We start from the raw sequence: 72,089 nt of genomic DNA, 5'->3' as shown, positions 1-72,089 counted from the left end.
GTGCAGAAATTAAAAATCTCCCTTATCCTCTAGTGACTTTGGTCACAGCTCTGCCATCGAGCCTCTGACAGAGCGCTCAGATATTCAGTGGGCCTCACACAATCCAAAAGTGTCCACAAGTGTCTGCAGAAATTCAAAATTTCCCCTGTCCTATAGACACCTTGTACCTTGTTTTACATTACTATATAGTTTGTTGGATTTTGTCTACATTTCTACCAAAAATGAGGAAGTCTGGTGGGAGAGGCCGTGGAATTGGGCGGGGGTTGGCAGCTGGTAATGATGGTGTTGGTGGTGGATCTGATGGTAGTGGCAAGAGCAAAATAGGACCGAATGCAGGAGGTGTTGAGCCTGCGTCATCGTCTGGCTACATAAGGCCTCGAACGCTTAGTTTTCTAGGAGTTGGCAAACCGCTTTTAAAGCCAGAGCATCAGGAAAAAGTTTTGTCTTACATTGCTGACTCAGCCTCCAGCTCTATCGCCTCCTCTTCTTCAGTTGTAAAAAGTAAAAGCACTGAGTCGTCATTGGAGGCTCATATTCATGAACCACACCTTTCCTTGTGTCCTTCACCCCAACCAAGATTGAAGGATGAAGCAGGCCATACTACTGATTACTCCATGGAGCTGTTTTCACATACCATGCCTGGATTATCAAGTGAAATGGTGAATTACCCAGGCCAAGATGAATCTGACATGGAGTGCACTGATGCACAGCCGCTGATGGATGATTCTGCTGGTACATTCACTCAGAGCACTACATTGTCCTCGCAGTGTACAGAGCCAGATTCTGACCCTGATGAGACTCAGGTGCCCCTTCCCGCACACTATACCACCATACACGGTGACACAGAGGAAGGTGCACATGACATAGAAGAGGAGGTGATGGATGACCCAGTTGTTGACCCAGATTGGCATCCTTTGGGGGAAGAGGGTGCTGCTTCCAATAGCTCAAATGAGGAGCATCCACAGCAGACATCGACATCGCAACAGCTGTTATCTGGCAGGCCTGGAGCACTCCAAAGACAGGTTCCAAACATCAAAAGAGTTGCTGGACAGCTTGTCCAGAGGGTCAAAAGATCACAGCGTGCTAGGCCGCAAAATGTCTGCCAAAGTAGGAAGAGTGCAGTGTGGCACTTTTTTGAACAAAATCCTCATGATCAGGCCAAGGTTATCTGTAAGAAGTGCGCAAAGACCTTTAGCCGAGGGAAAAATCTGAAAAATTTGAATACCAGTTGCATGCTTAGACATTTTACCAGCATGCACTTGCAAGCGTGGACACAACACCAAACCTCAAGTGCCACATGTGCAACTGATCACAACGAAGGTAGTCAGCAACGCTACATTGTTTCCCCCACTGTAAGCCCACCGGTTAGCACAGCAGCAAATGTTGAGGTGTCGTTGCAACGCCACAGCAGTCAGGGAATCCCACTGTTATATCAACGAAAGACTGATTCTAGGCCATCAGAAAGAACACCAACTCCATCACCATCATCAACCCTCTCTCAGTCCGCCCTGTCCACCGCTACTTCCACCATATGCAGCTCTCAAGTCCAGCTCACCCTCCCAGACACTATGAGTAGGTCAAGAAAGTACTCAGTCTCTCATCCGCGTACACTGGGTTTGAACGCCCACATTGCCAAACTAATCTCGTTTGAGATGATGCCCTTTCGGTTGGTGGAAAGCACAGCTTTCCGCGAATTAATGGCCTATGCAGTACCACACTATGACCTACCCAGTCACCACTTCTTCTCTCGCAAAGCCATCCCAGCCCTCCACCATCATGTGAAAGACCGCATTGTCCATGCACTCAAGCAGTCAGTGAGCGGAAAGGTGCACCTCACAACTGATGCATGGTCCAGTCGGCATGGCCAGGGCCGTTACGTGTCCATCACTGCGCACTGGGTTAATGTGGTGGATGCAGGGTCCACAGGGGACAGCGGTGGTGGGACAGTGCTGCCTAACCCGCGGTATAGGAAACAGTTGGCTGTAGGCGTTCGACCCTCCTCCTCCTCCTCCTCCAGAAGCGAAAGCTCGTCCACAGAGCGCAGTCGTGCGAGCACTCCATCTGCAGCTGCCACTGTTGCACACGATGTGTCCCCCTATTGAGCAGCTAGTGGAAAGCGTCAGCAGGCTGTGTTGCAGATGATGTGTTTGGGCGACAGACACACCGCCGAGGTGCTGGCCGAGTTCTTGAAGCGACAAACTGAGTCATGGCTGGGCAGTGTACATCTTGAGGCAGGCAAGGTAGTTAGTGATAATGGCCGTAATTTTGTGGCAGCCATAGCCCTTTCAAAACTCAGCCACATACCTTGCTTGGCTCACACCTTGGACCTGGTGGTGCAGTGCTTCCTCAAAAATTATCCGGAGTTAACAGCCCTGCTCCAGAAGGTGCGAAGACTGTGCGCGCACATCCGCCGGTCGCCTGTACACTCCGTTCGTATGCAGAAGCTGCAGCGATTGCTCCACCTTCCCAACCACCGCCTCATTATCGACATTGCAACAAGGTGGAACTCCACCCTGCACATGGTGGAGCGGCTGTGCGAGCAGAGGCAGGCTATAATGCATTTGTGGGAGGATACACGGCCAGGCACTTTGAGAGCAGACATGGAGTTGACAGGTGTGCAGTGGTCGAAGCTGAAAGACCTCTGTAAAGTCCTTCAGTGTTTTGAGGAATGCACACGGCTGGTAAGCGCAGACGACGCCATCCTAAGCATGAGCATCCCACTTATGTGTCTGCTCATGCAAACTTTGACGCACCTTAAGGAGCAGGCTTATGCAGCCAATGTTGATAAGGAGGAAGAGGAGGAGGGAATCCTTGATGACATTCAGCCATTGTCTGCTCAGGGACCTCTCCTGGATGAGGTGGAGGAAGAAGAGGAGGAGGAGGATGATGGGGATGATTACTTAGGGGAGGAGGATGCATCTCGTGGGGCAAGTGAAAATGTTGGCATGGCAAGGTCTGGTACAGGGTTTGTGAGTGACTGGAGGGATGTGGATTTGCCAGAAAGTGCTCCTCCAACCAGCACTCGCAGTGCATCATTGACACCGGGAACATTGGCCCACATGTCAGATTATGCCTTGCAGATCCTAAAAAGGGACCTCCGCATTGCCAAAATGATGAACGATGACGACTACTTGTTGGCCAGCATCCTGGATCCACGCTATAAAGGCAAATTACAAAACATCATGCCACAGGAGAACCTTGACCTAATATTGGCTAATAAACAAGCAACTCTGGCAAATCGGTTGCTTGAGGCATTCCCAGCACACAGCAGCGGTGATGGTTCTCACACGAGCCGTACGGGCCGGGGGCAGCTTGGCAGAAGTGTTCGTGGTGCACACAGCAGAAGTGGCGTTGGAGACAGGGGTTTCATGACAATGTTGTGGACTGATTTTTCAAATACCGCTCACACAACTGGTAATACTGCATCGATGGAATGTGACAGGAGACAGCAGTTGTCAACTATGGTTACAAACTACTTTTCCTGCCATATCGATGTTCTCCCACACAGGTCATTCCCCTTTGACTATTGGGCCGCTAAACTGGACAGCTGGCCTGAATTGGCCCAATATGCCTTACAGGAGCTCGCTTGCCCAGCTGCAAGTGTGCTATCGGAAAGAGTCTTCAGTGCAGCTGGATCAATCCTGACAGAAAAAAGGACCCGTCTGTCAACCCAAAATTTGTATGTATAAAACTTTGGCGCCAATTTTTGAAATTTGTATGTATAAAACTGGGAACTACCTTGTCTGTTTGTACATATCATCCCCTGAGGAAGAAGTTTTCAACTTCGAAACGCGTTGGGAAATAAAAGTATACAAGTACGCAATCTGGAAAGGAGTCGTTTTGTCTAGCAGCGCACGTTTAATCCAAAAATTATTTCTTTGAAATCTGATGATCTATGGTCACGGCGTGGCCATTTGGATGTGCGGCAGCTTGACCTCTATTCCTTTATGCCACAAAACTCTCCTGCTATTGGTGAGAATAACAGCTTGAATCATATCTCTTTTACTTGGGTAAGACCCTATTGCGCTCTTTCTCTTTTAGTTTTAACAACCCAAAATGTGGATGATCTAACCTTCATTAAAATGAACCATGCATGGGTTTCCAAGGATTTTGTCCCACCTTCCCCTGATGACACATAGGGTGACAGAAAAATGGCTTGCTTTGGTCCACCTCTTCCTGGGACTTCACCTATTTCGCCTTTTGCATCAGCTGAATGTCCAACATCAACATATGCCACTTTCTAAAACTCCCTAACTGTGCTGCCTCCCCCCCCCATGGCCGGGGTCACCACCTAGCGCACGACACCGTGCGAGTGCCGTTGCCCTGGACAGGTGGGTAGGCCGACTCTTGGGCGCGGGCACTGGCACAGGGTCCCTCATAGTGCAATCAAGTGTCTCTGACGGTGGTGGTGCACACCCGCCGTCAGACACACCGCTGTACTATGAGGGGCCCAGTGCCAGTACCGACGCCCACGAGTGGGCCCCCCTTGCTTGGGCAGGGCCCCAGCATTTGCAATCTTTACCTCTCCCTGCTCCTCCGCTGTGTAATCTGGGCCATCAAATCCATACTGTGCCTGACACCATCTGAGCCTGCCTCCTGATGTATAGATGTATTGTGTACATTATCCATACATGTTATCCGGGGATACGGTACCCTTTCTCACCTTTGTGCAATCACCTGCAAGCCATACTGGGCCTAACACCGTCTGAGCCTGCCTCCTGATGTATAGACATATATTTTGAATGTGTACGCTATCCTTACTTGTTATCCGGGGATACGGTACCCTTTCTCACCTTTGTGCAATCACCTGCAAGCCATACTGGGCCTAACACCGTCTGAGCCTGCCTCCTGATGTATAGACATATATTTTGAATGTGTACGCTATCCATACATGTTATCCGGGGATACGCTACCCTTTCTTACCTTTGTGCAATCACGTGTAATCCATACTGGGCCTGAGAACGGCTGGCGAGCTGTTAAGCAAGCTACAGCACCTGTGGTTTGCACACGTAAGTTTTTCATTTTTTCAGGAATGACGGTTAGGCCTAATTCCGGAACTGCGGTTGACCTGCACTTACTGGGAAATCAGCGTTCGCGGGTAATAATTGTAATCACAGATCCCCATCACTAACGTTGTTCAGCGGGTTATCTTCACCTGTAAGCGACAAACGCTGGCCTTTTCAGTGTAGCGCACATGCAGCCACGGACATGTAAGGGCATGACACACCAGTTATTGGCCAATCTCATGTGCCAGAGCCTCACGTGTCCCTCTAGTAAGCCGGACTCGGACCGCGGGGCATGACGGAGTCTCGTTCGTTAACGGAATTAAGCTTGCAATCTGTGCATCTTTTCTGTAGCTTGCATGGTTGAGGTTTCCCAGGTGGAGTCGAATTAAACCGTAGGCTCCACTCCTGGTGGTGCCCTTCTGGACATTCCTTTAAGGTTCAGCTTTGCAACCATACTGCCCACGTAAAACAAACACTTTGCCTTCATGAACGCTGTTTGGAGGGTCATGACTCGTGGGAATAACGCCGCCCAATCAGTTAACCTGCTAGAGAGATCCTTCGTTGCTCCCAAGCATGACATCACACTCCCTAGGAGGAAGGTAATGCCACTGTGGCGACCGTACTCCTGGGGGCGACACAAGTGCACTGATGCCCAGCCACTGCTCGATGAATCTGCTGGTACATTGACCCAGACCACTACATTCCCCTCGCACGCTACACGGCCTGAATCTGACCCTGATGAAACTCAGGTTACCCTTCCCATATACAGTTCCATCTTACACGGTGACAAAGAGGAAGCTGCAGATGAAAGTGCAGGTTCGGCCCACCCGCCATCAGACACACCACCGTACTATCAGGGGCCCTGTGCCAGTGCCGTCGCCAACGAGTGGGCCCCCCCTGCTTGCTCAGGATCACAGCACTTGCAAGGTTGAAATACTGTGCAGTGAGATGGAAGATGGGGACGATGAGGAGTCCAGACTAGTACAGGGATTCCCTAGCGAGGAGACTTATTTGATTGTTTTCAATGTTGGGACAGCAATTTTTGGGGAGCACTATACTCTGGAGAATGATAGATGGGGCCCACCATACACTGGAACATTCCAAAGGTGGACATCAGACACTGGAGCAGCATTTACAGGGCCCATTATACACTAGAGCATTAGAAATGGGGCCCATTATGTTTGGAGCATTATTTGGGCCCATAACACAGTGGAGCTTCATCCATGGGGACCAACATATACTGTAGCATTATGTGGAGCTCATCATATACTGTTTCAAACATTATATGGGACCAATGATTCTGTATGGAGAAATAGATGGGCCTCATCATGAGATGTAAAAAGTGAAGTATTTTTCATTGTACTATACCGCTATTTCTCTGCCGTATCGGAGCATGATGAGTTGTGGTATGTGTTAAAGGGGCGCTCTTTCGCCTAGATCACATGAAAACCTGGAGCCAGCCCTCCCCCCCACAACTTTAGCCAAATAACCCCCATTTTTCAATGCGTAATTTGTATTATGAAGTTAATTAAGGTTGACAAGCTTAAGTAAGAAGAATTGATGCTTTTGGCATTCAAATGGGCACTGTAGGTGTGTTTCCTGTCCTCCTCTCACTGCCGACTTTTATTCCCCATTGACTTACATTGGGTTTCGTGTTTCGGGACGACCCCGACTTTTCCCTATAATCGGACGATCTTGCTCGACCAGACTTTTGGAAAAGTCGGGTTTCACGAAACGAAACTCGACCCTAAAAAACCAAAAGTCGCTCAACTCTACTTATGACCATGTGATAATTCAGTTCTTTTTTAATTTGCAAAAATTTCTACATTTCTGTTTTTTTTTCAGTCAAGATGGGGTGCAGAGTGTACATTAATGAGAAAAAAATTAACTTTTTTGAATTTACCAAATGGCTGCAATGAAACAAAGAGTTAAAAATTTAGAAGGGTAAGAATACTTTCCATACCCACTAAGTCACAATACATATGGCATAGAACTAACACAGCATTTCAGAAAAGGAACATCATACCAACAATAAAATATGGTGGTAGTGTCATGGTCTGGAGCTGTTTTGGTGCTTCAGGATCTGGAAGACTTTCTATGATAAACAGAATCATGAATTTTGCTGTCTACCAAAAGAAACTGAAGGAGAATGTCCTGCCATCTGTTCATGACCTCAATCTGATGCCCACTTGGGTTTTGCAGCAGGACAATGATCCAAAACACACCATCAACTCCACCTCTGAATGGCTTAGGAAAAACAAAATTAGGATATTGGAGTGACCTATTCAAAGTCCTGACCTTACTCTGATTGTGATGCTATGGCATGACCTTAAACAGGTGGTTCATTCTTGGAAATCTTCCAATATGGTTGAGTTACAACAATTCTGCAAAGATGAGTGGGCCGAAATTCCTCCAGAGCATTGTAAAGTACTCATTGCCAGTTATCGCAAATGCTTGACTGCAGGTATTCTGCTAAACGTGGCTCAGCCAGTTCTTAGGTTCAGGGGACAATCACTTTTTCACACAGAGCCCTGTAGGTTTGGATTTTTTTCCTTAATAATCAAAATCTTCATTTAAAAACTGCATTCTGTGATCACTTGTGTCATCCTTCTCTAATGTTTACATTTGTTGGGTTATCTGAAACATTTAATATTACAAAGATGCAAAAGAATAGGAAATTAGGAAGGGGCAAACACTTGTTAACACAACTGTACTTCTTGAATGTGGTTTTGAGCACCTTGAGGGGTGCAGTTTTTAAGATGATGTCACTTTTGGGTATTTCCTGTCATATACACTCCTCAAAGTTAGTGATGAGCGAGTACCGTAATATTCGTAATCGCTATACTCGTAACGAGTACTTTGTAAAAAGTACAATGAAAGTCAATAGGAAATGCGAGTAATTTTCTGCTGGTCCTTACAAAGGGGTCTGGGGGCCTGAGGAAAAGGCTGAAATGGATGGGAAAGGGATGAAACAGAATGGGAAGAGCCTGGAGAATATGCCTGCCTGCATTTCTGACTCACATATGGTTGCTGGGAATACGTGTATCGCAGTATTACGCCACTTTTATAGATACACAGGAACAACTACCAAACCGATCCTAAACTGCATTTAGAGTAGAGAAAAAAGGGGAATAACATAAAAATATATAATAGTATTATAACATTATTGAGGCCACTTTCCTGGTGTCTGTCTCTCATTTGATGTGTTTTGGCAGCATTTGGATCCGTTACAAGGTGCTGTGCATGCGTTTGTTTCTGCCTCTCATTGAGCTGAATGGCGCTCGGTTATGTTCAACGAATATTCGATGAATTAATTGGAGAATATTGCAAATTCGGCAAACGTAATCTGAACCGAACACTGAAATATTCGTTCATCTCTAGATATAACCACATAAAATGAAATTGGTCAGATTTGGAAAATGAGGCTCGGTCTTTAAAGTGACAGCAGGATTGAGCTCAGTAGCTACAGGCAGTGTCAGGTCGGCACCGTTATACTGATTAAATGATACCTGGTGTAGAAATCCATTTTGTGGCTGTTGTTTAATCTTTATTTGCAGTTTTTAGTTAATGATATGCTCGTGCTTTGGGGCATTATGTGGTGTTCTGCTTAGATATTCATCTTTATGGCATATGACAGGTCGCTGCCTCTATCAAGATGGTTCTAGCCCTGCCTGCGCGGTAGCATCATTTGGAACACGATAGATGCTACTGCACAGGTTCAACCACTGGCGCCATTTTGATAGAGAAAAAAAAAATTGCTTCCATAATTTTTCATTTTTTTCTCAAGAAATTTAAATTACAAAATCAAATGAAAATATGGATATTATAGATTATATCATGCTATACCATAGGTGTAAACTGCTCTGGTGAAATGAAAAATGCTTAGTGATTGGTTGCAAGGAAAACTGTTGCTCATAGCAACCAACCACAGCTCAGCTTCTTTTAAACAGCTCTGGTGAAATGAAAGATGCTTCGTGATTGGTTGGTGACACACACACATATGCACACATACATTTTTATATACAGAGATAATTAATAATTAATAAAGCATTGTGTGATGTATAATTGATCTGAACGCGGTGTTCTTCCAGAACTTGTGTCTTACAACCAAAGCCACTTTGTTCATTTGTGAATGATGTGGTAATTATCAACTTGTTATGGGGCTCATATTCCATGAAACGATTAACCCCTTAACCCCCAAGGATGCTTTGCTCGTTAATGACCGGGCCAATTTTTACAATTCTGACCACTCTCCCTTTATGAGGTAATAACTCTGGAACGCTTCCATGGATCTCGGTGATTCTGACACTGTTTTCTCGTGACATATTGTACTTCATGTTAATAGTGAAATTTCTTTGATATGACTTGGGTTTATTTGTGAAAAAAAAACGGAAATTAGACAAAAATTTTGAAAATTTCGCAATTTTCCAACTTTGAATTTTTATGCCCTTTAATCAAAGAGATATTGAACACAAAATACTTAATAATGAACATTTCCCACATATTTACTTTACATCAGCACACAATTTTGGAACCAAATTTTTTTTTTTGGTTAGGAAATTATAAGGGTTAAAAGTTGACCAGCGATTTCTCATTTTTACAACACCATTTTTTTTTAGGGACCACATCACATTTGAAGTCACTTTGAGGGATCTATATGATAGAAAATACCAAAAAGTGAAACCACATTCAAGAAGTTTATTAACCCTTTAGGTGCTTCACAGGAATTTTTGGAATGTTTAAAAAAAACGAACATTTAACTTTTTTTCACAAAAAAATTAATTCAGGTCCAATTTTTTTTATTATACCAAGGGTAACAGGATTTGACCCCAAAAGTTATTGTGCAATTAGTCCTGAGTACACTGATACACCATATGTGGGGGGACCACTGTTTCAGCACATGGCAGAGTACGGAAGGGAAGGAGCGCCGTTTGACTTTTTCAACGCAAAATTGGCTGGAAATAAGATCGGACGCCATGTCGCGTTTGGAGAGCCCCTGATGTAACAGTGGAAACCCCCCACAAGTGACCCCATTTTGGAAACTAGACCCCCCAACGAACTTATGTAGATGTGTGGTGAGAACTTTGAACCCCGAAGGGCTTCACAAAAATTCATAACGTACAGCCGTAAAATTAAAAAATCATATTTTTTCCATAAAAATAATCTTTTCACCCCCAATTTTTATTTTCCAAAGGGAAACAGGACCTCAAAGGTTATTGTGCAATTTGTCCTGAGTAAGCTGATACCATATATCATATGTGGGGGTAAACCACTGTTTGGGTGCATGGCAGAGCTCAAAAGGGAAGGAGTGCCATTTGACTTTCTCAGCACAAAATTGGCTGGAATTGAGATTGAATGGCATGTCGCATTTGGACAGCCACTGATGTGCCTGAACATTGGAAACCTTCCACAAGTGACCCTATTTTGGAAACTAGATCCCCCAAGGAACTTGACTAGATGAGTGGTGAGCAGTTTGAATCCCCAAGTGCTTCACAGAAGTGTATAATGCCCGGGCGTGAAAATAAAAAAATCATATTTTTTCCACAAACATGATATTTTAGTCGACATTTTTTTATCTTTCCAATTGTAACAGGAGAAATTGGACCCCAAAAGTTGTTGTCCAATTTGTCCTGAGTACGCTGATACCGCATATGTGGGAGAAAACTACTGTATGGGCACATGTTGGGGCTCAGAATCAAAGTAGTGACGTTTTAGAATGCAGACTTTGATGGAATGGTCTGCGGGCGTCATGTCGCATTTGTAGAGCCCCTGATGTGCCTAAACAGTGGAAACCCCCCACAAATGACCCCATTTTTGGAATCGAGACCCCCCAAGGAACTTATCTAGATGTGTGGTGAGCACTTTGAACCTCCAAGTGCTTCACAGAAGTTTATAACGCCATGGCGTGAAAATAAAAAAATCATATTTTTTTCCACAAACATGATCTTTTAGTCCCCAATTTTTTTTATTTTTCCAAGGGTAAGAGGACAAATTGGACCCCAAAAGTTGTTGTGCAATTTGTCCTGAGTAGGCTGATACCCCATATGTGGTGGTAAACCACTGTTTGGGCGCAAGGCAGAGCTCGCAAGGGAAGGAGCACCGTTTGACTTTTTCAATGCAAAATTGGCTGGAATTGAGATCGGACGCTATGTTGTATTTGGAGAGCCTCTGATGTGCCCAAACAGTGGAAACTCCACAATTCTAAATCCAACCCTAACCCCAACACACCCCTAACCCTAAATCCCAACCCTAACCATAACCCTAACCGCAAACCTAACCAACCTTATTCCTAGCCCTAACCCTAAACCTAACCCTAACCCTAATGGTAAAATGGAGGTAAATACATTTTTTTAATTTTATTATTTTTTCCTAACTAAGGGGGTGATAACGGGGGGGTTTGATTTACTATTTATGGCGGGTTTTTATGTTTTGCAGCTGTCACATGCTAAAAGATGCTTCTTATTGCAAAAAATAGTTTTTGCATCATCACATTTTGAGAGCTTTAATTTTGGCCCACATAGTCATGTGAGGTCTTATTTTTTGCTGGATGAGTTGGTGTTTCTATTGGTACCATTTTCAGGCACATGACACTTTTTGATCGCTTTTTATTCCTTTTTTTGGAGGCAGAATGAAAAAAACAGCATTTCATGAATTTCTTTTGTGGGGGGGGGGTGTTTACACCGTTCCGCGTGTGGTAAAATTGATACAGCAGTTTTATTCTTTGGCTCAGTACGATTACAGCGATACCTCATGTATATCAATTTTTTATGTTTTGGTGCTTTTATACAATAAAAATAATTTTATATAAAAAATAATTAGTTTTGCATCACATCATTTTGCGAGCTATTTTTCCCTGATGATGCTGTATCATGGCTCATTTTTTGTGGGACAAGATGTCGTTTTCATTGGTACCATGTTTATTTATATCTGTCTTTTTGATCATGTGTAATTGCACTTTTTGTTCGACGGTATGATGATAACGCATTGCTTTTTGCCTTGTTTTTTTTTTTAAGGGGTTCACTAAAGGGGTTAACTAGTGGGTTTTGTAGGACGTGTCGTTATGGACAGGGCAATACTAAATATGTGTACTTTTATTGTTTTTTTATTTACATAAAGAAATGCATTTATTGGAGAATATTTTTCTTCTTTATTTAGTAATTTTTGGAAAATTATTTTTACACTTTTTTTTACTTTATTACATTGTCCCAGGGTGGGACATCACTATACAGTGTTAGATCGTTGATCTGGCACTTTGCACTGCACTGTGTCAGATCAGCAATCTGACAGGCAGTGCAGGCGGCTTTTAAGCGCCTGCTCTCAACAGGCACTGAGAAGCCACCTCCCTGCTGGACCCGGAAGGATCCTGTGGCCATTTTGGATCTGGGTGTCTGCAGGGAGGAGTCCCTCGGAACAAAGCAAGCATATCCTGTTGTTCTGAGGGTCTCAGGGAAGCATGCAGGGAGCCCCCTCCCTGCACGATGCTTCACTATGCCAACGGAACACTGCGATCATGTTTGTTCGCAGTATGCTGGGGGTTAATGTGCCGGGAGCAGCCTGTGACCTCTCCTGGAACAAAGTGTCAGGTGTCAGCTGTGATAATCAGCTGACACCCGGCAGCGATCAGCCGGGCTCCCCCATGAGCACGGCTGATTGCGTATGACGTACTGTCCCGTCCATGGGCATTAAGGCACAGGGCACATGGACGGTATCGTGCATCAAATGTCAGGAATGGGTTAATTAAACCTGAAGACAAGTTACAAATTCAATAAAATAGTCTATTCATGTACTTTGTGAATTTATGACTGGCATAACTTCCTGCAAATGTTTTTGTTTATTGTCTTTTTTTGTGGATTATCTTCATAAAATGTTGCTTAAAAAATTTCCATATCACAAGGATAAATGTTTCCTGTACGGCTTTTCTAATGTCTCTGTTTCTCAGACTGTATATAATGGGGTTGATCAGTGGAGTAAACACAGTATATAGCAGGGATAGGATTTTGTTGATGGTGACTGATTGTTTTTTAGGTACAACATAAACACTGAATATAGTCCCGTAGAATATGGAGACCACCGTGAGGTGGGAGGTACAGGTGGAGAAGGCTTTCTGTCTACCGGTACTGGATGGAATCCTTACAACTGTTAAGACAATATAAGTATATGAAGCTATAATTATAGTGGTTGGGGCTAATATATTTGGAATGCCTACTATATAAATCTCCAAATGGACAATAAAAATGTCTGAACAGGCAAGTTCTTGAAGAGGAACAAGGTCACAGAATAAATTGTCAATGATATTTGGACCACAAAAGTTTAGTTGCGATGTTGTAAGGGTGTAGATCAAGTTAAAGGAAAATCCAAACAACCAACAGAAGACGGTCAATATCACACATACCCACTTGTCATGATAGAGGCGTAACGGAGAGGATTACAGATGGCTACATATCTATCGTAGGACATCACAGCGAGAAGAAAACCTTCAAATGCTTCTGAGGAACAGAGGAAATACAATTGGGTGATGCAATTGGTAAAAGCAATGGTCCCCCCATTATTCAGTAGAATGTATAGCATACTGGGAATAATGGTCATGGTCAATAAAATGTCACCGATGGAGAGTTGTGAGATGAAGAAGTACATTGGAGTGTGGAGGTTCTTGCTGGTGGACACCAGGGTGATGATCAGGAGGTTCCCACATAATATCAAACAATAAACCACAAAGAACAAACTGAAGAGGAAAAGTCTTAAACTTCTGCTGACTTGAAATCCTAAGAGGATGAATTCTGTAACCACCGTCCTGTTCTGCATGTAGACTGGGAAAGTGGAAGTTATAACCTGTTATATAAAACAAAAATAATGTTTTCCCTTCACCTTTCAATCTTCTGCTCCTATAATTTCTCTTTTCGTATAATTGTTATTCGCTTTCTGATCCTATAGACCCTGTGGTACTGATGTATCTATCAATATAACATGATAAGATGCAGACATTATGATCTTAAACCCAACATTGATATAATTACTACAACTTTATTAGAACTTCATGATTAGTCAAACACAATGGATGTCTGACTAATCTGGGAATGTTTACTAAAAAAGTAGGCTAAGAAGAGACTTAATAGCTGTCTACAAACATCTGAATGGCTGTCATAGTGTAGAGGGAGCACCATTACTCATATTTTCACAAGGAAAGACTAGAAGCAATGGGATGAAACTGAAAAGGAGAAGATACAGATTAGATATTAGAAAAAAAAATGTTGACAGTGAGGGTGATCAATGAGTGGAACAGGCTGCCACGATAGGTGGTGAGTTCTCCTTCAATGGAAGTCTTCAAACAGAGGCTGGACAGACATCTGTTTGAGATGGTTTAGTGAATCTTCAGATGTTGTATTAGTCAATGACTGATGAAGAGACCTGAGGAGTCTCGAAAGCTTGCAATTTGTTACCATCTTTTCAGTTAGCCATTACAAGGTATCAACCACTGAGGACTCTCAATTCTGAATATGCTTCTTATTATTATGACGTATAAGACACTTGGTAACAATGATTTCATCTTTCGGGGCATTGCTAGACCAATGTTTCTCACATCAGGAATGTCTTTGCTCTTCACAGTCATTTTCACATTATTTCTTCTCGTTGCTCTACAGGATGGATCGTAGTGAAGTCGGCTTAGAGCGGACATGAAATATAAGAATGGGGTTCATTATCTGTGGATATTTATGGATTACATGAAGACAAATTGCCAGGTAGAAGAAGTCCCGGGAGATGTTTCTTCTCTGATTAGTCTCCAGTGTTCCAGTCAATAGAAAAAAAGAATAATAAATCTGTAAGTCATCAGCATTAGTTAACAATCCCAAAACATATTTTTACATTCTTAAAATGCAGTGTATAACAAAGTTATCCATAAAGTTATGTAAAAAGTCATACATAGTGAAGAAATTAGCAATGTTGTACTAATTAACCCCTTTAAGACAAAACCTGTTTTCACCTTAATGACCAGGCCAATTTTTACAATTCTGACCACTGTCACTTTATGAGGTCATAACTCTGGAACGCTTCAATGGATCCCGGTGTTGCTGAGAATGTTTTCTTGTAACATATTGTACTTTATGATAGCAGAAATATTTCTTCGATATGACTTGCACTTATTTGTAAAAAAAAATGGGGATTTGTGAGCCAGTGTGCTATACACCTTGAGCTCCTGTCTGCACGTTTCCCCTCAGAGTGGACCAAGGTGGGATTCATAGTATGCCTTCTGTCAGACAGGGCGTTGGAGTGGACCACGCTGCTGTGGGAGTGTGACGATCATGTGGTCTAGAGTGCGCCACAGTTCCTGAGCACTCTGAAACAGGTCTTCTTGGGACGTTGAGTCACCCATGATACAGTGCTCCAGTTGCGCTGGCACGGACACAGGGCTCGTCCATGGTCAGCCATTTTGCCGTCCATTTCCGGACTTTAGTATCTGAGCTGAAGTGGCCGGACAAAGTCCTTATCCCTGTATTTTGGAGGGGACAGGCTGACCATGTGAAATATGCTTTGGCCACTAGGGAGATTCCCGCCACACTGGAGGAGCTAATAGCAATTTCCACTCACATCGACTTTTATTTTAACGAGCGAAGGTTGGAGCGAGCCCAATGCAGGCAGAGGTTTCGGCTTGCTCCCGCCTTTGCCAAACCTCTGGAATCTCTGGTCCAGGCATCAAAGCCACATAAGGCCATGGAGATGTCACGAGCAGGGTTTAAGTCCCGGACTGCTCGTGCACTCAAGGTCTGTCATGTCTGCCGGCAGTCAGGACATCTTGCCTCCAGATGTCCTCAGCAGTCGGGAGAACGTCCCCATTTAGTGACCGTAGGAGGTGGTTCAATAGACACAGCGGCGCTTTCCTCCAAACTGTCCTTCAAGGGGACAATTAACATTGGCCCATCCACTCATACGGTAGAGCTTTGCGTGGATTCTGGGGCGGAGGGCAACTTTATGTCTTCTGCCTTTGCCCAATGACACGCAATTTCTCTGGTGATGCTCACTAAACCAGTGACCGTATGAGTGGTAAATGGATCGACACTGCCCTTGCAGATAACTCATTAGACCATTCCATTTACTCTATCCATGTCTCCATCCCATCAGGAGATCATCTCCCTGCTAGTGATTCCAGAGGGAATTGATGAGGTCCTCTTAGGGATACCATGGCTACACTACCATTACCCTCATATAGAGTGGTCCTCAGGCAGAATTCTGGGATGGAGTGGAACCTGTGAGGGTAGATGTCAGAGGGAGTGCGTTCAGGTTGCTACTACAGAGGTACCCGCAGATCTTTCCTCTCTCCCCAAACACTATTGGCCCTATGCGGATGTGTTCTCCAAGAAGGCTGAGGAGACCCTCACCGCCCCTATGACTGCCCTATTGACCTTTTGCCTGGTGCTGAGCCTCCCCGGGTTTGAGTCTATCCAATATCTCTCCCACAGAACAAGGCAATGACTCAGTACATCCAGGAGAATCTGGCAAGAGAACTACATCCTTGCATAGATTACAGGGGTTTTAATGCCATCACCGTTAAGAACAAGTACCCTCTGCCCCTGATATCTGAGCTATTTGATAGGTTGCGGGGAGCGAGGGTTTTTACTAAACTTGCTTACAACCATATTCGCATCTGTGAGGGGGACGAATGGAAGACGACATTTAAAGAGAATCTGTCACCCCCCAGAGCGTTTTTAAGTAAAAGAGCCACCTTCAGCAGCACTAAGGCTGCACTCTGTGTAGGCGGCTTTTCTGTTTCTGATCCCTAGTAACGCCAAAATATTGACTTTTATAAATTGCTCCCCACACCTGTATTGAGTCCCATAGGTATGGTGTGTTCCCCAATATCAGCCACCTCCCAGCTGTCCATCATCCCCCTGTTGTATCTGTGCGCCACCTCCTCCTGTGTTGCTATTCCATGCCGGCACCTGCGCTGTGCCAACAGTTCTCAGGCATGCGCAGTGCGCGCTGCCAGGGAACTGACAGCAGGCTATCGCGCCTGCATGTTTCGGAGGTCCCAGATCCCTCCCCGCAGTGTGTTATGATTTATTCACACTGTGGGGCTGGGAATCTGGTGCCTATGCAGTGAGCATCTACAGGTGCGCCTGCCCCCAACTATAGTGAACTGCTTGTGGGGAGCTCAGCTGGCAGGTCAGCTCATCAGACACTGCCGAGGGAGGAAAGAGAAAGAGGAGGAGGAGGGAGATGGGGGCAGGCGCAGCTATAGTTGCTTACTGCACAGGTGCCATATCCCCAGCCCCACGGTGTGAATACATCATAACACACTGGGGGCAGGATCTGGGGCCTCTGCAACATGCATATGTGATAGCCTGATGTCAGTTCCTGGGCAGTGCGCACTGCGCATGCCCGAGAATTGTTGGCAATGTGCAGGTGCTGGCATGTAACAGCAACACAGGAGGAGGCGGCGCACAGACACAATGGGGGACGATGGAAGGGTGGGAAGCGGCTGATACAGAGGGACACACCATACCTATGGGACTCATTATAGGTATGGGGAGCAATTTTTAAAAGTCAATATTTCGGCATTACTAGGGATCAGAAACAGAAGAGTCACCTTCACAGAGTGCAGCCCTAGTGCTGCTGAAGGTGGCTCTTTTAATTAAAAACATCCTGAGGGGGTTACAGGTTTCCTTTAACACCAGGGAAGGCCACTATGAGTATCTGGTGATGCCCTTCGGGGTCTGTAATGCCATTTTCCAGGACTTTGTAAACGATACCTTCTGGGACATGCTCACCACCTAGGTCGTAGTCTATCTGGATGATATTCTCATCTACTCTCCAGAGAGATGTTTGCAAAGTCTTTGACCTCCTATGGGCAAACTCCCTCTATGCCAAGTTGGAGAAGTGTGTGTTTGAGCAGGAGCCCTTGTCTTTCCTGGGCTATATCATTTCCGCCCAGGGATTGGCTATGGATCCTGCCAAGCTACAGGCTGTGATGGACTGGCAGGAACCCCATTCTCTCAAAGCGATGCAGTGGTTTTTAGGGTTCACTAACTATTATCGCCAGTTCATCCCCCACTTCTCAACTTTGGTAGCTCCCTTGGTAGCCCTCACAAAGAAGGGAGCAAATCCCAAATTGTGGTCGGAGGAGGTCTCCAAGGCTTCCTTCTCTATCACGTCCCACTTTGTAGCACTCCCATTTTACATTGCGCCAATGTAGATAAACCATTTATAATGGAGGTGGATGCCTCATCTGTCGGTGCTGGAGCAGTCCTCTTCCAAAAGGATCCTCAAGGTCGGAAGCATCCTTGCTTCTTTTTCTCCAAGACCTTCACACCGGCGGAGAGAAATTATTCCATCAGGGACAGGGAGTTGCTAGCTATGAATTTGGCCTTCTCAGAGTGGAGACACCTCCTGGAGGGGGCTCGTTTTCCTTTCCAGGTCTACATACACCACAAGAATTTGATGTACTTACAAACCGCCCAGCGGCTAAATTCTTGCCATGCTAGATGGTCCCTGTTCTTCTCCCAGTTCCATTTCACCATTTTCTCTGTGGGGAGAAGAACATTCGTGCCAACGCTCTCTCCCGCTCTGTAGTGTCATCAGAGGAGGAGGAGTAGGCTTGGTTAATTATCCCTTCTGAGAGCCTGAGGACCGTGGCCCCAGTTTCGCTTGAGTCTGTGCTCACGGGCAAGACTTTTATGCAACCTAATTTACAACTGGAGTTTCTCACTTGGGCTCACTCGTCCGGGGTTGGTGGACATTTTGGGGCCAAGAGGACATCTGAGCTTCTGGCGAGGATGTACTAGTGGCCGCATATGGCCCGTGACGTCGGAGACCTAATTCGGGCATGTGTCTCCTGTGTAATGCATTGATCTCACATTATTTCCGTCTGTGCCATCTTTGTGGTGGTTTCTGTGACTGCTGTTGCATCTGGAGATGATGTCCAAAATCTCATAGCAGATGGTGGTGCAGAGATTCCTGAATAATTACCCGCACATGTCAGAGCTGCTGCTGAAAGTGTAGGCAGTATGTGCACACTTTCATTGTTCTCACCCTCTTGCTGCTCACCTGTCTGCACTGCAGTGTCACTTCTGCTTTGCTGCTCAGTGGCTGATAGGCGACGTACCAACAATGTGCAACCCCACATTACATATGCTAGAGAGATTGTGCGATTGGCAGCAGGCAATAACGGAGTTTCAGCTGCAGTATGCATGCACGAGTCACTCTGCAGAATAACACTTCACCATCAATGAGCGGGCATCCATATGGGAACTGTGTGCCACGTTGCGCTGCTTCGAATATTCCATCAATGTGGCCAGCGCTGATAACGCTATCATCAGCGTTATTATAACACATATATGCGTGTTGGAAAAAAAACAATGCAGGCCAAGATGGATGAGATGGTGGCACAGTAATAAGATGAGTAGGAGTAGGAATAGAGCCAATTCACTCCGTTATCAGGCCTGTCATAGACACATGTCCATTAGGGTGGATTACTGTCCCAACATCAGTCAGGTATACAACCATACAGCCAAGAAACAGATTATGAGAATGATGAGGAGGAGATGACAGGGGAGGAAAAACCATGTTCACAGCAGGGTTATACTCAGGTCAACTCTCAAGCATCGCTGGAGCGTGTCTGGGAGTATACAGAGTACCCAGACGACATATCTCCCACTCTCCCGCCAAGGACATCTTGTCATTGCTTCTGGGCAGCCTGGCACATAAGAGTCAATTCATGCTGCAGTGCCTATGGAATTGTTACCAGCACAGATTAATGAATGGCGACATTGCTCGATCCCCAGTACAAGAAAAAGTAGCATCAGTACTTCAATCACCGGAGAGAGATTGCAAAATGCATGAAGCACAAGCTGGTAGATAAATTACTTATTGCTTTCCCACCTAATGGTGGGGGCTTAATGGAACAACAAGTCAGAGGTGAAGGAGGAGGCGTCAACGCAGCCGGGGCACCGACAATACCTTGGAAGGCAGGGTCAGCATGGCAAAAATGTGGCAAAAATTTGTGAACATGCCACAACATACTGCAACACCATATAATAGGGTCGATATTAGCAGGAGCCATCATTACAACAACATGATTGAAGAGTGTGTGTCCACATATCCCCTCTACTAACAAATGGGTCTGCCCCATTTAACTTCTTTGCCTCTAAATTGGACACTTGGTCTGATCTTACCCTTTATGCCTTGGAGGTGTTGGCCCACCCTGCGGCAAGTGTCATTTCAGAACATGTAGTTAGCACAGCACAGGGTGTGATCACAGGTGCATCCGTCTGTCCACATCCAAAGTGGGGAACCTAACATTCCTTAAAATGAACCAGGTGTGGATCCCACAGGATATGGTCATATCTTTGGATGACTAGACAAATATAAAAGCCTCACCCAGCCAATCTTCAATTCTATTTGCCATTTGGTTCATTTGTATGCCTCCTCCCCAAATAAAAAATCCATAAGACCTGTGTTGGCTACCTACTCCCCTGCCTCTATCACCTACACTACCAAGCCCACCTCCTCCACCTCCTCCACCCCCTCCTCCAGTTGGACCTGGGATCCCTCATCTTAGCTCGTCAGTAATGATTGTGGGTCCATTCAATGTTCTTCGAAGTAATTTCCCTAAAAAAAAACCAGTGCTAGTATAGTGACCAGCTGATTCTCAGAATGCAGTGACGAGACACGAGACAGGGTATAACTTGTATAATCAACTTTTATAAATTGGAGCCCCTAGGGCTATGCTGAACAGGCAGAAAGGGGGTAAACACAAATCTGTCCTCACAGGGACTAAATAAAACAAACAATACTTTTCTAAGGAACTGGGAGTACCCCGGCTAGTCCGGGTGTAGAAAGCCGGAACGTGGCCAAACTATAGTACTTATGGCTATAGTCCACTTATCCTTCCTTGCGTCACTCGGGATCGCAGATGCGGCCTCTTCGAGATCGTTGATGCGGCTGTCTTGACGCCTCGATATTCCGGGAAGATTTGGGCTCGACAGGCCCTGAAGAAACGATGCCGGTGGGGCACAACAGACCCTGAAGAAACGATGGCGGTGGGGTGCAACAGGCCCTGAAGAAACAATGCTGGTGGGGCACAACAGGCCCTGTAGAAACGATGACAGTGGGGCGCAACAGGCCCTGAAGGAACAATGCCAGTGGGGCGCAACAGGCCCTGAAGAAACAATGATGGTGGGGCGCAACAGACCCTGAAGAAACGATGACGGTGGGGCACAACAGGCCCTGAAGAAACGATGACGGTGGGGCGCAACAGGCCCTGAAGAAACGATGACGGTGGGGTGCAACAGGCCCTGAAGAAACGATGATGGTGGGGCTCAACAGGCCCTGAAGAAACGATGACGGTGGGGCATGGTAATGATGCAGTTCCCCAAATGACCAGTAGCTGTCCTCTGATAAGGGTCCCTACACAGCCGGGAAATGGGCCTCTAATGTTGCCTAGGACGAGGTGGTGTCCCCTGAGGCCGGTGATGACAGGGTCGCCGCAGTGGGAGAAGGCTGGGGGGCAGTGTCCAGGCCTCTGTGGCCGGCTTACGTGTAGTCACAGCCGCGACCTGAGGTAAGGGATCTGTCTCAAAAAAGCGGGGCGCCGCAGGCGTGTCTCTCTGCGAACGGGGGTGGGAAGTGGCCTCTGGTAAAAGTTTCTCACGTCTCCCTTGTCGGTGAGTGCACAGTATCCTCCTCACAGGCTTCTGTCGGTGTCCCTCCAAGTCACCCGGCTTCCTGCCTCTTGTCACACTCTCTCCCAACTGCCACTTCAACGTGCCCCCTGCTCCTTTTATCCTTGCCCCGCCCCCTGTTTCCCTGACAACTTCAGTCAAGTCTCTCCCTTTAATGTCCTCCCAGTATCGTTCCCTCAGGAACACTGATGGCGGTCCCCTGGGTACCGGCCCGGTCACTGTCTGGTAGTCCTCCTCCCCACACTCCCCCACCCTGTAAGCTCGCCAGTCCTCGGGCGAGGGCCTTAGTCTATTGAGATCGGTCATTAGGGGTTTCAATGTTTGTTGCCATATGAATTGATCTTGTTCATATCGTTCAGGGGGTTTGCCGGCTGTTGACCGCTCGGAGCGTCTAAGTTCAACTGGGTAGAGTCGTCTGGGGTGGTGGACATCGTGGGCTGATAGGTGAAGGCGGACTAATTGTGTCATATGATTCATTACTGAGTGGAGGGCCTCTGTGTCCTGGGAGACAATCTTCGTCGTCGTCCGTGTCCCAACATATGGAAGACGGTTCGGATGTCGACGGGGTAGGCTCCGGTTGCTTCGGGTCGGAGGATGTACATGGGCATAACATATTACGATGCACAATACGAGTGGGCAGTGTTTCATCCTCCTCAGGTCATATTTCGTACACCTGTCCGTCTGGATGGATAAGGCGCAAGACCCGATAAGGACATTCTTCCCAACGCGGCTCCAGTTTGTTCTGGGGGCGATGATCTAGTACAAGCACTTGGTCCACGCTTTGGAAGTGAGGAGGTGGGGTTGCATTCTTCCCTGGGTGCTCCCAGTCTCGGAGCTTGGTGTGTACAATTCAGTGAAGAGTTTGCAGCCGGTGGCGATGATTTCGGACCCAAGACAACACTCCAGTCCAGGGCTGAGGCTCTTCGGGGTCTAACTCCACCTCCGTGATCCCTTTACCTTCTCGTCCGACAACAGGGAATAGGGGGTATAGCCAGTCACTTGATGTACCCTATTGTTATAGACCCAAACTAATTCAGAAACATATTAGGGCCAACAGGCCTTCTTGTCACTCTCCAGAGTGCGCAACATCTGAATCAATGTCCGATTAAATCGTTCACAAGCCCCATTCCCTTGCGGGTGATACGGGGTGGTCCGGGATTTGTCAATTCCATAGAGGTGATGTAGTTCTTCCAAGACTTTTCCCAAAAAAGATGCTCCCTGATCAGAATGTATACTTTGAGGGCAGCCGTATATTTGTATAAAGTTTCTACAAATTGCGGAGGCAGCTGACTATGCAGTCTGATCCCGAGTGGGGGTGACCACAGCGAGCTTGGTGAAATGATCTACCATAACAAGACAGTGTTCGTATCCCTTAAATGCGGGCCCAATGGTCAGATAATCCACCGTCAGGAGCTCGAGGGGCGCTGAGGTCACAATAGTCTGTGTTGCGGCTCACTGAGTGGGTGGTTGGGATAATTCACACAAGCGGCAGGTCCGGCAAATTTCATCCACAACAGCCAGCAAGCGCAGGTGGTAAGCTTTCTGTTGCAGCCATTGCAAAGTTTTTTTTGTTCCGAAATGGGCCCCTTTTTGGTGAGCCTCCCGAGCCAGTACGTGAAGTTGGGCTCCTGGCGTAACCACCTGCCAAACCGTTATCGAGGTTGTTTGTGATGTTATTTTATGATACAATAATCCCTTTCGGATAAACAACCTCTCCCATTGTCGCAGCATAAGCAACAGGTCTTGAGTCAAATTTTGCCGTTGAGAGTCAGTGGGTAATTGCCCAGCGGCGACCCATGTCCTGAGAAGGCCAACCTCTTCGTCTTCTTGTTGCTGTTGTATCCACTTATCCCGGGATTGTTCCAATATGCCCCTTGGGGTCTCAGAGGAAGACATTTTTTTATTGTCAGTTGTGATCATGGCAGCAGTGAGAGCGAACGGTATTTCCTCTCCTTCTAATTCTTCGTCTCGATTTTGTCCTGGAGTTGTATGTCGAATCCTGAAGAGGGCGTCTGCATGGACATTCTTGGCCCCTCTTTTGTAGATAATCTTATAATTGTACTTCGCCATCCGGGCCACCCATCGCTGTTCCAGAGCCCCCAATTTGGCGTTTTCCAAATGAGCCAGTGGGTTGTTGTCAGTTCGCACTACCACCTCGGAGCCCGCTAGGTACTCTGTGAATCTCTCCGTCATAGCCCACACCACTGCGAGGAGCTCGAGCTTAAAGGAGCTGTAATTGTCAGGGTTACGCTCGGAGTCATGGAGTGAGCGACTTCCATATGTGATCACCCTCTCCCGGCCATCCTGAACCTAACAACACAGCCCCCAGCCTGTGAAGACTCCCCTCAGTGTGCAAGATGAACGGTTGAGAGAAATCCGCATAAGCCAACACTGGGGCATCCGAGAGCGCAGCCTTGAGGTCTCGGAAGGCCTCTTCCTTAGGGTGTTGCCACTGGATTTTTCGCCCATTGGCCCCAGTGGGAGCCCCCTTCAGCAGGTCGTGCAGGACTCGAGCGCAACATGCAAAATTCTTTACGAAGCGACAGTAATATCCGGCTAACCCCAGAAAAGCCCGCACATCTTTCACCATCTCGGGGGTAGGCCATTCCTGGATAGCAGCAACCTTCTCCCGGGAAGGCATCACACACTCTGCCGAAATGACATGACCCAGATACTCAATCTGAGAGTGAAATAGGTGGCATTTCTGAGGCTTCACTTTCAACCCGTACTTTTGCAACCGGCTGAGTACCTGTCCGAACCGCTTCAGGTGGTCCTCGAAGGTGGCGGCATAGACAATGATGTCGTCCAGGTATATCAACGTGGCCTCAAAATTGAGATCTCCCAGACATCGCTCCATCAATCGCTGAAAGGTCCCGGGGGCGTTGGCTAGCCCAAACGGCATCCGATTAAACTCAAACTGTCCCATGGGCAATATGAATGCCGTCTTGGCTCTATCTTCTTCTGAAATGGGCACCTGCCAGTACCCACTGGCCAAGTCCAGGGTCGAAAAATATGTTGCCTTCCCCAAGGCGGACAGGGATTCTTCTATGCGGGGCAGTGGGTATGAGTCTTTAATAGTGCAAGCATTCAGTTTACGATAATCCACACAGAATCATAGTGTACCATCTTTCTTCCGGACCAACACGATTGGGGCCACCCAGGGGCTTTGACTTTCCCGTATCACCCCTTTTCGCAGCATTTGGGCCAGCAAAGTTGTTGCCTCTTGATAGAGTTGTGGCGGAACCTGTCGATATCGTTCCCGGATAGGGGCCGCTCCTGCTGTGGGGACTTTGTGAGTTATGGCAGTGGTACACCCAAAATCGTCCACATGACTAGCAAATACTTCATGGTACTGTCCAAGCAATGTTTTTATCTGTGAGAGTTGGGCTGCAGTTAATCCAGAAAGCATGGCCCGCATCTGCTCCAAAATATTTCGGCCCTTCTCTTGTGCCGAGACTTCGTGGGCCTGCAAGGTTCGTATTGTTACTTCCCAAGGATCCTCGGGGTGTATTCGTAATTGAACCGCAGGAGCTAGTAGCACTTCTTCTAAAGGTCTTACTAGTTTGGCCAGTACAGTCCGTGCTTTCAGAACGGTGTCTCGGTCTTCAAGGTTAACACAGCGTACCATTACGGTTCCTTTTTGCACCGTAGCCAGGGAACGGGCCACCAGTATGCCAGGAGGTAAGCGCTCTGAGTGACACGGCTCCACCTGCACCTCCACGCCCTCTAAACGTATCAGGGCTCAAATTGGCAGGGCCAACACTGTCTGTCCAGGAGGTAGCACAAGCAAGGGAGCCGCTGACGCAATGACCTTGCCCAAAGCCTCGCCCTCCCAGCAGTCCTGCACCTGCGCACCTTGCACCCGCTGCTGGAATACCTGTCCCTGAGCTGTGCGAGAACCCCACTGCTTCAGGATCTTCTGTGTGGGATCATTTAGTAGTAAGTGGCCGAACTCTTGTAAAATATTCATGCCTAGGGTGACGGGGTGCCGTTGGTCAGCTTCTCCTTGAGTTAGCACCACCCCTCTGAGACCAAGGGATTTGCCGCACAACGTCACCTGCACCCACACTACCCCGGCAACCGGTACCGGCAATTGGTTGGCGGCTATTAGCCTAATCATGGGCCCCCACTGGGGTCTTGCTGCCTCTGGGAAGTTTTGTTGAAAGTATGTTGCAGGAATGGTGGTTACCTGTGACCCCCGTGTCTACCAGACACCGGACGGCCCAGCCCTCCACTTCTGCCCAAACCACCAAACACTTTGCTACCAAATCGTCAGGACTTCCACCACTCCTAGTGGTGGTTTTCGTCTCCGAGTGGCGTCTCCCCAGCCCGGAGCCCTTTAGTTTAATGGCTGCCGGGGTGGGTATCTTCCATGCCGTGGACACTCTCGGGCAAAATGGCCTGGTTCTCCACTCTCAAAACACCAGGCCTGTGTAGGCTGACCACCCCGCGGGGAGCGTGATCCCCAGGAGCCGGGGTTAAAGGTAGGTCGTCCAGTCCCGGTCTCGGTTCTTCTCTTTACTTCGGCCAACTCGCCCTTAATACTTTTCAGCTCTTGCTTCATCTTTTCCACCCACTGAGGCTCCTCGACTACATTCGCAGAGGCCTCCACACCTCGGACTTTCCCCATGGGGACCGCCATCCCCTGCTTCTGCTCTCGAGCACGTGCCTGACTTCCCACCTCTGAAAAGTCTATTCGGGGATTCATTCTGCTCTGCTCCTGCAGTGCCTGTTTGATTAATGGATCTTGCAAGCCAGTCACCAGTAAGTCACGTAGGGTAATGTCAACAGGTCCTACCCCTACCCCGTCCTTTCTTTCTATAGCCGTATGCAATTCCTGGAGGACATTCATATACTCTGTGATCGTCTCCCCCTCTACCTTCATCCGACTAAACAAACGGGTTCTTAACTCTCCCACATTAGTAGGGTCCCCATGGGTATGTTCTACTATCTGCAACACTTTTTCAAAAGTGTTGTGGTGCCCCGGAGGTTTCATCATCACTGACCTCCGCACCTTCGCATCCAGTGCCATGAGTGCCACCTCGGCTTCCAGATCAGGGGTCATTGGGTGCATCCGAAAGAGCCCCCGCATCCGCTCTGTCCAGCTCCATAACATAGTATTGGAGCCGGAAAATCTAGGCAGGTTGTTCAGCATGGCTCCCAATGAAATGCTGGAGCGGGGACCCTCATTATTTATAGAGTTGACAGCTCCACCCTGATCGAGGGCACCACTGTCTGCGCTCGGAGACTGCACCAAGTGTAGTGACCAGCAGATTCTCAGGATGCAGTGACGAGACACAAGACAGGGTATAACTTGTATAATAAACTTTTATAAATTGGAGCCCCTGGGGTTTTGCTGAACAGGCAGAAATGGGTAAACACAAATCTGTCTTTGCAGGGACTCAATAAAACAAACAATATTTTTCTAAGGAAACTGGGAGTACCCCGGCTAGTCCGGGTGTAGAAAGCCGGAACGTGGCCAAACTATAGTACTTATGACAATAGTCCACTTATCCTTCCTTGCGTCACTCGGGATCGCAGATGCGGCCGCTTAGAGATCGTTGATGTGGCTGTCTTGACGCCTCGATATTCCGGGAAGATTTGGGCTCGACAGGCCCTGAAAAAATGATGCCGGTGGGGCACAACAGGCCCTGAAGAAACAATGGTGGTGGGGCGCAACAGGCCCTGAAGAAACGATGCCGGTGGGGTGCAACCGGCCCTGAAGAAACGATGATGGTGGGGCGCAACAGGCCCTGAAGAAACAATGACGGTGGGGTGCAACAGGCCCTGAAGAAACGATGACGGTGGGGCGCAACAGGCCCTGAAGAAACAATGCCGGTGGGGCGCAACAAGCCCCGAAGAAACGATGATGGTGGGGCGCGTTAATGATGCAGTTCCCCAAATGACCAGTAGCTGTCCTCTGATAAGGGTCCCTCCTCAGCCAGGAAATGGGCCTCTAATGTCGCATAGGATGAGGTGGTGTCCCCTGAGGCCGGTGATGACAGGGTCGCTGCAGTGGGAGAAGGCCGGGGGCAGTGTCCAGGCCTCTGTGGTCGGTTTACGTGTAGTCACAGCCGTGACCTGAGGTAAGGGATCTGTCTCACAAAAGCGGGGGGCGGCGGGCGTGTGTCTCTGCGAACGGGGGCGGGAAGTGGCCTCCGGTAAAAGTCTCTCATGTCTCCCTTGTCGGTGAGTGCGCAGTATCCTCCTCATTGGCTCCTGTCGGTGTCCCTCCACGTCACCTGGCTTCCTGCCTCCTATCACACTCTCTCCCAACTGCCACTTCAGCGCGCCTCCTGATCCTTTTATCCTTGCCCCGCCCCCTGTTTCACTGGCAACTTCAGTCAAGTCTCTCCCTTTAATGTCCTCCCAGTATCGTTCCCTCAGGAACCCTGATGGCGGTCCCCTGGGTACCTGCCCGGTCACTGTCTGGGAGTCCTCCTCCCCACATTGAATTACTGCTCCCTTGTCTCTTCCACCCATTCTGCCACATCCACCTTTCCCTCCTGTTGGACCTTAGCCTCCATATTATTGATTGCTAGTTTTTCTAGTTTAGGTTTTGCATGTTTCCTAGGTTTAGTTTTCTAGGTTTTTCTAGGAAAAAGAGAGAAAAGCCAAAACAGTGTTGCATTTCTCCTCTCTTGAACCTTTATTGACTGTATTTATTTTTTTACTCACTTATATAGCACTATTATTTCCACAGGACTTTACAGACATCGCAATCTGGGTCCAATTTGGTGGGCGGGGCCCCTCAGAGTTCGATTTGGTGAGGGGGCCCCCCAGGGTCTGAGTTGGTGGGCAGGGCCCCTCAGGGTCCAATTTGGTGAGCGAGGCCCCTCAGGGTCCGATTTGGTGAGCGGGCCCCCTCAGGGTCCGATTTGGTGGGCGGGGCCCCTCAGGGTCCAATTTGGTGGGCGGGGCCGCTCTGGGTCCGATTTGGAGGCCAGGGTGGCTCAGCCTCCGATTTGTAGGCCAGGGTCGATCAGCCTCCAATTTGGAGGCCGGGGTGGCTCAGCCTCCGATTTAGAGCCTGGGGTCACTCAGCTTTCGATTTTGCACTCCGGCCCTTTAAGATTCATTTCGGTTTGCCGGCCCTTTAAGAATCACTTTGGGGCATCGGCCCTTTAAGAGCCAGTTTGGCTCACTGGGCTTCTAAATCCACTTTGGCGCACATTCTCTCTCAGGGGCATGTGTCATGTGATGAAGCTAGATTTGCATTTGTGCTGTGGGTTTTGCTTTAAGAGCTGATATTATCTGCCAGAAACTCTGTCCTGGGGGGGGTCATGTGAAGTTCGTAGGCGTTGGCATAGTAACTGGGTGTGCCTGCGCATATCAATGAGTTTAACTGCCATTTGAATCGCCTCAGGGCATGTTTTCTCTGTGGCAACATTTTCCCATTGAAATGCATTGAGGAAAATGTTTTTCAAACGCAAATTGTGCAAAAACTACAAATCCAATCGACACGAAAATTACTTAGCACACCACTCGTGGACGCTGGCTTCGAAACAACACCTCAACGGAGTATGTGCGTGTAGCGGTTCGTGCCACATTAATTAAAAAGAAGAAGTTAGCAGCGTTCGGATTACAATATAGTGGTTTTTTCAAACCACTATAAAAATCTAAATAATAAAAATATTGCAGAAAGAGAAGCTAATCACAAACTAAAATGTTTCTCTACAAATGCACAAAGCATGGGCAACAAAAAGGAGAATTGGAACTACTAACACAGGAAAAGAAATATGTAATTGGAATCACTGAAACTTGGTGGGACAATACATATGATTGGAATACAAGGCTAGAAGGATACAACTTATTTGCAAGAAACAGACTTGATAAACGAGGAGGAGGTGTCGCATTGTATGTTAGAAACACGTATATCTGCACCGAGATCCAGGCTTCAGAGACTGGGAGTTCTGTGGAAACTGTTTGGGTAAGAATACAAGGACAGAACAATGGAAAGGACACCATTATAGGCATTTACTACAGGCCGCCTGTGCAAGCTGAAGATATGGATGAACTCTTTATGCATCAAATGGCCAAGTTCTCCAAAAATTATAGCATCGTTGTCATGGGAGATTTCAACTATCCAGACTTTTGTTGGGAATCTCTCTCAGGCAAAACTAACAGGTCAGGGAAATTCTTATCCTCTCTTGCTGACAACTTTATCTTCCAAAAGGTAGGGGAGAAAACAAGGGGATCTGCTACCTTGGATCTAATCTTTATAAGCAGGGAGGAAATGGTTGAGGAGGTAAGAGTGGCTGGGACCCTAGGAGGTAGCGACCATGCTATTTTAGAATTTTGGATAACTAGAGGAGGAAGACCTGTGAAGACTCAGATGTCAAGGTTAGATTTCAGAAAGGCAGATTTCTAGGGACTCAGAAAGAGAATTGGAGGAATCCAATGGCTGGATGTCCTTAAGGACAAAAACGTCTAGGACGGATGTGAAATCTTGAAAAATGAGATTCTCAAAGCACAACTGTTAACAATTCCTAAAAGAGAGAAAAATAGGAAGCCTTTTAGGAAACCAAGATGGATGAACATATAACTTAAACACATGCTAAAAAGGAAGAAAGAAATGTTTATAAAATGAAAAGAGGGAGGCAAATCTAAATAAGAATATAATGCTGTCTGCAGAACCTGCAGGGAACGAATCAGGTTAGCTGACAATGAATTAAGGCTTGCAAGAGACGTCAAAAGCAATAAAAAAGGATTTTGGGTATATGTCAAAAGTAAAAGAAAAGTCAAAGATGTTATAGGATTTTTACAGGATGAAAATGATGAAATGGTAAAACAGGATGTTGAGAAAGCCAAACTTTTAAATTCCTATTTTGCATGTGTTTTCTCTCAGAAAGGAAATGTAACATCAACTGTTCTTCACTGTCCTATTAAGGGAATAGAAGAATCCAGGATATTTATAAACAGAAAGATAGTGAAGAAACACTTAACTAGCATAACTTAATTCAAGTCTCCAGGTCTCATGGCAGCCTTTTCCACTCATTGATCACCCTCACTGTCAAAAAGTTTTTCCTAATATCTAATCTGTGTCTCCCCCAATTCATTTTCATGCCATTGCTTCTAGTCTTTCCTTGTGCAAATGAAAATAAGGCCGGGGTCAGACATGCGACAAACTCGCACAAGTCTTGCATATCAATACCCAGCCCTGTCGCCGACACTCGGACAGTAGCACACAGCTGCACGTATTTCTATGCTGCCGCTCACTCCGGTCCGAGTGCCGGCGGCAGTGCCTGGCATTGAAATGCGAGACTCGTGCAAGTTTCTTGAGTTGGCTCATCCTTTTCAGTGTCAAAAAAGGCCCAAGCTAGGCAACTCTTGCCACCCCTGCAAGTTTCAGACCTGCAGACGCTGCTAGTCAGAGGCACAGTTGTTGTTGAGGATGAATTGCTCATCGTGGCTGCATCACTATGTGTCTACTATGGACAGAGCAATTTAACCTCCTCGTCTTCCTCCTCAGATGACCTACTCAGCTGTGTGCCTCTATGTTCACGCCAACTGGGATCTAACACCTCTTCATCATCCTCTGTTTTATCACATTCCTTTGCCTTGGAGTCACCCTCCTCCTCTTCTTGCCCTGACAGCACAGTACATTCCACGTGAGCCTCAAATATCTGAGTCTCATTAGGATCACATCCCACAGGGGTTATCATCTGATGACGAGGGTCAGGATGCTGCTACTTTGTAACATACTTTGTTTTGATCCGGATCCAAACTAAAAAAAATTTTTGTCATCAGTGAAGATTTCCCTCTCTTGACTGGCCAAAGCTTTTGAATACACTTCTGATGAGCATGGCATAGAATGTGTGAATAGCTCTTCAGACTCATCCATCTGTAGTTCCGTAAAGTCAGTTGAATGGTTGGATAGTTGGGAATCGTGATGAAGCAAGGTGAATTTGGGTACCACCTCTGTGGACTGTACTGGGTGTGATGTTGAGGTGGAGGAAGCGGATGAGAGGCCACTTGAAGCTGCACTAGCCATCTACTCGAGTACATAACCTCCCTCTCCAAAATCACTGAAGGGAAGCTTAATTGTCTCCTCTCCAAATTGCAACTCACAACCTGTGCACTCTACCCCATCCCATCCCACCTCCTCCCCAACCTTTCCACCACTCTTATCTCATCCCTAACACACCTCTTCAACCTATCACTAACTTCCGGTAACTTAATTTCCGGTCCTCCTCAGACCTCCTTCTCTCCTCCACACTTATTCGCTCCTCACCCAACCGCCTCCAAGACTTCTCTCGAATATCCCCCACCCTCTCGAATTCTTTGCCCCAACACATCGAACTATTAACCACATGCGGATCCTTCAGATGGAACCTGAAGACCCACATCTTCAGGAAAGCTTACAGCATACAATGACCCAGCTACCTCCTCACCACTACCTGAGCTACCACCTCAACCAACACTGGAAGTGCTGCAACCCCCCAACCTACTGTTTCCTTCCCCATTATCTTGTAGAATGTAAGCCTGAAAGGGCAGGGTCCTCTCTCCCCTCTGTATCAGGATGTGATTGATAGTTTGTTTACTGTAAGTGATATCTGTTATTTGTTTGTAACCCCTTCTCATGTAGAGCACCATGGAATCAATGGGCACTATATAAATAATAATAATAATCTGTATAGCATATACAGTAGTGAATGAATTTCTAGATGGCAAGCTTATGAACTGTTCCTTGAATGGCTTTTTTAATGTCCTCATTTCTCAGACTGTAGATAATGGGGTTAATCAAAGGAGTAAATACAGTGTATAGTAGTGATATGATCTTACTTACGGTGAGTGTGAGACCCTTTGATGGGACAACATAAATGCTAAACAGAGTTCCATAGAATATGGAGACCACAGTGAGGTGGGAGATACAGGTGGAGAAGGCTTTCTGTCTACCGGTACTGGAAGGAATCCGTAAGACTGCTACAACTATATAAGTATAAGACACTACAATGATTGTGGCTGGAATGAAGACAGATGGAGTTGCTAATAAAAACATCTCCAAATGTATAATAAAGGTGTCAGAGCAGGCAAGATCTATCAATGGCACAACGTCACAAAATAAATGGTCGATGGTATTGGCTCCACAAAAGTTTAGATTTGCTATTGTTATGGTGTAAATCAAAATTAGAGAAAGTACGAACAAAAAGCAAAAGAGGGTCAATATCACACAATGTCCACTTGTCATGACAGATGTATAACGGAGGGGGTTACAGATGGCAACATATCGGTCGTAAGACATCACAGCAAGAAGAAAGCACTCAAATGTTTCTAAGACACCAAAAAAATAAAATTGAGTGATACAGTCATCAAAAGTCAAGGTCCCCCCATTATTTAATAGAACATGGAGCAGATTGGGGACAATATCTGTGGGTAACAAGATGTCGCTGATGGACAGTTGTGAGATGAAGAAGTACATTGGAGTGTGGAGGTTTTTGCTCATGGACACCAGAGTGATGATCAGTAGATTCCCACATATTATCATAAAATAAATTACAATGAACAAGCAGAAGAGGAAAAGTCTTTTGCCGTGAATGACTTGAAATCCTAAGAGTAAAAACTGTGTGACGAACGTCTTGTTGTTCTCCTATTTTTAGACCGAAGAAAGAAATGATGTCAGGTGTTAAACTCCAAAAACAAATAACTTTTATTAATAAAAGTTTGAGCCTCCAGCTCAAAAATATTTACTGAATCCTTCCCTTCCTCAACCCTCACTCCACCAAAATGCTTGTGCATGACCAAATCATCTCCCTCCTCTTCTTCCGCAACATCGTCCTCTTTGGCCTACCTTCTAACACTATCGCACCCCTCTAGTCTGTCCTTAACTCTGCTGCCCGACTAATTAATATCTCTCCTCGCTACACTCTTGCTTCCCCTCTATGCAAAGCTCTTGACTGGCTCCTAATTTCCCAGCATATCCAGTTTTAACTACTAACACTGACCTACAAAGCCATCCATAACCTTTCTCCTCCATATATTTCCAAACTAATCTCTCAATATCTTCCCTCACATAATCTATCATCCTCCCAAGACCTCCTACTCTCCTCCATGCTTATTCGCTCATCACCCAATTGCCTCCAAGACTTCTCCCGAATATCCCCGATCTTCTGGAATTCTGTGCCCCAACACGTCCAGTTATCCACCACATTTGGATCCTTCAAACGGCATCTCTTCAAAAAAGCTTACAACCTCAATAAACACGTGGCCACCTCAACACCATCGGAGCTACTGTAACCCCCTGTCATGATGACCCGTCCTGTGTGACGCAACCCGCAGGCCGGTAACTGAAACAACAAGACGCGACACGTGAATATGTCCTGTGTGACACGGCCCGCAGGCCGGTAACTAAAACAACAAGACACGGGGAAACAGTTACAACAGTGGGCCCTGCGATAGGGAAAGGGGACGTGGAGACCTCCTGCACTCCCCTGAGTCAGTGTCCCTAATGCTGCTAATGTTCCCTATGCCGGTTCCGCACCGGGCGCCGATCAGGAACCTGTCGCCCTAGCACACCCTACACCTATCCCTTGCTAGGGAGCTGGGTGGCACAGGCACTGGCCCCACCGCTGTACTAATACACACTAAGGCTGGTTTCACATTTGCGTTTTTTTTCGCGGTAATTTAGCGCTAAATAGCGCATGCGTTTTTTTTTCCTATACTTTGCATGGGATGCGCTTATGTGCGCATACACATGCGTTTGTACGCGTTTTACCGCGCATGCGTTTTTTTGCGGTATGCGCTCGGGCGCACAAAATGCAACTTGTTGCATTTTTTGTGCGTCCGATTTGCCTCAAAAAAACGCATGCGCGCGCAATGCGTTTTTTTACAGCAAGACACCCATTATAAGTCTATGGTGAGCATATGTGCGCATTGGCATGCTTATGTATGCGTTTTTTTGCACATGCGTTTTTTTTTACCATTAGTTTAGACAATGGAATTTAGGGGTTTGGGTAAAGTTAGGGTTAGGTAAGGGGGTTTAGGGTTAGGGTTAGGGTCAGGGTTAGGGTTAGGGTTAGGGTCAGGGTTAGGGTTAAGTATGGTTTGGTTAAGGGTTAGGGTCAGGGTTAGGGTTAGGGTTAGGGTTAGGGTCAGGGTTAGGGTCAGGGTTAGGGTTAGGATCAGGGTTAGGGTTAGGGTCAGGGTTAGGGTTAAGTATGGTTTGGTTAAGGGTTAGGTTCAGGGTTAGGGTCAGGGTTAGGGTTAAGTATGGTTTGGTTAAGGGTTAGGGTTAGGGTTAGGGTCAGGGTTAGGGTTAGGGTTAGGGTCAGGGTTAGGGTTAGGGTTAAGGTTAAGTATGGTTTGGTTAAGGGTTAGGGTCAGGGTTAGGGTTAAGTATGGTTTGGTTAAGGGTTAGGGTTAGGGTTAGGGTTAGGGTCAGGGTTAGGGTTAGGGTCAGGGTTAGGGTTAGGGTTAGGGTTAGGGTTAGGGTCAGGGTTAGGGTCAGGGTTAGGGTTAAGTATGGTTTGGTTAAGGGTTAGGGTTAGGGTTAGGGTCAGGGTTAGGGTCAGGGTTAGGGTTAGTAAAGTCATGGTTTGGGTTAGTGTGAGTGGCCACCTAATGTTGGAAAAAAACGCAAACGCGGTAAAAACGCACTAAAAACGCATACAAACGCTTAAAAGCGCTGCGTTTTTTTCATGCATGCTCATAAAAATGCTTGAAAAAAACGCAGCAGTTGTATGCTTTTGTATGCGTTTTTCAATGCGTTTTTTTGCGGGAAAAACGCGCTGCAAAAAAAAGCAAGTGTGAAACAGGCCTAAGGAAAAACACAAACAGGGAAACACCACTTAACTTTACTCTGTTGCTCTTGCTCCTGGCAACAGAGTCCACCACCAGCATGCAGCTCTCCTCCTGAATAGCTGCCACCAAGCTCTGTCAGAGCTACAAGGAGATCCCCTCTGACTCCTTCCACACCAGGGCTGAGACAGTGCTGCAAGGAATGCTCTCCAGCTCCTTGCTTCACCAAGGATGGTTGAAATGAACACTATCACCAATACTGATTGCAACACCTGTGACTCTTTTATAGCAGAGCTAGAGCAATCACATCTGCATTATAATCATGTGCACTTAACTAAAGAAACCAGAGTGCAATGACGCTCACCACCACCGGGGGCAAACTTAGAGCAAAAGACACCACTGTGTAAAAAACTTAATGGCCACCGGGGGCAAATGCCAAACTTAAGCACAGCTTAAGGAAAAAAAAAAGGTTACCTGTGCTTTTTATCAGTCCTGATCCAGCATGGATCATGACACCCCCGAACTACTGTCTCCTTCCCCATAATCTTGTAAAATGTAAGCCCGCAAGGGCAGGGTCCTCTTCAGCCTATCATTGTTGGTTTGTTTACTGTAAGTGATATTTGTATTTTAATGTAACCACGTCTCATGTACAGCACCATGGAATTAATAGTGCTATATAAATAAGTAACAATAATATAATACTAGGACTTGTCTCAATATTTGATTTAGGGAAAACATTAGTCTGTTACATTCAATGTACTTTGTACTATACCGTCAGATAATTACATTACATTATCAAAAAGGGATGCAAAAATGTAGAACAATGAAACCTAAAATAGGAAAAAATAAGTGTAACAAGGTTGTGTGAACGGAACAGGTTTGATTCAGGATTTCTTGTTGCTGAAAATAATTGACATAATTCTGAATGGTCGTTTTTACTTTGTGCACAAATTTCCTTTGAGATCTGCAGGAAAATAACAGAAATGTCTACAACAAATCTGTATCAGAACTTTTCTTAAATTATACTTCTCTGTATACTCATCCGCTATGGAGGAACCTGCAGCATCACTATACCCCGAGAAGGTGCCTCTTCAGTGACGGTAATTTATCATCTGTAGATGAAGGGTTTTGTGTCAGATTCAAAGCTCTCGTAATTGCATTAATTCTCAGATTTGTTGCTGACATTTCTCTTCTCGCTCTGTTCATCTGGATCAGGTTCACAGAAATCAGTGCTCAGCTGTAAGTGATAATCCTTTTTATAAGTCTAGGAAGATTTTCAGTTGAAAAATATTTGTAACCGATCTGTGACTCGGATACATATTTTGTCTTCTATACAGAGATTTGTCCATTTCTTCATTTCTTGCATTTTGATTATCAGACATTTTTAATCTTTAAGTCTTTCCTTGAGTTTATTACACATTTGTTACTCACATTAGATATTTCTTTGATCTTGACATTCATCTTCATATTATTTTCTTCTAGTTGATCTGGGGAAAGTGATAATAATGTTAGGTAGCAGCTTACTTAGCTTCCATGCGCACCAGACACAGAAAAGCGAGGCATTATCTGTGGATATTTATGCATAAAATGAAGACAAGGTGCCAGGTGGAATAACTCCCTGAAGACCACTCCTGCTCAATGGAGGAATATAATATACAGAGTGGGCCATTTATATGGATACACCTAAAAAAAAAATGGGAATGGATAGTGATATCAACTTCCTGTTTGTGGCACTTTAGTATATTGGAGGGGGGGAACTTTTCAAGATGGGAGGTGACCATATTGGCCATTTTGAAGTCGGCCATTTTGGATCCAACTTTATTTTTTTCCAATGGGAAGAGGTTCATGTGACACATCAATCTTACTGAGATTTTCACAAGAAAAACAATGGTGTGCTTGGTTTTAACGTAACTTTATTCTTTCATGAGTTATTTACAAGTTTATGACCACTTATAAAATGCGTTCAAAGTGCTGTCCATTATGTTGGATTGTCAATACAACCCTCTTCTCCCTCTCTTGACACACTGATAGCAACACCGCAGAAGAAATGCTAGCACAGGCTTCCAGTATCCATTGATTCAGATGCTGCACATCTCATGTCTTCATAGCATAGACAATTGCTTTCAGATGACCCCAAAGATAAAAGTCTAAGGGGGTCAGATCGGGAGACCTTGGTGGCCATTCAACTGGCCCACGACAAAATTGCTACATGATGATGTGTTGCCCTCTTTATGCACTGAAGATGGCACGTTCCCTGAGTTTTTCCAACAAAATGGTGCACCACCACATTGTGGGTGTCAGGTCCGAGCATTCCTATATGAACAGCTTCCTGGAAAGTGGATTGGTCGTCGTGGGCAAGTTGAATGGCCACCAAGGTCTCCAGAGGTGCTAAGTACAATTCAATATATCTAGCAACAAGTGGCAATTTTTTTTAAGATATCAGTTTTATTACACACGGAAACAGCAGATCCATTAAAATAAGAGGTAATTAGTCACGATTGCGTATCTCTGCAGGCTTTGCGACAGTCGCACAACTGTTAGATAAAGATTCGCTATATATTAAACCAATAGAAAATTATGACTTCTTTTATATACCTCTGGTAATAACAGAAAAGTGCATTGTGATGTCCCAATCAAGGCGGCTTTCAGCGTGTATGATACAGACACCTTGGGTTTATTTTTGGAAAACATTGTGCAATGGTCAAATTTCTACTCTCAATCTCTGTATATTCTATTATTATTATTATTTGTTTATTGTGTTGTACTTCTTACGGTTTCTTTAATTGTATCTGGTAGCCTGATGTTGATTTTTGGTTGTGGACTTGAACATTTTGGAACATGAATGCACTAATATGCTACACACAATTCTTCAGGTTTCAGCCGTAGGATAAGTTCACACGTAGCAGAATTCCCGCGGAAGTTACAGAGAGAATTCCAGAATTCCATTCCACGGGAAAATCGCATTTTAAATTCCCGCGACTTTCCCGCGGAAAAACTAGCGATTTGCAAGCATAATTAGCTTATAGAATGCTAGCGTTTTCCAAGCGATCTTTAGAATCGCTTGGAGAACAGATTGACAGGTTGGTCACACTCGTCAAACACAGTGTTTGATGAGTGTGACCAACTTTTTACTACTGCTGCTGCCTATGCGGCATCAGTAGTAAAAGATAGGATGTAAAAAATAATAAAAAAATAAAAAATATTGTTATTCTCACCTTCCGGCATCCCGCGCAGCCTTCCAGCCTCTCTCCACACTCCCGACATCTTCCTGTCCCAGTAATCCTTTGCGCGAATGACCTCGAGACGTCACGCCTCCGCGACATCATCGCGAATGACCACGAGACGTCGGGCTCCCGCGAGACCGCGACGTCATCTCGGTCATTCTCGTTAAGGATTACTGGGACCGCAAGATGCTGGGAGTGTGGAGAGAGGCAGGAAGGCTGTGCGGGATGCCGGAAGGTGAGAATATTTTTTATTTTAATTCAATTTTTACAGGGATATAGTACCCACAGCCCGGAGGACAGTCTCCTCTCCTCCGGACCGTGGGTACCATCGACAAATGTTCTGCTTACTTTTCGCATGATGGGCACAGCCACACGCAGAAAGTAAGCAGAACAATGCATTCCTATGTGGGCGGAATCGCCGCGATTTTGCTAAATTAATGACCATGCTGCCAGCGACGCGTGCTTGCCAGCGGGAGACCAACCATCAAAAAATTTTCCAGGGTTTTCCAGAACGATCAGCGATACCCGGAGGGGGAGCCGGTCGCTGATACCTGTCACACACAGCGATATCGCTGGTGAGATCGCTGTTGCATCACAAAACTTGTGACTCAGCAGCGATCTCACTAGCGATCTCGCTGTGTGTGACGGGGGCTTAAGGCCTTTAACTGAGCTCAACACTCCACAGACCTCAACTCTCTCTGGGACATATCCTGTAATTACTCCATTGTTACTCAGCACCAAGTAAAAGATCCATTCTGCCTGGTTGGGTAGTGTCCAGAAGAAGTTCTTGGTCTTGTGCAGATTGGTCAATGGCTCACCTGTCTCTTTCCCTTGAGGAGGCTGCTTCCAAGTAAAATGAGGCTTGTACATGTTCCTGACATGGGTTTCAGGCCTAACAGACTGAGCACAATACAGGCCCTCACTTGTTACACTGGATACAGAATTTAATTCTAATGCTTTTGGTGTCTGGTAGAATCCAATTTCCTGACACTGATCATACAGCTCCCCCAACTCCTGTATTATATTCACCTTTAGCGGCTTCACCCGCTATAACAGTGGCTCCATTGGGATACTGTGGCCAATATGAACAGAGGAGTTCACAAAACTCAGGTTTCAGCACATGGTGGCCCTCTGAAAATGTGAATTGAAGGCCACCTAATGACATGGCATAGGACATGGTGGTGCTGGTGGCGGGCAAAGCCCAAAATTCAAATGGTCTTGTTTGAAATGGCATTGTAAAGAGATGGGGAATATGTGGTCCCATCTCTTGCTAACTATTTGGCATGAGAGAGGGACAGCCCAACTGTAGGAGTGAAAGCTCTCCCAAATATATGATACAGGGCCACCTGAGATCCCTTACCAAACTCAGGCTTCATGGCACCCGCTAGCACTCTGCTATTTGTCAGCAAGGGCTGCATAATGACATGGCAGTGGACATGGTGGTGGTGATGGGCAAAGCCCAAAATTCAAATGGGCTTGTTTTACATGGCATTGTAAAGGGATGGGGAATATGTATTACACTATCTTGCTAACTATTTGGCATGAGAGAGGGACCTCCCAAATGTAGGAGTGAGAGCCCTCAGAAATGTTAAAGGAAAAACTAAAGCCAAAATGCTCCGTGTGATCATATGCTAAAGGGAAGTTTTTTTTTAATTATTTTTATTTAGCGTTATATACATGTAGTTGTGAAGGAAAAATGTTTCTTAACATTTTTCCGTGAAAACTTGTTGCATCATTCCCAAGAATACTCATGGCTGTACTAGCTCACAAGGGTGCACCCACTCAATACTGAGCTAATGGTCTGAATACTTATGACTAGAGTTGAGCGAAACGGGTCGAAAAATTTCAAAAGTCGCCGACTTTTGGCAAAGTCGGGTTTCATGAAACGAAACCCGACCCTAGGATGAGGTCGGCCACGAGGTCGGCGACTTACGCGCCAAAGTCGCGTTTCAAAAGTTTGTTTTGCGCTCTTTTTCAGCCAATCAGGATCCACGGACACTGTGGGCAAAGTGATGACATAGGCACGGGTCACCACCATCTTTCAGAAGGGCATGCAAGTGATTGGCTTGCTTTGGTGGGCGTCACAGGGGGTATAAAAGGGTGTGCACGCCGACCGCCATGTTACTCATGCTGATCTCAGAAAAGAGAGAGCTGCTGCTACTGCTGATTTTGTAGGGAGAGCGTTAGGCTGGGAAGAAGACACCAAAAACTGCTTCTGCTGCTAGCGATTTTGCCTGTACAACACACCAGTCACTGTGCAGTGCAAGGGGAGGCTATATAGTGGTGTATCAGTGGTGTTGGTTGTTGGGCTGCCTTCTAAGGCTTCCTGACATTCCTGCATTGCTGTTTACCCACTGCTCCGCAAACTGCTTTTTTAAAAGCAATCCCAATTTTTTTTTTTTGTCCTGCTGAGAAGAAGAAAAAAAAACTGCTTCTGCTGCTAGCGATTTTGCCTGTACAACACACCAGTCACTGTGCAGTGCAAGGGGAGGCTATATAGTGGTGTATCAGTGGTGTTGGTTGTTGGGCTGCCTTCTAAGGCTTCCTGACATTCCTGCATTGCTGTTTACCCACTGCTCCGCAAACTGCTTTTTTAAAAGCAATCCCAATTTTTTTTTTTTGTCCTGCTGAGGTACTGAGCGTGCATTTTTTCACACCATACAGCGGTGTACGCTCCTCACACAGTACCGTGTAACGGCTGTTATCACAGCCACAGTGAAGCTATCAGTGTGTCATTCTGTGAGAATAAGTCGAGGACATGTTCCGTTCTTACAGACCTGCACTCTAGGGAGATTCCTATTCTGCCCAATTCTGCATACACCTTGTAGTTTGTGATACACTAGCCAATTTCTGCCTGTGACATAGCGCTCAGATATTCAGTGGGCCTCACACAATCCATAAGTGTCCAGTGTCCACAAGTGTGTGCAGAAATTAAAAATCTCCCTTATCCTCTAGTGACTTTGGTCACAGCTCTGCCATCGAGCCTGTGACAGAGCGCTCAGATATTCAGTGGGCCTCACACAATCCATAAGTGTCCAGTGTCCACAAGTGTGTGCAGAAATTCAAAATCTCCCTTATCCTCTAGTGACTTTGGTCACAGCTCTGCCATCGAGCCTGTGACAGAGCGCTCAGATATTCAGTGGGCCTCACACAATCCATAAGTGTCCAGTGTCCACAAGTGTGTGCACAAATTCAAAATCTCCCTTATCCTCTAGTGACTTTGGTCACAGCTCTGCCATCGAGCCTGTGACAGAGCGCTCAGATATTCAGTGGGCCTCACACAATCCATAAGTGTCCAGTGTCCACAAGTGTGTGCACAAATTCAAAATCTCCCTTATCCTCTAGTGACTTTGGTCACAGCTCTGCCATCGAGCCTGTGACAGAGCGCTCAGATATTCTGTGGACCTCACACAATCCATAAGTGTCCAGTGTCCACAAGTGTGTGCAGAAATTCAAAATCTCCCTTATCCTCTAGTGACTTTGGTCACAGCTCTGCCATCGAGCCTGTGACAGAGCGCTCAGATATTCAGTGGGCCTCACACAATCCATAAGTGTCCAGTGTCCACAAGTGTGTGCAGAAATTAAAAATCTCCCTTATCCTCTAGTGACTTTGGTCACAGCTCTGCCATCGAGCCTGTGACAGAGCGCTCAGATATTCAGTGGGCCTCACGCAATCCATAAGTGTCCAGTGTCCACAAGTGTGTGCACAAATTCAAAATCTCCCTTATCCTCTAGTGACTTTGGTCACAGCTCTGCCATCGAGCCTGTGACAGAGCGCTCAGATATTCAGTGGACCTCACACAATCCATAAGTGTCCAGTGTCCACAAGTGTGTGCAGAAATTCAAACTCTCCCTTATCCTCTAGTGACTTTGGTCACAGCTCTGCCATCGAGCCTGTGACAGAGCGCTCAGATATTCAGTGGGCCTCACACAATCCATAAGTGTCCAGTGTCCACAAGTGTGTGCAGAAATTAAAAATCTCCCTTATCCTCTAGTGACTTTGGTCACAGCTCTGCCATCGAGCCTGTGACAGAGCGCTCAGATATTCAGTGGGCCTCACACAATCCATAAGTGTCCAGTGTCCACAAGTGTGTGCAGAAATTCAAAATCTCCCTTATCCTCTAGTGACTTTGGTCACAGCTCTGCCATCGAGCCTGTGACAGAGCGCTCAGATATTCAGTGGGCCTCACACAATCCATAAGTGTCCAGTGTCCACAAGTGTGTGCACAAATTCAAAATCTCCCTTATCCTCTAGTGACTTTGGTCACAGCTCTGCCATTGAGCCTGTGACAGAGCGCTCAGATATTCAGTGGGCCTCACACAATCCATAAGTGTCCAGTGTCCACAAGTGTGTGCACAAATTCAAAATCTCCCTTATCCTCTAGTGACTTTGGTCACAGCTCTGCCATCAAGCCTGTGACAGAGCGCTCAGATATTCAGTGGGCCTCACACAATCCATAAGTGTCCAGTGTCCACAAGTGTGTGCAGAAATTAAAATTCTCCCTTATCCTCTAGTGACTTTGGTCACAGCTCTGCCATCGAGCCTGTGACAGAGCGCTCAGATATTCAGTGGGCCTCACACAATCCATAAGTGTCCAGTGTCCACAAGTGTGTGCACAAATTCAAAATCTCCCTTATCCTCTAGTGACTTTGGTCACAGCTCTGCCATCGAGCCTGTGACAGAGCGCTCAGATATTCAGTGGGCCTCACACAATCCATAAGTGTCCAGTGTCTACAAGTGTGTGCACAAATTCAAAATCTCCCTTATCCTCTAGTGACTTTGGTCACAGCTCTGCCATCGAGCCTGTGACAGAGCACTCAGATATTCAGTGGGCCTCACACAATCCATAAGTGTCCAGTGTCCACAAGTGTGTGCAGAAATTCAAAATCTCCCTTATCCTCTAGTGACTTTGGTCACAGCTCTGCCATCGAGCCTGTGACAGAGCGCTCAGATATTCAGTGGGCCTCACACAATCCATAAGTGTCCAGTGTCCACAAGTGTGTGCAGAAATTAAAAATCTCCCTTATCCTCTAGTGACTTTGGTCACAGCTCTGCCATCAAGCCTGTGACAGAGCGCTCAGATACTCAGTGGGCCTCGCACAATCCATAAGTGTCCAATGTCCACAAGTGTGTGCAGAAATTCAAAATCTCCCTTATCCTCTAGTGACTTTGGTCACAGCTCTGCCATCGAGTCTGTGACAGAGCGCTCAGATATTCAGTGGGCCTCACACAATCCATAAGTGTCCAGTGTCCACAAGTGTGTGCAGAAATTAAAAATCTCCCTTATCCTCTAGTGACTTTGGTCACAGCTCTGCCATCGAGCCTCTGACAGAGCGCTCAGATATTCAGTGGGCCTCACACAATCCAAAAGTGTCCACAAGTGTCTGCAGAAATTCAAAATTTCCCCTGTCCTATAGACACCTTGTACCTTGTTTTACATTACTATATAGTTTGTTGGATTTTGTCTACATTTCTACCAAAAATGAGGAAGTCTGGTGGAAGAGGCCGTGGAATTGGGCGGGGGTTGGCAGCTGGTAATGATGGTGTTGGTGGTGGATCTGATGGTAGTGGCAAGAGCAAAATAGGACCGAATGCAGGAGGTGTTGAGCCTGCGTCATCGTCTGGCTACATAAGGCCTCGAACGCTTAGTTTTCTAGGAGTTGGCAAACCGCTTTTAAAGCCAGAGCATCAGGAAAAAGTTTTGTCTTACATTGCTGACTCAGCCTCCAGCTCTATCGCCTCCTCTTCTTCAGTTGTAAAAAGTAAAAGCACTGAGTCGTCATTGGAGGCTCATATTCATGAACCACACCTTTCCTTGTGTCCTTCACCCCAACCAAGATTGAAGGATGAAGCAGGCCATACTACTGATTACTCCATGGAGCTGTTTTCACATACCATGCCTGGATTATCAAGTGAAATGGTGAATTACCCAGGCCAAGATGAATCTGACATGGAGTGCACTGATGCACAGCCGCTGATGGATGATTCTGCTGGTACATTCACTCAGAGCACTACATTGTCCTCGCAGTGTACAGAGCCAGATTCTGACCCTGATGAGACTCAGGTGCCCCTTCCCGCACACTATACCACCATACACGGTGACACAGAGGAAGGTGCACATGACATAGAAGAGGAGGTGATGGATGACCCAGTTGTTGACCCAGATTGGCATCCTTTGGGGGAAGAGGGTGCTGCTTCCAATAGCTCAGATGAGGAGCATCCACAGCAGACATCGACATCGCAACAGCTGTTATCTGGCAGGCCTGGAGCACTCCAAAGACAGGTTCCAAACATCAAAAGAGTTGCTGGACAGCTTGTCCAGAGGGTCAAAAGATCACAGCGTGCTAGGCCGCAAAATGTCTGCCAAAGTAGGAAGAGTGCAGTGTGGCACTTTTTTGAACAAAATCCTCATGATCAGGCCAAGGTTATCTGTAAGAAGTGCGCAAAGACCTTTAGCCGAGGGAAAAATCTGAAAAATTTGAATACCAGTTGCATGCTTAGACATTTTACCAGCATGCACTTGCAAGCGTGGACACAACACCAAACCTCAAGTGCCACATGTGCAACTGATCACAACGAAGGTAGTCAGCAACGCTACATTGTTTCCCCCACTGTAAGCCCACCGGTTAGCACAGCAGCAAATGTTGAGGTGTCGTTGCAACGCCACAGCAGTCAGGGAATCCCACTGTTATATCAACGAAAGACTGATTCTAGGCCATCAGAAAGAACACCAACTCCATCACCATCATCAACCCTCTCTCAGTCCGCCCTGTCCACCGCTACTTCCACCATATGCAGCTCTCAAGTCCAGCTCACCCTCCCAGACACTATGAGTAGGTCAAGAAAGTACTCAGTCTCTCATCCGCGTACACTGGGTTTGAACGCCCACATTGCCAAACTAATCTCGTTTGAGATGATGCCCTTTCGGTTGGTGGAAAGCACAGCTTTCCGCGAACTCATGGCCTATGCAGTACCACACTATGACCTACCCAGTCACCACTTCTTCTCTCGCAAAGCCATCCCAGCCCTCCACCATCATGTGAAAGACCGCATTGTCCATGCACTCAAGCAGTCAGTGAGCGGAAAGGTGCACCTCACAACTGATGCATGGTCCAGTCGGCATGGCCATGGCCGTTTCGTGTCCATCACTGCGCACTGGGTTAATGTGGTGGATGCAGGGTCCACAGGGGACAGCGGTGGTGGGACAGTGCTGCCTAACCCGCGGTATAGGAAACAGTTGTCTGTAGGCGTTCGACCCTCCTCCTCCTCCTCCTCCAGAAGCGAAAGCTCGTCCACAGAGCGCAGTCGTGCGAGCACTCCATCTGCAGCTGCCACTGTTGCACACGATGTGTCCCCCTATCGAGCAGCTAGTGGAAAGCGTCAGCAGGCTGTGTTGCAGATGATGTGTTTGGGCGACAGACACACCGCCGAGGTGCTGGCCGAGTTCTTGAAGCAACAAACTGAGTCATGGCTGGGCAGTGTACATCTTGAGGCAGGCAAGGTAGTTAGTGATAACGGCCGTAATTTTGTGGCAGCCATAGCCCTTTCAAAACTCAGCCACATACCTTGCTTGGCTCACACCTTGAACCTGGTGGTGCAGTGCTTCCTCAAAAATTATCCGGAGTTAACAGCCCTGCTCCAGAAGGTGCGAAGACTGTGCGCGCACATCCGCCGGTCGCCTGTACACTCCGTTCGTATGCAGAAGCTGCAGCGATTGCTCCACCTTCCCAACCACCGCCTCATTATCGACATTGCAACAAGGTGGAACTCCACCCTGCACATGGTGGAGCGGCTGTGCGAGCAGAGGCAGGCTATAATGCATTTGTGGGAGGATACACGGCCAGGCACTTTGAGAGCAGACATGGAGTTGACAGGTGTGCAGTGGTCGAAGCTGAAAGACCTCTGTAAAGTCCTTCAGTGTTTTGAGGAATGCACACGGCTGGTAAGCGCAGACGACGCCATCCTAAGCATGAGCATCCCACTTATGTGTCTGCTCATGCAAACTTTGACGCACCTTAAGGAGCAGGCTTATGCAGCCAATGTTGATAAGGAGGAAGAGGAGGAGGGAATCCTTGATGACATTCAGCCATTGTCTGCTCAGGGACCTCTCCTGGATGAGGTGGAGGAAGAAGAGGAGGAGGAGGATGATGGGGATGATTACTTAGGGGAGGAGGATGCATCTCGTGGGGCAAGTGAAAATGTTGGCATGGCAAGGTCTGGTACAGGGTTTGTGAGTGACTGGAGGGATGTGGATTTGCCAGAAAGTGCTCCTCCAACCAGCACTCGCAGTGCATCATTGACACCGGGAACATTGGCCCACATGTCAGATTATGCCTTGCAGATCCTAAAAAGGGACCTCCGCATTGCCAAAATGATGAACGATGACGACTACTTGTTGGCCAGCATCCTGGATCCACGCTATAAAGGCAAATTACAAAACATCATGCCACAGGAGAACCTTGACCTAATATTGGCTAATAAACAAGCAACTCTGGCAAATCGGTTGCTTGAGGCATTCCCAGCACACAGCAGCGGTGATGGTTCTCACACGAGCCGTACGGGCCGGGGGCAGCTTGGCAGAGGTGTTCGTGGTGCACACAGCAGAAGTGGCGTTGGAGACAGGGGTTTCATGACAATGTTGTGGACTGATTTTTCAAATACCACTCACACAACTGGTAATACTGCATCGATGGAATGTGACAGGAGACAGCAGTTGTCAACTATGGTTACAAACTACTTTTCCTGCCATATCGATGTTCTCCCACACAGGTCATTCCCCTTTGACTATTGGGCCGCTAAACTGGACACCTGGCCTGAATTGGCCCAATATGCCTTACAGGAGCTCGCTTGCCCAGCTGCAAGTGTGCTATTGGAAAGAGTCTTCAGTGCAGCTGGATCAATCCTGACAGAAAAAAGGACCCGTCTGTCAACCCAAAATTTGTATGTATAAAACTTTGGCGCCAATTTTTGAAATTTGTATGTATAAAACTGGGAACTACCTTGTCTGTTTGTACATATCATCCCCTGAGGAAGAAGTTTTCAACTTCGAAACGCGTTGGGAAATAAAAGTATACAAGTACGCAATCTGGAAAGGAGTCGTTTTGTCTAGCAGCGCACGTTTAATCCAAAAATTATTTCTTTGAAATCTGATGATCTATGGTCACGGCGTGGCCATTTGGATGTGCGGCAGCTTGACCTCTATTCCTTTATGCCTAAAACTCTCCTGCTATTGGTGAGAATAACAGCTTGAATCATATCTCTTTTACTTGGGTAAGACCCTATTGCGCTCTTTCTCTTTTAGTTTTAACAACCCAAAATGTGGATGATCTAACCTTCATTAAAATGAACCACGTATGGGTTTCCAAGGATTTTGTCCCACCTTCCCCTGATGACACATAGGGTGACAGAAAAATGGCTTGCTTTGGTCCACCTCTTCCTGGGACTTCACCTATTTCGCCTTTTGCATCAGCTGAATGTCCAACATCAAAATATGCCACTTTCTAAAACTCCCTAACTGTGCTGCCTCCCCCCCCCATGGCCGGGGTCACCACCTAGCGCACGACACCGTGCGAGTGCCGTTGCCCTGGACAGGTGGGTAGGCCGACTCTTGGGCGCGGGCACTGGCACAGGGTCCCTCATAGTGCAATCAAGTGTCTCTGACGGTGGTGGTGCACACCCGCCGTCAGACACACCGCTGTACTATGAGGGGCCCAGTGCCAGTACCGACGCCCACGAGTGGGCCCCCCTTGCTTGGGCAGGGCCCCAGCATTTGCAATCTTTACCTCTCCCTGCTCCTCCGCTGTGTAATCTGGGCCATCAAATCCATACTGTGCCTGACACCATCTGAGCCTGCCTCCTGATGTATAGATGTATTGTGTACATTATCCATACATGTTATCCGGGGATACGGTACCCTTTCTCACCTTTGTGCAATCACCTGCAAGCCATACTGGGCCTAACACCGTCTGAGCCTGCCTCCTGATGTATAGACATATATTTTGAATGTGTACGCTATCCTTACTTGTTATCCGGGGATACGGTACCCTTTCTCACCTTTGTGCAATCACCTGCAAGCCATACTGGGCCTAACACCGTCTGAGCCTGCCTCCTGATGTATAGACATATATTTTGAATGTGTACGCTATCCATACATGTTATCCGGGGATACGCTACCCTTTCTTACCTTTGTGCAATCACGTGTAATCCATACTGGGCCTGAGAACGGCTGGCGAGCTGTTAAGCAAGCTACAGCACCTATGGTTTGCACACGTAAGTTTTTCATTTTTTCAGGAATGACGGTTAGGCCTAATTCCGGAACTGCGGTTGACCTGCACTTACTGGGAAATCAGCGTTCGCGGGTAATAATTGTAATCACAGATCCCCATCACTAACGTTGTTCAGCGGGTTATCTTCACCTGTAAGCGACAAACGCTGGCCTTTTCAGTGTAGCGCACATGCAGCCACGGACATGTAAGGGCATGACACACCAGTTATTGGCCAATCTCATGTGCCAGAGCCTCACGTGTCCCTCTAGTAAGCCGGACTCGGACCGCGGGGCATGACGGAGTCTCGTTCGTTAACGGAATTAAGCTTGCAATCTGTGCATCTTTTCTGTAGCTTGCATGGTTGAGGTTTCCCAGGTGGAGTCGAATTAAACCGTAGGCTCCACTCCTGGTGGTGCCCTTCTGGACATTCCTTTAAGGTTCAGCTTTGCAACCATACTGCCCACGTAAAACAAACACTTTGCCTTCATGAACGCTGTTTGGAGGGTCATGACTCGTGGGAATAACGCCGCCCAATCAGTTAACCTGCTAGAGAGATCCTTCGTTGCTCCCAAGCATGACATCACACTCCCTAGGAGGAAGGTAATGCCACTGTGGCGACCGTACTCCTGGGGGCGACACAAGTGCACTGATGCCCAGCCACTGCTCGATGAATCTGCTGGTACATTGACCCAGACCACTACATTCCCCTCGCACGCTACACGGCCTGAATCTGACCCTGATGAAACTCAGGTTACCCTTCCCATATACAGTTCCATCTTACACGGTGACAAAGAGGAAGCTGCAGATGAAAGTGCAGGTTCGGCCCACCCGCCATCAGACACACCACCGTACTATCAGGGGCCCTGTGCCAGTGCCGTCGCCAACGAGTGGGCCCCCCCTGCTTGCTCAGGATCACAGCACTTGCAAGGTTGAAATACTGTGCAGTGAGATGGAAGATGGGGACGATGAGGAGTCCAGACTAGTACAGGGATTCCCTAGCGAGGAGACTTATTTGATTGTTTTCAATGTTGGGACAGCAATTTTTGGGGAGCACTATACTCTGGAGAATGATAGATGGGGCCCACCATACACTGGAACATTCCAAAGGTGGACATCAGACACTGGAGCAGCATTTACAGGGCCCATTATACACTAGAGCATTAGAAATGGGGCCCATTATGTTTGGAGCATTATTTGGGCCCATAACACAGTGGAGCTTCATCCATGGGGACCAACATATACTGTAGCATTATGTGGAGCTCATCATATACTGTTTCAAACATTATATGGGACCAATGATTCTGTATGGAGAAATAGATGGGCCTCATCATGAGATGTAAAAAGTGAAGTATTTTTCATTGTACTATACCGCTATTTCTCTGCCGTATCGGAGCATGATGAGTTGTGGTATGTGTTAAAGGGGCGCTCTTTCGCCTAGATCACATGAAAACCTGGAGCCAGCCCTCTCCCCCACAACTTTAGCCAAATAACCCCCATTTTTCAATGCGTAATTTGTATTATGAAGTTAATTAAGGTTGACAAGCTTAAGTAAGAAGAATTGATGCTTTTGGCATTCAAATGGGCACTGTAGGTGTGTTTCCTGTCCTCCTCTCACTGCCGACTTTTATTCCCCATTGACTTACATTGGGTTTCGTGTTTCGGGACGACCCCGACTTTTCCCTATAATCGGACGATCTTGCTCGACCAGACTTTTGGAAAAGTCGGGTTTCACGAAACGAAACTCGACCCTAAAAAACCAAAAGTCGCTCAACTCTACTTATGACCATGTGATAATTCAGTTCTTTTTTAATTTGCAAAAATTTCTACATTTCTGTTTTTTTTCAGTCAAGATGGGGTGCAGAGTGTACATTAATGAGAAAAAAATTAACTTTTTTTTATTTACCAAATGGCTGCAATGAAACAAAGAGTTAAAAATTTAGAAGGGTAAGAATACTTTCCATACCCACTAAGTCACAATACATATGGCATAGAACTAACACAGCATTTCAGAAAAGGAACATCATACCAACAATAAAATATGGTGGTAGTGTCATGGTCTGGAGCTGTTTTGGTGCTTCAGGATCTGGAAGACTTTCTATGATAAACAGAATCATGAATTTTGCTGTCTACCAAAAGAAACTGAAGGAGAATGTCCTGCCATCTGTTCATGACCTCAATCTGATGCCCACTTGGGTTTTGCAGCAGGACAATGATCCAAAACACACCATCAACTCCACCTCTGAATGGCTTAGGAAAAACAAAATTAGGATATTGGAGTGACCTATTCAAAGTCCTGACCTTACTCTGATTGTGATGCTATGGCATGACCTTAAACAGGTGGTTCATTCTTGGAAATCTTCCAATATGGTTGAGTTACAACAATTCTGCAAAGATGAGTGGGCCGAAATTCCTCCAGAGCATTGTAAAGTACTCATTGCCAGTTATCGCAAATGCTTGACTGCAGGTATTCTGCTAAACGTGGCTCAGCCAGTTCTTAGGTTCAGGGGACAATCACTTTTTCACACAGAGCCCTGTAGGTTTGGATTTTTTTCCTTAATAATCAAAATCTTCATTTAAAAACTGCATTCTGTGATCACTTGTGTCATCCTTCTCTAATGTTTACATTTGTTGGGTTATCTGAAACATTTAATATTACAAAGATGCAAAAGAATAGGAAATTAGGAAGGGGCAAACACTTGTTAACACAACTGTACTTCTTGAATGTGGTTTTGAGCACCTTGAGGGGTGCAGTTTTTAAGATGATGTCACTTTTGGGTATTTCCTGTCATATACACTCCTCAAAGTTAGTGATGAGCGAGTACCGTAATATTCGTAATCGCTATACTCGTAACGAGTACTTTGTAAAAAGTACAATGAAAGTCAATAGGAAATGCGAGTAATTTTCTGCTGGTCCTTACAAAGGGGTCTGGGGGCCTGAGGAAAAGGCTGAAATGGATGGGAAAGGGATGAAACAGAATGGGAAGAGCCTGGAGAATATGCCTGCCTGCATTTCTGACTCACATATGGTTGCTGGGAATACGTGTGTCGCAGTATTACGCCACTTTTATAGATACACAGGAACAACTACCAAACCGATCCTAAACTGCATTTAGAGTAGAGAAAAAAGGGGAATAACATAAAAATATATAATAGTATTATAACATTATTGAGGCCACTTTCCTGGTGTCTGTCTCTCATTTGATGTGTTTTGGCAGCATTTGGATCCGTTACAAGGTGCGGTGCATGCGTTTGTTTCTGCCTCTCATTGAGCTGAATGGCGCTCGGTTATGTTCAACGAATATTCGATGAATTAATTGGAGAATATTGCAAATTCGGCAAACGTAATCTGAACCGAACACTGAAATATTCGTTCATCTCTAGATATAACCACATAAAATGAAATTGGTCAGATTTGGAAAATGAGGCTCGGTCTTTAAAGTGACAGCAGGATTGAGCTCAGTAGCTACAGGCAGTGTCAGGTCGGCACCGTTATACTGATTAAATGATACCTGGTGTAGAAATCCATTTTGTGGCTGTTGTTTAATCTTTATTTGCAGTTTTTAGTTAATGATATGCTCGTGCTTTGGGGCATTATGTGGTGTTCTGCTTAGATATTCATCTTTATGGCATATGACAGGTCGCTGCCTCTATCAAGATGGTTCTAGCCCTGCCTGCGCGGTAGCATCATTTGGAACACGATAGATGCTACTGCACAGGTTCAACCACTGGCGCCATTTTGATAGAGAAAAAAAAAATTGCTTCCATAATTTTTCATTTTTTTCTCAAGAAATTTAAATTACAAAATCAAATGAAAATATGGATATTATAGATTATATCATGCTATACCATAGGTGTAAACTGCTCTGGTGAAATGAAAAATGCTTAGTGATTGGTTGCAAGGAAAACTGTTGCTCATAGCAACCAACCACAGCTCAGCTTCTTTTAAACAGCTCTGGTGAAATGAAAGATGCTTCGTGATTGGTTGGTGACACACACACATATGCACACATACATTTTTATATACAGAGATAATTAATAATTAATAAAGCATTGTGTGATGTATAATTGATCTGAACGCGGTGTTCTTCCAGAACTTGTGTCTTACAACCAAAGCCACTTTGTTCATTTGTGAATGATGTGGTAATTATCAACTTGTTATGGGGCTCATATTCCATGAAACGATTAACCCCTTAACCCCCAAGGATGCTTTGCTCGTTAATGACCGGGCCAATTTTTACAATTCTGACCACTCTCCCTTTATGAGGTAATAACTCTGGAACGCTTCCATGGATCTCGGTGATTCTGACACTGTTTTCTCGTGACATATTGTACTTCATGTTAATAGTGAAATTTCTTTGATATGACTTGGGTTTATTTGTGAAAAAAAAACGGAAATTAGACAAAAATTTTGAAAATTTCGCAATTTTCCAACTTTGAATTTTTATGCCCTTTAATCAAAGAGATATTGAACACAAAATACTTAATAATGAACATTTCCCACATATTTACTTTACATCAGCACACAATTTTGGAACCAAATTTTTTTTTTTGGTTAGGAAATTATAAGGGTTAAAAGTTGACCAGCGATTTCTCATTTTTACAACACCATTTTTTTTTAGGGACCACATCACATTTGAAGTCACTTTGAGGGATCTATATGATAGAAAATACCAAAAAGTGAAACCACATTCAAGAAGTTTATTAACCCTTTAGGTGCTTCACAGGAATTTTTGGAATGTTTAAAAAAAACGAACATTTAACTTTTTTTCACAAAAAAATTAATTCAGGTCCAATTTTTTTTATTATACCAAGGGTAACAGGATTTGACCCCAAAAGTTATTGTGCAATTAGTCCTGAGTACACTGATACACCATATGTGGGGGGACCACTGTTTCAGCACATGGCAGAGTACGGAAGGGAAGGAGCGCCGTTTGACTTTTTCAACGCAAAATTGGCTGGAAATAAGATCGGACGCCATGTCGCGTTTGGAGAGCCCCTGATGTAACAGTGGAAACCCCCCACAAGTGACCCCATTTTGGAAACTAGACCCCCCAACGAACTTATGTAGATGTGTGGTGAGAACTTTGAACCCCGAAGGGCTTCACAAAAATTCATAACGTACAGCCGTAAAATTAAAAAATCATATTTTTTCCATAAAAATAATCTTTTCACCCCCAATTTTTATTTTCCAAAGGGAAACAGGACCTCAAAGGTTATTGTGCAATTTGTCCTGAGTAAGCTGATACCATATATCATATGTGGGGGTAAACCACTGTTTGGGTGCATGGCAGAGCTCAAAAGGGAAGGAGTGCCATTTGACTTTCTCAGCACAAAATTGGCTGGAATTGAGATTGAATGGCATGTCGCATTTGGACAGCCACTGATGTGCCTGAACATTGGAAACCTTCCACAAGTGACCCTATTTTGGAAACTAGATCCCCCAAGGAACTTGACTAGATGAGTGGTGAGCAGTTTGAATCCCCAAGTGCTTCACAGAAGTGTATAATGCCCGGGCGTGAAAATAAAAAAATCATATTTTTTCCACAAACATGATATTTTAGTCGACATTTTTTTATCTTTCCAATTGTAACAGGAGAAATTGGACCCCAAAAGTTGTTGTCCAATTTGTCCTGAGTACGCTGATACCGCATATGTGGGAGAAAACTACTGTATGGGCACATGTTGGGGCTCAGAATCAAAGTAGTGACGTTTTAGAATGCAGACTTTGATGGAATGGTCTGCGGGCGTCATGTCGCATTTGTAGAGCCCCTGATGTGCCTAAACAGTGGAAACCCCCCACAAATGACCCCATTTTTGGAATCGAGACCCCCCAAGGAACTTATCTAGATGTGTGGTGAGCACTTTGAACCTCCAAGTGCTTCACAGAAGTTTATAACGCCATGGCGTGAAAATAAAAAAATCATATTTTTTTCCACAAACATGATCTTTTAGTCCCCAATTTTTTTTATTTTTCCAAGGGTAAGAGGACAAATTGGACCCCAAAAGTTGTTGTGCAATTTGTCCTGAGTAGGCTGATACCCCATATGTGGTGGTAAACCACTGTTTGGGCGCAAGGCAGAGCTCGCAAGGGAAGGAGCACCGTTTGACTTTTTCAATGCAAAATTGGCTGGAATTGAGATCGGACGCTATGTTGTATTTGGAGAGCCTCTGATGTGCCCAAACAGTGGAAACTCCACAATTCTAAATCCAACCCTAACCCCAACACACCCCTAACCCTAAATCCCAACCCTAACCATAACCCTAACCGCAAACCTAACCAACCTTATTCCTAGCCCTAACCCTAAACCTAACCCTAACCCTAATGGTAAAATGGAGGTAAATACATTTTTTTAATTTTATTATTTTTTCCTAACTAAGGGGGTGATAACGGGGGGGTTTGATTTACTATTTATGGCGGGTTTTTATGTTTTGCAGCTGTCACATGCTAAAAGATGCTTCTTATTGCAAAAAATAGTTTTTGCATCATCACATTTTGAGAGCTTTAATTTTGGCCCACATAGTCATGTGAGGTCTTATTTTTTGCTGGATGAGTTGGTGTTTCTATTGGTACCATTTTCAGGCACATGACACTTTTTGATCGCTTTTTATTCCTTTTTTTGGAGGCAGAATGAAAAAAACAGCATTTCATGAATTTCTTTTGTGGGGGGGGGGTGTTTACACCGTTCCGCGTGTGGTAAAATTGATACAGCAGTTTTATTCTTTGGCTCAGTACGATTACAGCGATACCTCATGTATATCAATTTTTTATGTTTTGGTGCTTTTATACAATAAAAATAATTTTATATAAAAAATAATTAGTTTTGCATCACATCATTTTGCGAGCTATTTTTCCCTGATGATGCTGTATCATGGCTCATTTTTTGTGGGACAAGATGTCGTTTTCATTGGTACCATGTTTATTTATATCTGTCTTTTTGATCATGTGTAATTGCACTTTTTGTTCGACGGTATGATGATAACGCATTGCTTTTTGCCTTGTTTTTTTTTTTAAGGGGTTCACTAAAGGGGTTAACTAGTGGGTTTTGTAGGACGTGTCGTTATGGACAGGGCAATACTAAATATGTGTACTTTTATTGTTTTTTTATTTACATAAAGAAATGCATTTATTGGAGAATATTTTTCTTCTTTATTTAGTAATTTTTGGAAAATTATTTTTACACTTTTTTTTACTTTATTACATTGTCCCAGGGTGGGACATCACTATACAGTGTTAGATCGTTGATCTGGCACTTTGCACTGCACTGTGTCAGATCAGCAATCTGACAGGCAGTGCAGGCGGCTTTTAAGCGCCTGCTCTCAACAGGCACTGAGAAGCCACCTCCCTGCTGGACCCGGAAGGATCCTGTGGCCATTTTGGATCTGGGTGTCTGCAGGGAGGAGTCCCTCGGAACAAAGCAAGCATATCCTGTTGTTCTGAGGGTCTCAGGGAAGCATGCAGGGAGCCCCCTCCCTGCACGATGCTTCACTATGCCAACGGAACACTGCGATCATGTTTGTTCGCAGTATGCTGGGGGTTAATGTGCCGGGAGCAGCCTGTGACCTCTCCTGGAACAAAGTGTCAGGTGTCAGCTGTGATAATCAGCTGACACCCGGCAGCGATCAGCCGGGCTCCCCCATGAGCACGGCTGATTGCGTATGACGTACTGTCCCGTCCATGGGCATTAAGGCACAGGGCACATGGACGGTATCGTGCATCAAATGTCAGGAATGGGTTAATTAAACCTGAAGACAAGTTACAAATTCAATAAAATAGTCTATTCATGTACTTTGTGAATTTATGACTGGCATAACTTCCTGCAAATGTTTTTGTTTATTGTCTTTTTTTGTGGATTATCTTCATAAAATGTTGCTTAAAAAATTTCCATATCACAAGGATAAATGTTTCCTGTACGGCTTTTCTAATGTCTCTGTTTCTCAGACTGTATATAATGGGGTTGATCAGTGGAGTAAACACAGTATATAGCAGGGATAGGATTTTGTTGATGGTGACTGATTGTTTTTTAGGTACAACATAAACACTGAATATAGTCCCGTAGAATATGGAGACCACCGTGAGGTGGGAGGTACAGGTGGAGAAGGCTTTCTGTCTACCGGTACTGGATGGAATCCTTACAACTGTTAAGACAATATAAGTATATGAAGCTATAATTATAGTGGTTGGGGCTAATATATTTGGAATGCCTACTATATAAATCTCCAAATGGACAATAAAAATGTCTGAACAGGCAAGTTCTTGAAGAGGAACAAGGTCACAGAATAAATTGTCAATGATATTTGGACCACAAAAGTTTAGTTGCGATGTTGTAAGGGTGTAGATCAAGTTAAAGGAAAATCCAAACAACCAACAGAAGACGGTCAATATCACACATACCCACTTGTCATGATAGAGGCGTAACGGAGAGGATTACAGATGGCTACATATCTATCGTAGGACATCACAGCGAGAAGAAAACCTTCAAATGCTTCTGAGGAACAGAGGAAATACAATTGGGTGATGCAATTGGTAAAAGCAATGGTCCCCCCATTATTCAGTAGAATGTATAGCATACTGGGAATAATGGTCATGGTCAATAAAATGTCACCGATGGAGAGTTGTGAGATGAAGAAGTACATTGGAGTGTGGAGGTTCTTGCTGGTGGACACCAGGGTGATGATCAGGAGGTTCCCACATAATATCAAACAATAAACCACAAAGAACAAACTGAAGAGGAAAAGTCTTAAACTTCTGCTGACTTGAAATCCTAAGAGGATGAATTCTGTAACCACCGTCCTGTTCTGCATGTAGACTGGGAAAGTGGAAGTTATAACCTGTTATATAAAACAAAAATAATGTTTTCCCTTCACCTTTCAATCTTCTGCTCCTATAATTTCTCTTTTCGTATAATTGTTATTCGCTTTCTGATCCTATAGACCCTGTGGTACTGATGTATCTATCAATATAACATGATAAGATGCAGACATTATGATCTTAAACCCAACATTGATATAATTACTACAACTTTATTAGAACTTCATGATTAGTCAAACACAATGGATGTCTGACTAATCTGGGAATGTTTACTAAAAAAGTAGGCTAAGAAGAGACTTAATAGCTGTCTACAAACATCTGAATGGCTGTCATAGTGTAGAGGGAGCACCATTACTCATATTTTCACAAGGAAAGACTAGAAGCAATGGGATGAAACTGAAAAGGAGAAGATACAGATTAGATATTAGAAAAAAAAATGTTGACAGTGAGGGTGATCAATGAGTGGAACAGGCTGCCACGATAGGTGGTGAGTTCTCCTTCAATGGAAGTCTTCAAACAGAGGCTGGACAGACATCTGTTTGAGATGGTTTAGTGAATCTTCAGATGTTGTATTAGTCAATGACTGATGAAGAGACCTGAGGAGTCTCGAAAGCTTGCAATTTGTTACCATCTTTTCAGTTAGCCATTACAAGGTATCAACCACTGAGGACTCTCAATTCTGAATATGCTTCTTATTATTATGACGTATAAGACACTTGGTAACAATGATTTCATCTTTCGGGGCATTGCTAGACCAATGTTTCTCACATCAGGAATGTCTTTGCTCTTCACAGTCATTTTCACATTATTTCTTCTCGTTGCTCTACAGGATGGATCGTAGTGAAGTCGGCTTAGAGCGGACATGAAATATAAGAATGGGGTTCATTATCTGTGGATATTTATGGATTACATGAAGACAAATTGCCAGGTAGAAGAAGTCCCGGGAGATGTTTCTTCTCTGATTAGTCTCCAGTGTTCCAGTCAATAGAAAAAAAGAATAATAAATCTGTAAGTCATCAGCATTAGTTAACAATCCCAAAACATATTTTTACATTCTTAAAATGCAGTGTATAACAAAGTTATCCATAAAGTTATGTAAAAAGTCATACATAGTGAAGAAATTAGCAATGTTGTACTAATTAACCCCTTTAAGACAAAACCTGTTTTCACCTTAATGACCAGGCCAATTTTTACAATTCTGACCACTGTCACTTTATGAGGTCATAACTCTGGAACGCTTCAATGGATCCCGGTGTTGCTGAGAATGTTTTCTTGTAACATATTGTACTTTATGATAGCAGAAATATTTCTTCGATATGACTTGCACTTATTTGTAAAAAAAAATGGGGATTTGTGAGCCAGTGTGCTATACACCTTGAGCTCCTGTCTGCACGTTTCCCCTCAGAGTGGACCAAGGTGGGATTCATAGTATGCCTTCTGTCAGACAGGGCGTTGGAGTGGACCACGCTGCTGTGGGAGTGTGACGATCATGTGGTCTAGAGTGCGCCACAGTTCCTGAGCACTCTGAAACAGGTCTTCTTGGGACGTTGAGTCACCCATGATACAGTGCTCCAGTTGCGCTGGCACGGACACAGGGCTCGTCCATGGTCAGCCATTTTGCCGTCCATTTCCGGACTTTAGTATCTGAGCTGAAGTGGCCGGACAAAGTCCTTATCCCTGTATTTTGGAGGGGACAGGCTGACCATGTGAAATATGCTTTGGCCACTAGGGAGATTCCCGCCACACTGGAGGAGCTAATAGCAATTTCCACTCACATCGACTTTTATTTTAACGAGCGAAGGTTGGAGCGAGCCCAATGCAGGCAGAGGTTTCGGCTTGCTCCCGCCTTTGCCAAACCTCTGGAATCTCTGGTCCAGGCATCAAAGCCACATAAGGCCATGGAGATGTCACGAGCAGGGTTTAAGTCCCGGACTGCTCGTGCACTCAAGGTCTGTCATGTCTGCCGGCAGTCAGGACATCTTGCCTCCAGATGTCCTCAGCAGTCGGGAGAACGTCCCCATTTAGTGACCGTAGGAGGTGGTTCAATAGACACAGCGGCGCTTTCCTCCAAACTGTCCTTCAAGGGGACAATTAACATTGGCCCATCCACTCATACGGTAGAGCTTTGCGTGGATTCTGGGGCGGAGGGCAACTTTATGTCTTCTGCCTTTGCCCAATGACACGCAATTTCTCTGGTGATGCTCACTAAACCAGTGACCGTATGAGTGGTAAATGGATCGACACTGCCCTTGCAGATAACTCATTAGACCATTCCATTTACTCTATCCATGTCTCCATCCCATCAGGAGATCATCTCCCTGCTAGTGATTCCAGAGGGAATTGATGAGGTCCTCTTAGGGATACCATGGCTACACTACCATTACCCTCATATAGAGTGGTCCTCAGGCAGAATTCTGGGATGGAGTGGAACCTGTGAGGGTAGATGTCAGAGGGAGTGCGTTCAGGTTGCTACTACAGAGGTACCCGCAGATCTTTCCTCTCTCCCCAAACACTATTGGCCCTATGCGGATGTGTTCTCCAAGAAGGCTGAGGAGACCCTCACCGCCCCTATGACTGCCCTATTGACCTTTTGCCTGGTGCTGAGCCTCCCCGGGTTTGAGTCTATCCAATATCTCTCCCACAGAACAAGGCAATGACTCAGTACATCCAGGAGAATCTGGCAAGAGAACTACATCCTTGCATAGATTACAGGGGTTTTAATGCCATCACCGTTAAGAACAAGTACCCTCTGCCCCTGATATCTGAGCTATTTGATAGGTTGCGGGGAGCGAGGGTTTTTACTAAACTTGCTTACAACCATATTCGCATCTGTGAGGGGGACGAATGGAAGACGACATTTAAAGAGAATCTGTCACCCCCCAGAGCGTTTTTAAGTAAAAGAGCCACCTTCAGCAGCACTAAGGCTGCACTCTGTGTAGGCGGCTTTTCTGTTTCTGATCCCTAGTAACGCCAAAATATTGACTTTTATAAATTGCTCCCCACACCTGTATTGAGTCCCATAGGTATGGTGTGTTCCCCAATATCAGCCACCTCCCAGCTGTCCATCATCCCCCTGTTGTATCTGTGCGCCACCTCCTCCTGTGTTGCTATTCCATGCCGGCACCTGCGCTGTGCCAACAGTTCTCAGGCATGCGCAGTGCGCGCTGCCAGGGAACTGACAGCAGGCTATCGCGCCTGCATGTTTCGGAGGTCCCAGATCCCTCCCCGCAGTGTGTTATGATTTATTCACACTGTGGGGCTGGGAATCTGGTGCCTATGCAGTGAGCATCTACAGGTGCGCCTGCCCCCAACTATAGTGAACTGCTTGTGGGGAGCTCAGCTGGCAGGTCAGCTCATCAGACACTGCCGAGGGAGGAAAGAGAAAGAGGAGGAGGAGGGAGATGGGGGCAGGCGCAGCTATAGTTGCTTACTGCACAGGTGCCATATCCCCAGCCCCACGGTGTGAATACATCATAACACACTGGGGGCAGGATCTGGGGCCTCTGCAACATGCATATGTGATAGCCTGATGTCAGTTCCTGGGCAGTGCGCACTGCGCATGCCCGAGAATTGTTGGCAATGTGCAGGTGCTGGCATGTAACAGCAACACAGGAGGAGGCGGCGCACAGACACAATGGGGGACGATGGAAGGGTGGGAAGCGGCTGATACAGAGGGACACACCATACCTATGGGACTCATTATAGGTATGGGGAGCAATTTTTAAAAGTCAATATTTCGGCATTACTAGGGATCAGAAACAGAAGAGTCACCTTCACAGAGTGCAGCCCTAGTGCTGCTGAAGGTGGCTCTTTTAATTAAAAACATCCTGAGGGGGTTACAGGTTTCCTTTAACACCAGGGAAGGCCACTATGAGTATCTGGTGATGCCCTTCGGGGTCTGTAATGCCATTTTCCAGGACTTTGTAAACGATACCTTCTGGGACATGCTCACCACCTAGGTCGTAGTCTATCTGGATGATATTCTCATCTACTCTCCAGAGAGATGTTTGCAAAGTCTTTGACCTCCTATGGGCAAACTCCCTCTATGCCAAGTTGGAGAAGTGTGTGTTTGAGCAGGAGCCCTTGTCTTTCCTGGGCTATATCATTTCCGCCCAGGGATTGGCTATGGATCCTGCCAAGCTACAGGCTGTGATGGACTGGCAGGAACCCCATTCTCTCAAAGCGATGCAGTGGTTTTTAGGGTTCACTAACTATTATCGCCAGTTCATCCCCCACTTCTCAACTTTGGTAGCTCCCTTGGTAGCCCTCACAAAGAAGGGAGCAAATCCCAAATTGTGGTCGGAGGAGGTCTCCAAGGCTTCCTTCTCTATCACGTCCCACTTTGTAGCACTCCCATTTTACATTGCGCCAATGTAGATAAACCATTTATAATGGAGGTGGATGCCTCATCTGTCGGTGCTGGAGCAGTCCTCTTCCAAAAGGATCCTCAAGGTCGGAAGCATCCTTGCTTCTTTTTCTCCAAGACCTTCACACCGGCGGAGAGAAATTATTCCATCAGGGACAGGGAGTTGCTAGCTATGAATTTGGCCTTCTCAGAGTGGAGACACCTCCTGGAGGGGGCTCGTTTTCCTTTCCAGGTCTACATACACCACAAGAATTTGATGTACTTACAAACCGCCCAGCGGCTAAATTCTTGCCATGCTAGATGGTCCCTGTTCTTCTCCCAGTTCCATTTCACCATTTTCTCTGTGGGGAGAAGAACATTCGTGCCAACGCTCTCTCCCGCTCTGTAGTGTCATCAGAGGAGGAGGAGTAGGCTTGGTTAATTATCCCTTCTGAGAGCCTGAGGACCGTGGCCCCAGTTTCGCTTGAGTCTGTGCTCACGGGCAAGACTTTTATGCAACCTAATTTACAACTGGAGTTTCTCACTTGGGCTCACTCGTCCGGGGTTGGTGGACATTTTGGGGCCAAGAGGACATCTGAGCTTCTGGCGAGGATGTACTAGTGGCCGCATATGGCCCGTGACGTCGGAGACCTAATTCGGGCATGTGTCTCCTGTGTAATGCATTGATCTCACATTATTTCCGTCTGTGCCATCTTTGTGGTGGTTTCTGTGACTGCTGTTGCATCTGGAGATGATGTCCAAAATCTCATAGCAGATGGTGGTGCAGAGATTCCTGAATAATTACCCGCACATGTCAGAGCTGCTGCTGAAAGTGTAGGCAGTATGTGCACACTTTCATTGTTCTCACCCTCTTGCTGCTCACCTGTCTGCACTGCAGTGTCACTTCTGCTTTGCTGCTCAGTGGCTGATAGGCGACGTACCAACAATGTGCAACCCCACATTACATATGCTAGAGAGATTGTGCGATTGGCAGCAGGCAATAACGGAGTTTCAGCTGCAGTATGCATGCACGAGTCACTCTGCAGAATAACACTTCACCATCAATGAGCGGGCATCCATATGGGAACTGTGTGCCACGTTGCGCTGCTTCGAATATTCCATCAATGTGGCCAGCGCTGATAACGCTATCATCAGCGTTATTATAACACATATATGCGTGTTGGAAAAAAAACAATGCAGGCCAAGATGGATGAGATGGTGGCACAGTAATAAGATGAGTAGGAGTAGGAATAGAGCCAATTCACTCCGTTATCAGGCCTGTCATAGACACATGTCCATTAGGGTGGATTACTGTCCCAACATCAGTCAGGTATACAACCATACAGCCAAGAAACAGATTATGAGAATGATGAGGAGGAGATGACAGGGGAGGAAAAACCATGTTCACAGCAGGGTTATACTCAGGTCAACTCTCAAGCATCGCTGGAGCGTGTCTGGGAGTATACAGAGTACCCAGACGACATATCTCCCACTCTCCCGCCAAGGACATCTTGTCATTGCTTCTGGGCAGCCTGGCACATAAGAGTCAATTCATGCTGCAGTGCCTATGGAATTGTTACCAGCACAGATTAATGAATGGCGACATTGCTCGATCCCCAGTACAAGAAAAAGTAGCATCAGTACTTCAATCACCGGAGAGAGATTGCAAAATGCATGAAGCACAAGCTGGTAGATAAATTACTTATTGCTTTCCCACCTAATGGTGGGGGCTTAATGGAACAACAAGTCAGAGGTGAAGGAGGAGGCGTCAACGCAGCCGGGGCACCGACAATACCTTGGAAGGCAGGGTCAGCATGGCAAAAATGTGGCAAAAATTTGTGAACATGCCACAACATACTGCAACACCATATAATAGGGTCGATATTAGCAGGAGCCATCATTACAACAACATGATTGAAGAGTGTGTGTCCACATATCCCCTCTACTAACAAATGGGTCTGCCCCATTTAACTTCTTTGCCTCTAAATTGGACACTTGGTCTGATCTTACCCTTTATGCCTTGGAGGTGTTGGCCCACCCTGCGGCAAGTGTCATTTCAGAACATGTAGTTAGCACAGCACAGGGTGTGATCACAGGTGCATCCGTCTGTCCACATCCAAAGTGGGGAACCTAACATTCCTTAAAATGAACCAGGTGTGGATCCCACAGGATATGGTCATATCTTTGGATGACTAGACAAATATAAAAGCCTCACCCAGCCAATCTTCAATTCTATTTGCCATTTGGTTCATTTGTATGCCTCCTCCCCAAATAAAAAATCCATAAGACCTGTGTTGGCTACCTACTCCCCTGCCTCTATCACCTACACTACCAAGCCCACCTCCTCCACCTCCTCCACCCCCTCCTCCAGTTGGACCTGGGATCCCTCATCTTAGCTCGTCAGTAATGATTGTGGGTCCATTCAATGTTCTTCGAAGTAATTTCCCTAAAAAAAAACCAGTGCTAGTATAGTGACCAGCTGATTCTCAGAATGCAGTGACGAGACACGAGACAGGGTATAACTTGTATAATCAACTTTTATAAATTGGAGCCCCTAGGGCTATGCTGAACAGGCAGAAAGGGGGTAAACACAAATCTGTCCTCACAGGGACTAAATAAAACAAACAATACTTTTCTAAGGAACTGGGAGTACCCCGGCTAGTCCGGGTGTAGAAAGCCGGAACGTGGCCAAACTATAGTACTTATGGCTATAGTCCACTTATCCTTCCTTGCGTCACTCGGGATCGCAGATGCGGCCTCTTCGAGATCGTTGATGCGGCTGTCTTGACGCCTCGATATTCCGGGAAGATTTGGGCTCGACAGGCCCTGAAGAAACGATGCCGGTGGGGCACAACAGACCCTGAAGAAACGATGGCGGTGGGGTGCAACAGGCCCTGAAGAAACAATGCTGGTGGGGCACAACAGGCCCTGTAGAAACGATGACAGTGGGGCGCAACAGGCCCTGAAGGAACAATGCCAGTGGGGCGCAACAGGCCCTGAAGAAACAATGATGGTGGGGCGCAACAGACCCTGAAGAAACGATGACGGTGGGGCACAACAGGCCCTGAAGAAACGATGACGGTGGGGCGCAACAGGCCCTGAAGAAACGATGACGGTGGGGTGCAACAGGCCCTGAAGAAACGATGATGGTGGGGCTCAACAGGCCCTGAAGAAACGATGACGGTGGGGCATGGTAATGATGCAGTTCCCCAAATGACCAGTAGCTGTCCTCTGATAAGGGTCCCTACACAGCCGGGAAATGGGCCTCTAATGTTGCCTAGGACGAGGTGGTGTCCCCTGAGGCCGGTGATGACAGGGTCGCCGCAGTGGGAGAAGGCTGGGGGGCAGTGTCCAGGCCTCTGTGGCCGGCTTACGTGTAGTCACAGCCGCGACCTGAGGTAAGGGATCTGTCTCAAAAAAGCGGGGCGCCGCAGGCGTGTCTCTCTGCGAACGGGGGTGGGAAGTGGCCTCTGGTAAAAGTTTCTCACGTCTCCCTTGTCGGTGAGTGCACAGTATCCTCCTCACAGGCTTCTGTCGGTGTCCCTCCAAGTCACCCGGCTTCCTGCCTCTTGTCACACTCTCTCCCAACTGCCACTTCAACGTGCCCCCTGCTCCTTTTATCCTTGCCCCGCCCCCTGTTTCCCTGACAACTTCAGTCAAGTCTCTCCCTTTAATGTCCTCCCAGTATCGTTCCCTCAGGAACACTGATGGCGGTCCCCTGGGTACCGGCCCGGTCACTGTCTGGTAGTCCTCCTCCCCACACTCCCCCACCCTGTAAGCTCGCCAGTCCTCGGGCGAGGGCCTTAGTCTATTGAGATCGGTCATTAGGGGTTTCAATGTTTGTTGCCATATGAATTGATCTTGTTCATATCGTTCAGGGGGTTTGCCGGCTGTTGACCGCTCGGAGCGTCTAAGTTCAACTGGGTAGAGTCGTCTGGGGTGGTGGACATCGTGGGCTGATAGGTGAAGGCGGACTAATTGTGTCATATGATTCATTACTGAGTGGAGGGCCTCTGTGTCCTGGGAGACAATCTTCGTCGTCGTCCGTGTCCCAACATATGGAAGACGGTTCGGATGTCGACGGGGTAGGCTCCGGTTGCTTCGGGTCGGAGGATGTACATGGGCATAACATATTACGATGCACAATACGAGTGGGCAGTGTTTCATCCTCCTCAGGTCATATTTCGTACACCTGTCCGTCTGGATGGATAAGGCGCAAGACCCGATAAGGACATTCTTCCCAACGCGGCTCCAGTTTGTTCTGGGGGCGATGATCTAGTACAAGCACTTGGTCCACGCTTTGGAAGTGAGGAGGTGGGGTTGCATTCTTCCCTGGGTGCTCCCAGTCTCGGAGCTTGGTGTGTACAATTCAGTGAAGAGTTTGCAGCCGGTGGCGATGATTTCGGACCCAAGACAACACTCCAGTCCAGGGCTGAGGCTCTTCGGGGTCTAACTCCACCTCCGTGATCCCTTTACCTTCTCGTCCGACAACAGGGAATAGGGGGTATAGCCAGTCACTTGATGTACCCTATTGTTATAGACCCAAACTAATTCAGAAACATATTAGGGCCAACAGGCCTTCTTGTCACTCTCCAGAGTGCGCAACATCTGAATCAATGTCCGATTAAATCGTTCACAAGCCCCATTCCCTTGCGGGTGATACGGGGTGGTCCGGGATTTGTCAATTCCATAGAGGTGATGTAGTTCTTCCAAGACTTTTCCCAAAAAAGATGCTCCCTGATCAGAATGTATACTTTGAGGGCAGCCGTATATTTGTATAAAGTTTCTACAAATTGCGGAGGCAGCTGACTATGCAGTCTGATCCCGAGTGGGGGTGACCACAGCGAGCTTGGTGAAATGATCTACCATAACAAGACAGTGTTCGTATCCCTTAAATGCAGGCCCAATGGTCAGATAATCCACCGTCAGGAGCTCGAGGGGCGCTGAGGTCACAATAGTCTGTGTTGCGGCTCACTGAGTGGGTGGTTGGGATAATTCACACAAGCGGCAGGTCCGGCAAATTTCATCCACAACAGCCAGCAAGCGCAGGTGGTAAGCTTTCTGTTGCAGCCATTGCAAAGTTTTTTTTGTTCCGAAATGGGCCCCTTTTTGGTGAGCCTCCCGAGCCAGTACGTGAAGTTGGGCTCCTGGCGTAACCACCTGCCAAACCGTTATCGAGGTTGTTTGTGATGTTATTTTATGATACAATAATCCCTTTCGGATAAACAACCTCTCCCATTGTCGCAGCATAAGCAACAGGTCTTGAGTCAAATTTTGCCGTTGAGAGTCAGTGGGTAATTGCCCAGCGGCGACCCATGTCCTGAGAAGGCCAACCTCTTCGTCTTCTTGTTGCTGTTGTATCCACTTATCCCGGGATTGTTCCAATATGCCCCTTGGGGTCTCAGAGGAAGACATTTTTTTATTGTCAGTTGTGATCATGGCAGCAGTGAGAGCGAACGGTATTTCCTCTCCTTCTAATTCTTCGTCTCGATTTTGTCCTGGAGTTGTATGTCGAATCCTGAAGAGGGCGTCTGCATGGACATTCTTGGCCCCTCTTTTGTAGATAATCTTATAATTGTACTTCGCCATCCGGGCCACCCATCGCTGTTCCAGAGCCCCCAATTTGGCGTTTTCCAAATGAGCCAGTGGGTTGTTGTCAGTTCGCACTACCACCTCGGAGCCCGCTAGGTACTCTGTGAATCTCTCCGTCATAGCCCACACCACTGCGAGGAGCTCGAGCTTAAAGGAGCTGTAATTGTCAGGGTTACGCTCGGAGTCATGGAGTGAGCGACTTCCATATGTGATCACCCTCTCCCGGCCATCCTGAACCTAACAACACAGCCCCCAGCCTGTGAAGACTCCCCTCAGTGTGCAAGATGAACGGTTGAGAGAAATCCGCATAAGCCAACACTGGGGCATCCGAGAGCGCAGCCTTGAGGTCTCGGAAGGCCTCTTCCTTAGGGTGTTGCCACTGGATTTTTCGCCCATTGGCCCCAGTGGGAGCCCCCTTCAGCAGGTCGTGCAGGACTCGAGCGCAACATGCAAAATTCTTTACGAAGCGACAGTAATATCCGGCTAACCCCAGAAAAGCCCGCACATCTTTCACCATCTCGGGGGTAGGCCATTCCTGGATAGCAGCAACCTTCTCCCGGGAAGGCATCACACACTCTGCCGAAATGACATGACCCAGATACTCAATCTGAGAGTGAAATAGGTGGCATTTCTGAGGCTTCACTTTCAACCCGTACTTTTGCAACCGGCTGAGTACCTGTCCGAACCGCTTCAGGTGGTCCTCGAAGGTGGCGGCATAGACAATGATGTCGTCCAGGTATATCAACGTGGCCTCAAAATTGAGATCTCCCAGACATCGCTCCATCAATCGCTGAAAGGTCCCGGGGGCGTTGGCTAGCCCAAACGGCATCCGATTAAACTCAAACTGTCCCATGGGCAATATGAATGCCGTCTTGGCTCTATCTTCTTCTGAAATGGGCACCTGCCAGTACCCACTGGCCAAGTCCAGGGTCGAAAAATATGTTGCCTTCCCCAAGGCGGACAGGGATTCTTCTATGCGGGGCAGTGGGTATGAGTCTTTAATAGTGCAAGCATTCAGTTTACGATAATCCACACAGAATCATAGTGTACCATCTTTCTTCCGGACCAACACGATTGGGGCCACCCAGGGGCTTTGACTTTCCCGTATCACCCCTTTTCGCAGCATTTGGGCCAGCAAAGTTGTTGCCTCTTGATAGAGTTGTGGCGGAACCTGTCGATATCGTTCCCGGATAGGGGCCGCTCCTGCTGTGGGGACTTTGTGAGTTATGGCAGTGGTACACCCAAAATCGTCCACATGACTAGCAAATACTTCATGGTACTGTCCAAGCAATGTTTTTATCTGTGAGAGTTGGGCTGCAGTTAATCCAGAAAGCATGGCCCGCATCTGCTCCAAAATATTTCGGCCCTTCTCTTGTGCCGAGACTTCGTGGGCCTGCAAGGTTCGTATTGTTACTTCCCAAGGATCCTCGGGGTGTATTCGTAATTGAACCGCAGGAGCTAGTAGCACTTCTTCTAAAGGTCTTACTAGTTTGGCCAGTACAGTCCGTGCTTTCAGAACGGTGTCTCGGTCTTCAAGGTTAACACAGCGTACCATTACGGTTCCTTTTTGCACCGTAGCCAGGGAACGGGCCACCAGTATGCCAGGAGGTAAGCGCTCTGAGTGACACGGCTCCACCTGCACCTCCACGCCCTCTAAACGTATCAGGGCTCAAATTGGCAGGGCCAACACTGTCTGTCCAGGAGGTAGCACAAGCAAGGGAGCCGCTGACGCAATGACCTTGCCCAAAGCCTCGCCCTCCCAGCAGTCCTGCACCTGCGCACCTTGCACCCGCTGCTGGAATACCTGTCCCTGAGCTGTGCGAGAACCCCACTGCTTCAGGATCTTCTGTGTGGGATCATTTAGTAGTAAGTGGCCGAACTCTTGTAAAATATTCATGCCTAGGGTGACGGGGTGCCGTTGGTCAGCTTCTCCTTGAGTTAGCACCACCCCTCTGAGACCAAGGGATTTGCCGCACAACGTCACCTGCACCCACACTACCCCGGCAACCGGTACCGGCAATTGGTTGGCGGCTATTAGCCTAATCATGGGCCCCCACTGGGGTCTTGCTGCCTCTGGGAAGTTTTGTTGAAAGTATGTTGCAGGAATGGTGGTTACCTGTGACCCCCGTGTCTACCAGACACCGGACGGCCCAGCCCTCCACTTCTGCCCAAACCACCAAACACTTTGCTACCAAATCGTCAGGACTTCCACCACTCCTAGTGGTGGTTTTCGTCTCCGAGTGGCGTCTCCCCAGCCCGGAGCCCTTTAGTTTAATGGCTGCCGGGGTGGGTATCTTCCATGCCGTGGACACTCTCGGGCAAAATGGCCTGGTTCTCCACTCTCAAAACACCAGGCCTGTGTAGGCTGACCACCCCGCGGGGAGCGTGATCCCCAGTAGCCGGGGTTAAAGGTAGGTCGTCCAGTCCCGGTCTCGGTTCTTCTCTTTACTTCGGCCAACTCGCCCTTAATACTTTTCAGCTCTTGCTTCATCTTTTCCACCCACTGAGGCTCCTCGACTACATTCGCAGAGGCCTCCACACCTCGGACTTTCCCCATGGGGACCGCCATCCCCTGCTTCTGCTCTCGAGCACGTGCCTGACTTCCCACCTCTGAAAAGTCTATTCGGGGATTCATTCTGCTCTGCTCCTGCAGTGCCTGTTTGATTAATGGATCTTGCAAGCCAGTCACCAGTAAGTCACGTAGGGTAATGTCAACAGGTCCTACCCCTACCCCGTCCTTTCTTTCTATAGCCGTATGCAATTCCTGGAGGACATTCATATACTCTGTGATCGTCTCCCCCTCTACCTTCATCCGACTAAACAAACGGGTTCTTAACTCTCCCACATTAGTAGGGTCCCCATGGGTATGTTCTACTATCTGCAACACTTTTTCAAAAGTGTTGTGGTGCCCCGGAGGTTTCATCATCACTGACCTCCGCACCTTCGCATCCAGTGCCATGAGTGCCACCTCGGCTTCCAGATCAGGGGTCATTGGGTGCATCCGAAAGAGCCCCCGCATCCGCTCTGTCCAGCTCCATAACATAGTATTGGAGCCGGAAAATCTAGGCAGGTTGTTCAGCATGGCTCCCAATGAAATGCTGGAGCGGGGACCCTCATTATTTATAGAGTTGACAGCTCCACCCTGATCGAGGGCACCACTGTCTGCGCTCGGAGACTGCACCAAGTGTAGTGACCAGCAGATTCTCAGGATGCAGTGACGAGACACAAGACAGGGTATAACTTGTATAATAAACTTTTATAAATTGGAGCCCCTGGGGTTTTGCTGAACAGGCAGAAATGGGTAAACACAAATCTGTCTTTGCAGGGACTCAATAAAACAAACAATATTTTTCTAAGGAAACTGGGAGTACCCCGGCTAGTCCGGGTGTAGAAAGCCGGAACGTGGCCAAACTATAGTACTTATGACAATAGTCCACTTATCCTTCCTTGCGTCACTCGGGATCGCAGATGCGGCCGCTTAGAGATCGTTGATGTGGCTGTCTTGACGCCTCGATATTCCGGGAAGATTTGGGCTCGACAGGCCCTGAAAAAATGATGCCGGTGGGGCACAACAGGCCCTGAAGAAACAATGGTGGTGGGGCGCAACAGGCCCTGAAGAAACGATGCCGGTGGGGTGCAACCGGCCCTGAAGAAACGATGATGGTGGGGCGCAACAGGCCCTGAAGAAACAATGACGGTGGGGTGCAACAGGCCCTGAAGAAACGATGACGGTGGGGCGCAACAGGCCCTGAAGAAACAATGCCGGTGGGGCGCAACAAGCCCCGAAGAAACGATGATGGTGGGGCGCGTTAATGATGCAGTTCCCCAAATGACCAGTAGCTGTCCTCTGATAAGGGTCCCTCCTCAGCCAGGAAATGGGCCTCTAATGTCGCATAGGATGAGGTGGTGTCCCCTGAGGCCGGTGATGACAGGGTCGCTGCAGTGGGAGAAGGCCGGGGGCAGTGTCCAGGCCTCTGTGGTCGGTTTACGTGTAGTCACAGCCGTGACCTGAGGTAAGGGATCTGTCTCACAAAAGCGGGGGGCGGCGGGCGTGTGTCTCTGCGAACGGGGGCGGGAAGTGGCCTCCGGTAAAAGTCTCTCATGTCTCCCTTGTCGGTGAGTGCGCAGTATCCTCCTCATTGGCTCCTGTCGGTGTCCCTCCACGTCACCTGGCTTCCTGCCTCCTATCACACTCTCTCCCAACTGCCACTTCAGCGCGCCTCCTGATCCTTTTATCCTTGCCCCGCCCCCTGTTTCACTGGCAACTTCAGTCAAGTCTCTCCCTTTAATGTCCTCCCAGTATCGTTCCCTCAGGAACCCTGATGGCGGTCCCCTGGGTACCTGCCCGGTCACTGTCTGGGAGTCCTCCTCCCCACATTGAATTACTGCTCCCTTGTCTCTTCCACCCATTCTGCCACATCCACCTTTCCCTCCTGT

At 46.7% G+C, this 72,089-nt stretch overlaps 1 protein-coding gene and 2 pseudogenes across 1 annotated transcript; all 3 read right to left on the bottom strand.

The window, feature by feature from the left end:
• Positions 1-14,613, bottom strand: part of LOC141050116 (olfactory receptor 6F1-like) — a 21,277-nt pseudogene extending 6,664 nt beyond the window's left edge.
• A 17,729-nt stretch (positions 14,614-32,342) lies between these two features.
• On the bottom strand, positions 32,343-35,346 carry LOC141050012 (olfactory receptor 5G3-like). The gene is made up of 2 exons (XM_073546849.1): positions 35,305-35,346; positions 32,343-33,257 (listed from the first exon to the last, which is right to left on the bottom strand). The coding sequence occupies exons 1-2, from the start codon at positions 35,326-35,328 to the stop codon at positions 32,343-32,345; spliced, it is 939 nt and encodes a 312-aa protein (XP_073402950.1). The 5' UTR covers positions 35,329-35,346.
• Positions 35,347-36,575: 1,229 nt separating this feature from the next.
• LOC141050115 (olfactory receptor 6F1-like) lies at positions 36,576-58,513 on the bottom strand (annotated as a pseudogene).
• Between the last annotated feature and the right edge of the window lie 13,576 nt (positions 58,514-72,089).

Source organism: Dendrobates tinctorius, unplaced genomic scaffold (assembly GCF_039654945.1).
Source record: "Dendrobates tinctorius isolate UK_male_01 unplaced genomic scaffold, ASM3965494v1 ptg000151l, whole genome shotgun sequence".
Lineage (NCBI taxonomy): Eukaryota > Metazoa > Chordata > Amphibia > Anura > Dendrobatidae > Dendrobates > Dendrobates tinctorius.
Note: the sequence above shows the minus strand (reverse complement) of the source record. Positions and strands in the feature narration are given on the sequence as shown.

Coding starts and splice junctions, on each gene's coding strand:
- LOC141050012 (XM_073546849.1), bottom strand. CDS start 35,328: ATGAGCATGCATGAAAAAAACGCA. Junction 33,258..35,304: donor GCATGCATGAAAAAAACGCA/GCGCTTTTAAGC, acceptor GAGAACAACAAG/ACGTTCGTCACACAGTTTTT.